We start from the raw sequence: 72089 nt of genomic DNA on the forward strand, positions 1-72089 counted from the left end.
CTAGCCCTGTCTGTCAGATTATGGCCTGGACTCTAAGTTCTTTAGGGCTAAGGTCAAGCCTAGAAATTAATGTGTTGATTTCCTGGCCAGGCCCCAACAAATCTGGACCACAATGAACTCTCTATTTGAGATACTTTATGTAATTTCAAGTGAATTTCCATCTGTTAATCCAAGTGGATCATCTCACACAAGATACCCAGCTGGTGTATGATGTATTTGTAAGGATTTAGGAAAAGAAAATTGATGTATCCTTAGCATTTGATGGGCCAAAAACTAATAAACCCCTTTACATTCCTTATTGGAAAAGCTTTATTAGATAAGCTGTAAATAAGTCTTTGTTCTTCGCAAGCCGAATGTATTGTTTTATTTTGTTAGAAAAATCTCCATCTTATTACTAATTTTACATAAGTTTCTGTTAGATATTTATAAAATTAGTAGAGACCGTGTAATTTCTCTATCTATCACGTTATTAAAATTTGACACTCTAAATTGTCTTCCAGAGTTAAATTACATACTTGATCGGTCATGGGAAATTGCAGACGTGAGTGGTATATCCATTCATGAACCAACTCATTAATATACTCTCTTATGCCCCAAAAAACTAATCTTAAGTCCTAGGCTACGGAAAAGAAAAGGATTTGACGTGATGATGGGTTGCAAGTTGGGGCATATATCTTCAGTTTTACAAATTTCATACAAGGTTGAAAGTAGCGGAAACGTCATATGTATCAGAAAGATAATTTTAAGAGACGTATTGGAATACACATTGGATACACATGAGAAAAACTAATAAGATACGCATAGATACACTTGGAAACACTATAAGTACTTTAATTAATCATAAAAATACATCAACAACACTAAATATAAGACCTCAATGAGGTGTATATATATTAAATTAATATATTTTAATAGTTTATGAAGAAATATATTGTAGCTAATTATAATTTCGTTAAAAATCTTATGCTTAACTGTAATTTATAAATTATAATTCTAAAGTATTAATGTTTTATGGGATGGGAAAAACCCAATTCTCCTATACAACCATAAAACATGCATTGACACAACTTCTATGTGCAAATATAATTAGCAATTATTTATTATTTAAATAATTATTATTGATTATTCATTTCCAAAAATTATAAAAAATAAATAAATATTATATAATATATTCAAAAAATAGTTATTAAAGAAGAAATTTCAATTTATTTGTGAATATGATAAATCATCCATAGAATTTCAATATATAAAATTATTTTGATCAAATAATAAAATATAATTAATTAATTATTTTTTTAATTCTAAAAATATAAAAATAAAAAATAATTATTAAAGAAGAAATTTCAATTGGTCTTTGGATATTAATCATCCAAGAATTATAATATATTCAATTGTTGTGTTCAAATTATAAAATATAATTAATTTTTATTTATTTTTTAATTCTAAAAATATAAAAAATAAAAGATATATATTAAAGAAGAAATTCCAATTGCTCTTTGAATATGATAGATAAGTCCATAGATCTAAAACATATTTTGTCTTTATAGGCAGAGAAAAAATTACGTATTCAAAATTTTGTTAATTTATATTTTCCCCAAATATCTTCATGAAATTTTCATAAATCTACTGATAACACAAAAAAAAAATTGTGATTTTGAATGTAAGAAATGTAGATCAATATAAATCTAAACATGCACGAAAAAAATCACAAGATATTATAAAAAATTGAAAAAAAAATTACCTATTTTTGTCATGTTTTTTCAAAATTTGAAAATTCTTTAAAAAAATTAACGATTCACACTTGTTTCTTGCAAACTTTTGCAAATCTAGCACTCTAGGAATGAAGTTTGGAGTTTTAGAGTCATTTGGGGGTGAAAGAAGGCTTATTTCAGAGAAAAGAAGCTTACTTTACTTTACCCATTTAATTTTTTTCTTTTAGTTTTTGACCATATCTTTTTTGTTAATACGTTACTGATACGCCCTGATACACCCCTAATACACACCCGATACAGGTCCGATACACATGAAAAAAGACAAAATATCCAATTTCCATGTATATCTTGTATCTATTTTTTAAAGATACGATACAATACGCCCCATATCAGGCGTATTGTATCGAAATTTTAAACATTGATTTCATATGGTACAATTTTTTAAAGGGGGATTTTCAGATTCCTCCATCTCACAAATTTTTATTTATTCATAATATAAAGGGGTGATATTCTATCATAGGTAGGGTGGATATAAATTGAGCTTTTTATGAGATATTTGAGCTTGGCTTGTGAAAAGTTCAATTTGGTAAGTCGAGCTTGAGCCCGATGAAACTCAGCTCATGAAGGTCACAAGCCTAATCAAGCTTATACTATATATAGTATTTTTAATTTATATATATATATAAGTTTTAATCTTTTTATTTATTTTTTTATAAAGCTTGGCTTATTGCCAATCTTAACTCAAACTAAGCTTGAACATGTAAGCTTTGAGTCAAGCCAAATTCAAGCTCATGCTTATAGCTTAAATTGAGCTCGAACCCACCCCTTATCATAGGGAGGGGTTTTGGAAAATAAAATTAGAAAACAAATAAAAATTTGTAAGGTGGGATAAAGTGAAGATTTTTCTTTTTTATACACCAGAATGTACTTATAAAGAGGACATCTCTTTTGAGGAATTTTCAAATTTCTCCACCCCACAAATTTTTATTTATTTGTAGTTATTAATGTAATACAATGGGATAGTATACTGTATCATAGGTGGGGGTTTTAGAAAATAGAATCAAAATAAATAAAAATTTGTGACGTGGGGTAGATTGAATATTTCTCTTTTTAAACCACAAAATTTATTCTTGATGGATGGGCGAGCACCATAAACTTTATTAAATAGCCAAAAAAAGGCCTTATCCCTTTTAAGACAAAGATTAGAAGACCTGATCTATGGTTGTGTGGTGTTGCCGTTTCAAGTACACGGGCAACACGTAAGTGCGTTTGGAATTAATGGTTAAAATTATGGTTTTCGAACCACCGTTGATCTGGACAGTCGGACCATTCAGTCGAGAATTATTTAGGCAATTGGTTCCGTTTTACCTCAAACCCAGTTTTTGACTGTTTTTTAGTTTTTATATTTTTTTTGTCGAACCAGATGGTCAAATTGTTGACCCAAAAACCAATGACCAGAACGATTCCATTTCAGAGTCATTTTTTAAAACGTTAGTCAAAATTCGTGTTTGAAAGGACCGTTACAGGAGAAAAACCATAAGAAATGAAAACGCCTTGGAAAGCATGCCACTCACCACAGCTCGAAAGCAAGTGAGCAACAGCCTTGCATTTAGTGTGGCTTCAATGTGGACATTGACATGGCATGAGCAAGGGTTCTATTCGGTGCATCGTAGTTTCCTAGAAAAAGTGCAAAAGGAGTTTCTTTTGGTTTATGACATTCCTTGTATTTCAATTTTGAACAATCCGGACCATTGGATATGTCTTGATACATTTTAGTGGTTGGACCTCAGAAATAAGCAAAATTGGCCGGTAGATAGAAAGCTAGATGAGTATTATTCGTAGGATAAGCATCGACCTATGCTGGTGTGTAATATATGTGTCATATACCGTATCACAAATAAAAAAAAAAACACCAACAACTATCTCAAAAAAAACACTTTCAAACCAAACAAATTACAAGTGAAAACATTGCCACTATTCCTGCATGACAGCAACAGCACCAAACAATAAAGCTGGTGTTTCAGTTTCCTACACAAAATACGCCTCACTCGAAACTAACATGCTACCAAACCAAACACCATCTTCATTAGCAATTGCTAAACAAGAAAATGGAGTTCATGATCATGTGAATCAAATAAAAAAAAGAAAAAAGAAAAAAGAAAAACCATGGTCAACAAATCTCCACATTAAGCTTCTCTAACCAATTAATACCAGAGACCAAGATGGAGAAAGAACACCATCTATCATACCCATTATTAGCTAGCATCTTTGAATCCCAAACCACAGTTAGTTGACAACAACCCAAAGATCTGCAATATGAGATGCCATCTGCATTCCACATAGTACATGTATTAGGCTAGTGTAGTTAAACCAAGCCCCAATCATCAATTTACTTAAGTAAGAGTTTTTTGTATTATTTTTCTAAATTAAAAGAAAAAAGTATCAGCTATCTAAGATTGTGTTTGGTTTCATTGCTCTTTCTACTAAAAACATTTGGGAATTATCAATACAAATTTTTTAGAAATTATCTTGTCACAGCGCATCACCACTCATCATATAATCACTTCCACTATAAAAAATGTATGCATTGGTACCTGGATTTAATACTGAAAATGGAGTTTATCAAAAAATTGTATTGGTGAACCTCAAAACGTAACGTTTCTAGTAGAAGGGGCAACGATACCAAAAACAACCAAAATATAGAGATCGAGCCTGAGGTCGGTTTGCTGAAAACACAATGCTGATTTAGGGGGCGTTTTACAGCATGAATGTTCTTCTTTTCATCTGCTTTTGAAATTGCTTTATCAGCAAGAAAACATGTTCTTGAACTTTATTTTTATTTTGAAAGGTAAAAACAAGTTGATTTTGTTTCAAGAAACAATACATGTTTTTTGGAACATCAAATTAAAATAATTATAATGGTTTCCAAAGCAAAAGCAAATATATAGTATAGAATTATAGGATTTATGGAACGTGATATTAAATAATAGATGAAAACAGGTTTTTGAAACCAAAATTCAAGAACATGTTTTAGGTTTCAATTTCGAAAAAAGAAAAAAAAACACAACACAACCAAGAACATGTTTTTTTGTATTTATGGTTTGAGAAATAATATATTTCTAAGCTAAATGATTTTGATTTGTTTTTGGGAAAAAAAAAAGCAATTCACATTATAAAACGCCCTCATAATTTGTCCGGGTTCAATGATATAAAAAGATAAAATATCATGAAATAGTGGATCTATTCAGCATAACTATGGGTGCAAAGAATGGTCGTCCCAAAAGGAATTCAGCACGAATTCACAAACATGCCATATTATCCATATCGCCCGTTTGTTAGCAGCCAAAACTGAGATTGGGCCCAAAGTATCTAACTAAATATCATTGTGGGGCAATGTGACTTTGGCACCTATAGTGACAACTGGCAAGGTACTATGATGATGTGCCTCATCATAATAGCATTGATGTGCCTCCCCTAATTTGCCACATGTCTAAGTCAAGAAGATGAGGACCCGCTATCAGGTCCCACTATAAATAATATTTAAACAAAAAATCACCACAGACAAATGATTATAATTATAATGTTTTAAAAACCGACGCAGAGGCTGAAACGGTTTGGCCTCCGGGTTGCGGGTAGACCTGTTCATGGGCCGGGCCGGGCCGGGCTTTTACTCTATATTAATAGAATTTTCTAAGGCCCGAGTTCAAGCCCAGCCCGACCATCGGGCCTACAACTTGGGCCCAAGCCCGGCCCTCATAAAAAGCCCGAAGCCTGGGCCTGGGCCCGAGCCCGAAATTTAGCCCATACTATTAGCGGCTGAATAGAGAGAGAGTGAGAGAGAGAGAGAGATTATAAAGAAAAGAATAAAAAATGTATATATTAAATTATAAATATATGTTTTAATAAATATTATATTATTTATATATTTTATATAATATATAAAATATATAATGCTGAATCGGGCTGGACAGGCTCGAGCCGGGCTTTTTTGACAAATCCCGAGCCCGGTGACCCGGTGACCAAGTTGAACGGCTCAGCAGTAGAACCTATCGGGTCGAACGATTATTAACCAAATCAATTATTTTTTACCATTTAATAGGTTTTAACTGAACCGGACCCAAAATCCTAACTGAGTGATGGTTTAAACAATTTGACTGGCCACATCAAGAACAAGTTGAAAACACTGATAATTACTACTTTAATAAATTTGCAGAGAAAATAACACATAAGGAGAAAAACAGATTTAAGGAGAAAACACTGATTCTTCACATTTTTTATGTGAATCCTTCACATTTTTTATAGGCAAGTCTAATTTTTACTTACAAGTAGGTATCAAAACTTTAAAAAAATAAAATAAAATAAAAACTAACACCCCAAACATGCAATAATATCATATTTAATTTAAGTCAAAACACTATCACCCTCATAAGAGAGTTGGGTATTGCCATCGACCTCTCTCCTCCTCCTTTCCCAATAGGTATGATTTTGTTTTTTCAAAACTAAAACAACTATCAATATCAGCAAAAAATTATTTTGAAGAAACAAAATCATGCATATTGGCAAGCACTAAAGAAATCTAAATTCAATATCTATCCAAAAGAAAGGAAATGTAAATTCAAAAAAAATATAAAATTAGAATCAATATTTAAGTTAAAGGCTTCATTATTCAGATTACAAGTTCAGGTCATTATGAAAAACCAAAATACATTTCATAGAAATATTTAGACTTGAACACCTCTTTAGCTAAGTCCAACAAATTTCTCTTATGTCTTGCCTGGCCTGGAATTTCCATCCCCAAATGCCAGGCTGGTTCAGGCCTACCAATGATGCCCAATATACATAAAGCCCAGCCCATGATCATGCCTTAGTATGATAACAGCTAAAGTTAATAGGGGTGTCAATCCACCGGTTTTGGATTGGACCCTGTTCAAATCATAATCAATTTGGGTGGGTTGGATGGACCAACAAGACATATTCAAGTAGACTAGTTTAGATTTAATGGTCCAAAGTATTTATCTGATTGGATTGGACCTTGTCCCTCCATAATAAATCTATATTGGATTGGGTTGGGTTGAACCAATATCTAGTCCATTGATAAAAGATAAGAATATAGGTGTCAATTAATCAGATTTGGATTAGAATTAATCTAAATTAAAACAAATTTGATCAGATTGGATGGTCAAAATATTGAATTGGACCGGTCTAAAATGGTTCAAAATATTCATTGGATTGAATTGGACCTGATCCATTTGTAATGGACTCACATTGGACCAAATCCAATCCAATTGACACCCCTACTGTGTTAAGTGCAGCTTGTATGGATAAATTAGGACGAACTATTACTGACCAATCCTATATAACATGTATATGAATCCAATTGATGGTACCTGAAAATTTACCATTAACTATTGTTATCTTTTCTTGTTTTTAATAAATGCAAAATCAGAACAAAAACAAAATAGATAACTTCCGTATTTTTCAGTTTATTTGAGAAAAATAGCTTTGCTTTTGAAAGTAACAAAAAACTCTTTCAAAAACAAAAACATGTTTTCACTTCAATAAAGGCTGGTATATATGGGCTATTATTTTAAATGTGTCACACACCAAATATCTCATATACCCTCTTAGAATGCCAAATAAATGTCTAACATAAGTGCAATTCTACCTATGCTATGTCAGAAAGTAGTACATCATATAAAAATGTATTAACAAATTTTTATAATGAAAGAATGCCAAATAATGTAATAATTGATTTTGATTGGGATATCGAAATTTAAATAAAAGAATTTTTATAAATATGTAATGATTGTCCAAACATTTTTATTGGTATTTATTATCCAACTTCCTCTATTTTAATTAATAGCTTATATTTAATTGGTGAGTGTTTTGCAAAACATAGAAGTGAAGTGAAAAGTATTTTGAAATTTAAAAAATATTGAGGCCATATTTCTCCTTTATATTGCTTTGCTACATTATTAGATCCTAGGGTCAAACTAGAAGGTGTAGAAATAATACTTAAATCATACAATGAAAATATGCAAATAGATGTTAATGTAAATAAACAAAAAGAAAAATTAAAAAAAAAAAACAAGGTACTATTTGATAGATAGATAGATAGATAATTAGAAAAGCTAGTTCATTGCCACATGCTGAACCTACTAATAGTAATAGTAGTACCACATCAAGTAGAGCTAAGACGTGGTCTTTAATGAATAGAGGCATTGTTTCCTCATCTTTTTCTTCCTCTACTTCAAGTTCATCTTTCAATTAATGAACTTATTTTTTAATTTGTAAAATAACTTTTTAGCTTTCATCATATTTGAGGAAATAGATAATTTTGATATTTTATCCTAGTAGAAAGTATAAAAAGTTAATTATCCTGTACTTGATGCCATTTTATGTGATCTATTAATCCCTTTAATGACCACGATAACATTGGAATGTTGTTTTAGTGTAAGAAACATGTTGCTGGATGAGAGGAGAAGTCAAATGACAAATGAGACATTGAAGATGTGTATTTGTCTAAAAGATTGGTTGGATGTAAAAGATAGGCTACAAGATAAAAGAGGACATGACACATAATCCAATGTATGATTAGATGAAGAAGAAAGTGAAATTTGAGATTATTCTAAATTTTGAAATTATTATAAATTTTGATATTTTTAATTTGATTTGTAACTTATAAGTTATTTATATTTTTTTTCAATTCCATTGTATTTTTTAAAATTTTGTTATAGTATTTTTCAAATTTATTTAATTAAATTTTGTATGAATTGATATGAATAAAATTGTAAGATTTTTTTTTTCAATTTTTTTCTTGTCTTGCTTTAATTTTATTGTGACAAATAAAAATTTATTATCTTACTTCAATTTTCATTATTTAATTATTTTTCATAGAAATTGAAAAAATAGGTGCTGGTGGCCTAGCTTGCAAACCAGCCTGACTAGGCATGACCCATCAGGCACACGAACCAGCCCGGCCCGGCCTGCTATAGTGCAGGTGGCCTGGAAAAGAAGGCCATGCCGGCCAAACGTAGCCCACATTACACCTCTATCAACTGGCAACTTTGTAAGGTCTCTAACTGGTTGTAGTGGAGACTTGGGATCAAATCCTGCAACAAGGTAGAGGGTTATGGGCTTGGGGGATGGACCTACCTACTTGTGTAGCTGGCAACATGAAGGAAAAAATATAAAAAACAAAGAAAGAAAGGTGAGTTAACATCCATTTGATCAGAATATCAATGTGAAAATTATATGCTTTATGAAACCACAAATTTAAACATACTTATGTAAAATCCCACTTTTTAAAACAAGGAATATTGTACACAAATAAGAAATTTTTTTAATAATATATGTGTTTTTCGTTTCTGAAGAATCAACGCCTTTTCAATTAAAACAATTAATGTCGTACAACACTTTCTAAGGCTCTAATTAAGTAACCCTTATTCTCTAAACAAAAAAAGAGGCCAATAAGACATCACCATGAGAAAGCTTCTTAAATGGGTTCGGATAGCTAGCTGCCTGCTTATAGTTAAAATGTTTGTATGCTTGCAATTAGGAGCTCAATAGACGCATAGATATGAAACTTGGGTGGAATAGGCTGGGCTTAGGGCCAACCCAAGCCCAATCCAACTGAATGTGGAAACATCTCGTGGTGATATTAATTGCAATTGGAGTGTTGAGCCCCACTGACCAAGCCAATCGATGAAGTAATATTTTTCCCATTTGAATGGTTCAACACCATCATGATTGATAATAAAATAAGATATGGTCAAAAAAATAAGGTGCAAGAATTTCTATGAGCAAAGATCCAAATAACACAAGGGTAAAATAATTAAACATACCCTGAGTTTTTATAACTTGACTTAAATATATATTATCCTGGGTTTGTTAAAAACCTATACTATATTATATAGCCATATAGGCCACCTCAGCAGCCCTCTGCCTGCTCCATTACCTCAATCGAGGCTTTTCCTTAACTCTCTCTCCTTCTCTTACTGCTCTCTAACCTTTTCATGTAGCCACGTGGCAGCCTCTCTTCACTAGATTTCCACTCCAACTCCCTCTCTTTCATGTTTCTAATCACTTAGCCAACCCCCTCCTAAAATTTCTCCTAAACTATCTCTCCCACCTAAAATTTTAAAATTTTAAAAATAATATAAATTATAATTTTTTTGAATTAAAATTTTAGAAACAAAACTATTTTAATTATATTTAAATAATAAAAATAAAAAAATATATATCATTTAAATATTTCAATAATACAATATTAAATATTGTTAAATAACTATATAACAAAATATTCAATATTATGTAATAACTAAATAATATTTTCAAATTTTCAATAAGAAAATTATTTAAATTTCTTTTTAAATAATAAAAATTAAAATTTTAAATTATTTTTTAAATATTTCAATAACTAAATAATTCAAATAAGAAATATTAAAAACAAATAAATAATTATTGAACAAAATATTTAATATTACATAAGAACTTTCAAATAAATAAAATTTAAATAATGAAAAGCTTTAAATATTTTATTGTATTTATTTTGTAATTATTATATTTTTATTGTTTATTTATTATATTTTTGTTATAAATTCATTTTCAATAATTTTGTTTTTTTTCTATAAATTATCAATTATAGGAGACTAAACTATTGTTATTTATTGGAGACTTAATTATTAATTTAGCTAAAATTAGGAGTGTTCACAAGTCGGGCCGATTTACTTGCAAATTGTTTGGCCAACTAAACCAACTTGGTCAGGTTAGGGAGTTGGTCACCCAAAATCAATCGACCGTTTGTGAAAACTAGCCAACTCGGGTTGTATTAGTTTGGGCCAATTTTTGGTTTGGTTGGTTGGTTCAAAAGATTTAAACTTAAAAAATTAAATTTAAATTTAAAAAGTTGTAGTGGTATTATTGAAAAAAGGAATTAAAATTTTAAATTTACAATATAAAATATTTTAGGTTAAGAAGTATGGGAATTTTCTCACTTTCGCGTATTAGAAAAATTATATTTAATATATATATATATATATATATGGTCAAGACAGTTTGATTTTGATTGGTTTACAAATGACCAAACTAGGAATTGACTCAACCTGGTCGGGTTGGGAAATTGATGAACGAAAGCTAACCGAAATACTAAAAAATTGACTAACTCGTATCAAGTTGGGTCAGCTTGGTCAATTTGGTCGATTTGATAAACAACCCTAAGTGAAATTAATTATTATTACTTTTGTATTACAATAAAAAAATTAAAAACAATATATAAAATGTAAATAATTATTAATTATTTTAAAAAATAAAATATAAAACAATTGTCAATTCTTATATGTTTCTATTATTTAACTTTTGTTTAACAAAATTCGGTGCATCGCATGAATCACTAGTATTTGGCTATTAAATTTGACGGAATGAATTGAAAGAATCTTTAAGCTTTATTTATTCTTCAGATTTTCAATGGAACCAAAGAGATGAAATTAAAAAGATTTTACACAGAATTGGTTTAAACTCTTATCTTTGGAATTGACTATGTCGAAAAAATGTATGCTCTAGGTTTTTTCACCAACCATAAATTAAGACATTCCCTTCCAATAAATAAATTAACTACATGATCTTTCCCTTCCAATAAATAAATAAACAAGAACATGCATGACTAAATAAAAACATAAACTTACTAGGTAACCAACCCTACCAATAGTCGTTGAACTGTGCTCTATCACCAACCCCAAATTAATGCATTCTGATCATGTGCGATCCGGTCTGTCCTAGCTGCCGGTTACCTCGCTTCTAACGAGATCGGAGGTGCCTGAAAGAAGGAAGAAAATGGAGGCTTCCGGTTGGAACACTCCGAAGCTCAAGTTAGTGCTCTTTAGAAGGCAAGGGAAATGAGGAATTGTAAGACCAAAAAACGCAAGAATCACATACCCTCTTCTTTGTGAGATAGGGGCCTTTTATAATCACCCTGTGTGCTCACTTCCATGCCTCTGCCAGTTCGGGCATCATTACCTCTGCTAGATGGGGTCACTTCCTTCTGTCAACTGCTAGTTCGGGTGTCAAACCTCCACTGTCAGTTGCCAGTTCGGGTGTTATAACCTCCACTGCCAGTTGCCAGTTCGGGTGTCATAACCTCCACTACCAGTTGCCAGGGCCACCTCTGTCCGTCTGGGATGGCGGTGGCAGGTGGCCGTTGGATGGTGGCTGTCATGTGTCAGTCCTCTGATCGGTCAGGTGCGCCGCCTCCGTGTACAGTCTCCTGGGCATCAGGTACGGTTGCTCAGTCAGACGATTTGGAGCCGAAGTGGTCTTTTAATGTGAAGTCTCGAGTTCGGATAGGAGTATTGCCCGAACTGCCCCTAGGTGGGTAGTTTGGGTTTTCTACCTTTGGTGCTCCTTGTAAGGCTCAGGACCTCGAAGGGAGAGCTTGGGACTCTTTAGTTCGGAGCTTGGTTTGTAGGTTCCTTCGAGGGAGCTCGGCTCTCTTTAGTTCGGAGCTCGGGTTGTGGGCCTGCTGCCGTGCCGAGCTAGCGTTTCTGCCAGGTCACTCTCGGTTGCTTCCATGTGTCGCATGGCCGAGGGGTCGGGTCAAATTTTCCACCATCAATTGCCCCCCACTACCCGTGCTCAGGGTCTTGACCCGACGTGGGGAGTTCACGGGATGACAGGTGGATTTGCCTCGGGACACTTTGGCCTTGATCAGGAACTTTTCTGGTCCGGTTTACTTGTGTTCTTGGCTCAACCGGGGTTGGCTTAGCTTGACCAGGGGTCAGTCCAAGCTGCGTGTGGCTCACGCGCACCAACAATTTTCAAATTTTTAAATTTTTGAATGGGCGCGCCAAACAATTCCGAATTTTCGAACATGCGCGCCAAAGTGTCTTTTCGTCGGGGAGTGTGCAGCTGACTTTGCGGGGAGCCATTGGATGGTTTCGATCTTGTCTGTTGATGCGCGGGTACAATGGCTTTAAATAGTGGGGGGACCCCCAGTCACTTTCCTCTATTATCCTTCAGCGTTTGTTCCTTGAGCTCGCGTCCAAGTCGGACAGCTCGCGTCACTCGTTCGTAGTTCGATCACTCGTCCGTAGTTTTGGTAGCTTTTCCTGGTGAGTCCTCAACCTTCTTTGTTTTTGATGTCTAGTTTTAGTAGCACGGATAGCCCTCTGGGGGGTCAGACGCTAGTTCTACGAACCGAGCTGCTGCCCCCGATGGCCTTAGTGAGTCCGAGGCGGGGCCCGAGGTAGAGCTCGAGGAAGAGCTCGAGTTTGAGCCCACAGGCCGAGTCACCTCGGGTAGTTTGGCATCCACCTCTCATTGAGGTCGGGTGCCAAACAAGTTCGGATCCTCTACTATGACGTTCGAAAGTTTTTGGTCCCTTATCGTCCAATACAACCTGCCTGGGGAGTATACTTACTTTTTACCCTCGGGCGACTTTACTTGGGAGCACGGTCTGGATGAGATCGTGATATTCCGGGAGTAGCTTGTTGTCGGGATGCGCCTTCCCTTCCATCCCCTAATCGTTGAGGTTATGAACCACTTCGGCGTCACTATAGGTCAGCTTCACCCGAACTCTATCCGCAACCTTGTCGGGACCATCTCCCTTTGCTGTGAGCACTGCCTTCCTTTGGACTTAGAAATTTTTTCCACTATTCTCATGCTTAAGAAACAAGCGGGTCCCCTGCTCGGGCGTACGAGGGCGTACTACTTGTCACCTTGCCCGAGTTTCAAGCTCTTACACGATCTCCCAAACAAGGTCCCGACGTGGAAGCGGGACTACTTCGTGGTTCAGAGTGCTACGAGGTGGCCATTTCCTACTGAGTGGGATTTGGCCGCTCCTAACCCCGGTGTTGTTTTAGATGAAGATACAGTGAAGGGCCTCCGGGACTGGGCCCGGCTTGGGCTAAAATGCAAAGCCTATTTGACGGAGGATAAACTCATTCAGGCCGGTAAGTTCAGGTAGGTTTCTTACTTAGATACTTTTGTTTCTGCTTTTATTCCCATCTTCTGACGTCGAGCTCCTTTATGCAGGTGTTATGGAGGCAAACAAGACTCGAGGTGCGAACTTGTTTGCTGGCATGAAGCGGAAAAAGCGAGCTGCTAAGCGAGTTCGTGTCGATCCTTCCCGGGTGGCGGAGCCCGAGGTATCGAGGACGGAGTCTCCTAAAGAGCCCGAGGTGCCCCCTTCAGTTTAGGAGACGACAGGGGCTCCTTATGCCTGGGCTGTGCCTTCGGGCTCGAGGAGCCACGGTGGGATTGGGAGCATGTTGACGCTAGGCTACGCTCTCCGAAAAAGCAAGGCCGCCACTTGTCCTGAGGAGGTCACGCAGTGGGCCGATCTCCCTACCAATCTCATAGGTGCTCGGGCTGCAACTCATGCCATGGTGGTAAGTCAAAGTGGGTTTTTTTTTTTTTGCCAAGCTGATTTGTCCTCGTTCTGGCAGGTGAACTCCTCTATCCACGCCATGGCGATCCAGGCGGAGAGACACTTGAGACGGGCAAAAGTTGCCGAGGCTAAGCTATCGAGGTCTCAAAGAGATAAAGAGACCTTAGGAATGGTGGTGAGGCATATGGCTGATCTGAAGTTGGACCTGGAGCACCAGGTCGAGTACCTTCAGGAAGACATTAGGGAGAAGACGCAGATCTTTTCTTAGGCTGTTGAGGAGGTGAAGGCAAAAGTCGTTGAGGATTATATCGCCTCGCTACGTTTTGACGACATGATGGTGGGCTCGTACAGACGAAGTTTCAAGTTAAGCCGATGGATGATAAGGAACACGTACCCCGACCTCGATACCAGTGCCATAACCACCTCGCGCATCACTGAGGAAATGGCTGCCGCAGCTGATGATGATGCGGATTCCGAAGACGAAGTGGGTCCTTCGGGTGTTGTCGAAATCCCTTCTAAAGGCGAGGAAGATTGACCTCTGGGCTTGTGAGCTCGTTTGTGTTTTTTGTTTGTTTTTTTTTAAGCACTGTAAAGCAAACATTTAGCAATGAAGTATTTTTTCTGTTCAAATATGTTGTGCAAGTATTCTCCATTTGCCGAAGTGACTATACCCGAGCTGCTAGACATGCCCCGAGGCGAGTTAACATAATAAGGTTATGTGCCTGATCTGTTCTCCGCCCCAGATTGCTTTCGTCGATGATGTGCCGAGGTCATCTTTGGCTCGGTATTCTGCCCCTTTTGGTGTCGAGGTCCTTGTTAGCTCGGCATTCTAGGCCTTAGGGTGCCGAGGTTTTTGCTAGCTCAGCAGTGGCTCATGGCCTGCTTAGTTTGTAAACTTATAAGTAAAACCGTCTTAAGTTGACGATGTTCCATGCCCGGGGTATCCACTAGGGTCTCGAGCTCGTACGCTCCCCCGAGTACTCTCTTCACTCGGAAGGGTCCTTCCCAGTTCGGTCGAGTTTGCCAGCGTCGGGCTCAGGTACCATGATTTTGCGGAGGACCAGGTCACCGACGCGAAAGTTTCGTTTCTTAACTCTGGCGTTGTAGTACCAAGCTACCCTTTGCTGGTATGCTGCGGTTCTAATGTATGGGAGGTCCCTTACCTCGTCAAGTAGGTCGAGGTTGGTACGTAGCTCGTCGTTATTAGTATTGTCGTTGTATGCTTCCAACCGAAGTGAGGGAATTTCGATTTCGGCTGGGATCACTGCCTCCATGCCATAGGTGAGGTTGAAGGGAGTTTCTCCAGTGGTGGTCTTCTCTGTAGTTCGGTATGCCCATAGGACGCTGGGCAGCTCGTCTGCCCATAACCCTATAGCTCAGTCTAGCCTGGATTTTAGTCCGTGGATGATAGCTCTGTTTGTGACTTCTGCCTGACCGTTTGCTTGTGGGTGCGCAACTGACGTGAAGTTTTGCCAAATCCCCATGCCTTGGCACCACTCTTGGAATTTGATGTCTTCGAACTGCTTTCCGTTATCGGAGATCAACACCCGAGGTAGCCCAAAGCGGGTGTTGGTTACGAGAGTCTCAGCTTCAACCCACTTGGTGAAGTAGTCTACTGCCACTACTAGGAACTTCCTTCCTCCTGTTGCTGGCGGGAATGGCCCGAGTAGGTTGATACCCCATTGTGCAAAGGGTCATGGGCTGGTGAGGTACTTGAGGTTGGCGGCGGGCTGATGGTGAATATTGAAGTGCTTCTGGCACTTCTCGCACTTCCTGATTAGCCCAACGGCGTCTGCTTTCATTGTTGGCCAATAGTACCCCTGTCGTAGTGCCTTCTGAGCGACGGCCTTGCCCCCCAAGTGTCCGCCACATAGGCCTTCATGAATGTCGTGGAGTACGAGCTCGGCTTCGGGAGGTCGCAAGCAGCGTAGGTAGGGGAGCATGTAGAATCTTCAGTACAACCGTCCGTTTATCATGACGTACTTGGTTGCCCGACGCTCTACCCTCCTGGCGGCGTTGCGTTCCGCGGGTAGGGTTCCATGTAGCTGGAAGCTCGCGAGTGGATCAATCCAGCTCGGTTCTGCTTGGGCGACAGGAGCGACCTCCTCTGCCCCCCGGAGAATGCTAAGCCGAGGTAACTCCTCTATGTACACAGTTCTCATGGTGTTGTCACTGGTGCTGGCTAGCCGGGACAGGGCGTTGGCCTCAGTGTTCTCTGACCTCGGGATTTGCTTGATGAAGTGTGACTGGAAGCTAAGCAGTGCCTCTCTTACCTTTGCCAAGTAGGCGATCATAGCCGGCTCGCGGGCTTCATATTCCCCTGTAACTTGGTTGACCACGAGCTGGGAATCGTTGCAGATAACTATGTGTTTTGCCTTCACCTCTTGCGCCAGAGCTAGCCCTGCTATCAACGCCTCGTATTCTGCCTCATTGTTGGATGCCGTGAACTCAAAGCGTAGTGCATACTCTAGTTTCGTGCCACTCGGACCATGGAGAACTACACCGGCTCCGCTGCCTTGTTGGCTTGAGGAGCCATCTACGTGAAGGTTCCAGGGCTCTTCATCTCAGTTCGCGCTTGGCCTAACTAGAAGAGATACTGAACTGGGTGCGACCTCACGGGGCTCGGACTCAGCCGACCTGGGAGCACCGAGCTCACCCGACAGACGGCGCCAATTGATGATGCGCGATCCGGTCTGTCCTAACTGTCGGTTACCTCGCTTCTGATGAGATCGGAGGTGCCTAAAACGAGGAAGAAAATGGAGGCTTCCGGGGAGGAACCCGGTTGGAACACTCCGAAGCTCAAGTTAGTGCTCTTCAGAAGGCAAGGGAAATGAGGAATTCTAAGACCAGAAAATGCAAGAATCACATACCCTCTTCTTTGTGAGATGGGGGCCTTTTATAATCACCCTGTGTGCTCACTTCCATGCCTCTGCCAGTTCGGGCATCATTACCTCTGCCAGATCGGGTCACTTCCTTCTGTCAACTGCCAATTTGGGTGTCATAACCTCCACTACTAGTTGCCAGGGCCGCCTTTGTCCGTCTGGGATGGCGGTGGCAGGTGGTCGTTGGATGGCGGCTGTCATGTGTCAGTCCTCTGATCGGTTAGGTGCGCCGCCTCCATGTACGGTCTCCTGGGCGTCAGGTACGATTGCTCAGTCAGGCAATTTGGAGCCGAAGTGGTCTTTTAATGTGAAGTCTCGAGTTCGGATAGGAGTATGGCCCGAACTGCCCCTAGGTGGGTAGTTCGGGTTTTCTGCCTTTGGTGCTCCTTGTAAGGCTCAGGACCTCGAAGGGAGAGCTTGGGACTCTTTAGTTCGGAGCTTGGTTTGTAGGTTGCTTCGAGGGAGCTCGGCTCTCTTTAGTTCGGAGCTCGGGTTATGGGCCTGCTGCCGTGCCAAGTTGACGTTTCTGCCAGGTCACTCTCGATTACTTCCACGTGTCGCATGGCCGAGGGGTCGGGTCAAATCTTCCTCCATCACATTCTCTTCCATCAAATAAATAAATGATATTTCATATTATAATTATTCAACAATGAGGTAAATGGCTTGCATTAAACTGGATTTTTTTTTGTTAAAAAAGTCGAGAACATGCAAGACTAAATAAACATGTAAACTACCAAGTAATGCTTGAAGCCAATGGATTTGATTTGTCCTATCCAACCAATAGTCGTTGAACTGTATCCTAACAATGTTAATGGTGCTTGATTAGTATTAAACGACCACCAATATATAGATATAGAATAGTAAAAAACAAAACTAAATAGAAAGTAAACTTACCGAGTAATGGCTGAAGCCAAGCCAACGGATCTGAATCGTCCTTTCTAAGCAGCAGTCTTGAACTCTCCAATAGTCTTTTAACACTCAATGGTGTTTGATTGATTTGTCTGTACTCTCCAAGATGAGGAACATGAGGACGTGATCTTGATTCCTATGGGCATTGCCAGTTCTCTCACTATCATCGAACTTAAACCAGAGGAACACTTTGCACTTCATCTCTGTTAAGTGTCAAAAAAATGTTAAGATTTTTCTGCTCATACGTTCAAATCTTCTATTCGTCCGTTCAGATCTTCTGCAGTTCTAATACTATCGTCCAACAAATGTTTGGAGGAAATAACAAAAGGCAGAGAGGGAATGTTTAATGGGCAGTCTTGGAAATTTAAAATCAGGATGTCTTACTCATTTCAGACATTTTAAGAGGGTAAGATTGAAAATATGAAATCAGGGTATATTGGACGATCCATCCATTTTCATTTTTATAAATGGGTAAGGCTTTAGTAGGCCAGTTCATACTATGGCCCAATTTATGAACCAAATTACCAGGAGTAGTTTGACCGGTTAATTGACAATTTCTACATATATTTTTTTTTATTTTTCTTGTTTAGGATAACCTATTTTATGTTTTAAAAAAATACTCTAAAGTGAATGAAGCTTCATTTTGTGAAGTAGCATTTTCCACCACTGCAGACGTAGAACAAGCCGACATTCGCAATAAGTCAAGCCATCATATCAACTGTCCTTTTGAAATGCTGATGTGTTCACATTTCATTGGAGGTGGCATTCTACTAGCAAAAAAATGTTTTCTCCATTTTAATTAGTTGGATATGATACTGCCATATTTTTTTAAGGCTCTCCTTTTAGGAAAAGTGCAAATACGAATATATTTATTATAAATACAAACTAGTAAATGACCCCGTACCAACTACGGGAAATTAATAATATTAAATTTATATTATGAAATCAATAATGTTAAATTTATATTTTAATATTTTAAATAATTATTATAATTTTAGAAATTATTTATTTCAAAAAATAACTTTTCAATAATTATTAGAATATAAATACAGATTGCTTGTGGTTGACGATCATGAAAACATGGATTGAAATAAAAGAGAACTATTATAAAGTAATTGGAACGACTATTAACAAAGGTTGAAATAAGTATAAAATAGAGAATTTTCTAAATAAAAACTATTGAACAAACAGAGATAATAGATTGAGCATTAAATAACTATTCAAACACTAATCATAAAGCTAGCATGATAATACACTAACCCATTGAAAGTTAGTTGAACCGGAGACCTTCAATGCGGCACCAATGCTGAATATAAGGCTTCTCTGAGTAACAGACTTGTTGCAAAATTTTTTGAGTTGTAGACTTTTGAATTTGGAAATTCACAAAGCAAACAACTAGAGAGTTTGGCAGACACCTTGAGAGTTCTCTGAGTTCTTGAATTCTCTGAAGTTGCATGTTCCCGAAGCAAAAACCTTAAGAGTTCAGCAGACACAGTTGAATGTGCAGAAAGTTAGGTTAGAGTGAATATGCAGGAAGTTTGAAAATGGTTTCATATTGTGTTTTTTTACGAAGAGATTGAGAGTGGGAACTTCCCACTTCTCACGTATGAAGAATTACGATAAAACATGTCAGTAAAAGTAGTAAAAGAAAAAACAAAGACATGGCCATGTATCTGCATGGTAGTTCCAATGATGACATAGAATCAAATCTCACAACCAGCATTTTGGGGAAAAAGGGGTCAGGAAAAAGTTATTAATGGTGCATAGTTAGCATTTGTCTAGTCTAAATAAAATTTCGCTGCAACCAAACACAGCCTAAGGTTCAAAATATGTATACACTCAATCAGTAGAGCGTGTTAAATGTACAAGACTGCCCACCTTTTGTACTTTGTTGAGCCCCATGTTTGAAGAACGTTATTATTATGAGAGTTTCTGACATTTAAACCTCTAGACATCCCTTAAATGTATAAGACTGCCCACCTTCAGAATCCACACAATTGTGCATTGTCGGTGAAACCATCTTTTAAACACATGCATAGAAAAATGAAAAACAATTGAAGGAAAAAAGCTATGTTGATGGTGGAAAAGTCATTCAACACTATTATATTACGACACCCGGAATGGGCCGACCATCCCTCACTGTTTTACATTTCAGAATTCGATTCACTTTTAGATGCATGATGCAGGGGTGATCATGGGCCGAACCGGGGTTTGAATCTAAGTCATTAAATCCATTACATGATAGACCAGATATTTGTGGGCTTAATGTAGGCCCATATCTTTCTAGGCATGAACTTAAACCTAGGCCCAAGCCCATAATTATTGGGCCGGGCCACCTGAAAAAGATCACCCTATTTCAATGTGGGAGCACAGAAGCATGAATAAGGCCAAACTATAGCCTACATAAGAGTTGAACCTCCGGCTAAACCCTAACAAACTTGGCCCAATATTCGACCTAAATCCCAACTTCAGCTCTCAGCCAACAACCTCTAACCAAACCCTCACAACTTACCGTACATCCTTGGGGTTAACACAACAAATTTCTAAAGACAACACAATTAAATGAGAAACTTTGGCATATGTTGATGGTATTATATTTCAAACCAAAACACGAACAAACACATTGATTCCTAACTGTCAAGATCAACATCAAAGCAACCAACTTTCACGGAGAGGTCCACAACAGTATTTAATGTTAAAATGAATGCGGACTATTCAAAAGCCCGACCCGAATACCAGTTATCAGTAATTAACAGCAAATAACAGTAATTATTTTTTAATATGCTTTTAAGTTTCACAGTAACTAAATTTTAAGATAGTAATTAACAACAAATAACAATAATTAAATTGTACATAAATTATTTTTAAATTGTAATTAGCAGTAACTATAATTACAGTATTTTAAAATGTAAATCAGTAAATCATTAACTTTCGCTTAATATATGGTGTTGGTACAGTAATATTTATTAATTAACAACATCTATTAACAGTAATGTATTTATTAATTATCAATATTTTTAATAATTACAGTATTTTTAATTAGTTTACAATATTTGTTAAAAAACAGTATTATTTAAGAGTGTATCATAGAGTATAATATATTTGTTAATTAAATAATAGTAATTAACAGTGCATCATACAGAAATTAACAATAATTATTTTTTAATTACCAGAAAATTTCATTTAATTATAAATAATTAAAAGTGCATCATACAGCAATTAGCAGTAATTATTTAACACTAATGTGTATATATATATATATATATATATACAAATTAATTATCAGTAATTAATAATAATTACCAAATACAGTAATTAATTATCAGTAATTATCAATAATTAAATAGCAGTAATTAGTATATAATAATTTACTTGGCTGGAAAGTATAAATACGAATATATATGTTCACTATAAATTTATTTAAAATAATTACAGTATTTTAAATAATTTACTTAGCAGTAATTACATATTTTTTTAAGACTCTCTTTTTAGGAAAAGTACAAATACGAATATATATATATGTTCACTATAAATACAAATATGCACGGTTCATACACCTAGGCTCCAAACAGAGACTAATATTGGATAAATCGTGTAGCACTTAGAATAGGATATGTGTATTTTATTCTTACCTAAAATCCTACTTTTCCCTCATATCACACTATCTTTACTTCTCTCCTAGTGGAGCTAGTGCTTTTAGAGTCTAGAGCCACATCACATCTTTTTTATGATTTCTCAAACATTAGAGTTTAGTTTTATCATTTTTTATACGAAATTAAGAATGAGTTAATGTTCTACTTCTAAACTTAAGGTTTTGTTTGGGAAGAGTGTAAATACAAATACTTATGATGCAAATACAAGATTTAGAATTATTGTATACATACTGTACCATGTACCATGTGGAGCAACATATACAAATATGCTAAAGACAAAATATCGCATCAACTGAAAGTTTGGTCAAAACGCTAGAGTGTTGGCATTTCAGTATTTCACGGTAGGACAATGTGTGATCTAGAATGTAAACTCGTATACAAAGTTTTGCACTCTGCATATAATTGTATTTGTATTTGTGTTCTTCCTAGACTGAGCCTAATTACTATCCCATTAATTCTTTTCCTATTTTTCTATTTTATTTTAAGGCAATTTTTGGAAAGCCAAAAGATGATACTCGAAGAACTTTGAACAATCATAACCCTTCAGAATTTTGAAGAATGGCATTTTTTTTATGTAAGTGCAAAAATGACTGAAATAACTTTGCACAAGTTAGACAATTGTGCCCAATATATTTATAGGCGTAGATGAGTTTAATTGATTCTGGGTTCTAGATTCAGTTAGTCAATCTATTCTTATCGAGATGGATTTAAGATGACCCACACCAAGGTCAGGTTCCTATCCAATCCACTTGACTAGTGTTTTAAAAATTGACCTGTAGGTTAAACCGTTTTTGCCTTCAGGTCGTGAGTTTGTAGTTTCACATACCTCTGGGTCAGACATTCAGACGGGTCAAATCATGACACAGCAGCACATTATGTATATGTAGATGCAGTACTGTTTTTTTTATGTGTGACTTGGTCATACTGTTTTTTGAGAAAACGGTGCCGTTTTTTTTGTTTGGAAATGTTGCTGTCAGGTGAAACATTTCCTGGAACAATAGTAGACCTGTTCATGGGCCGGGTGGCTCGACGGCCCGGCCCGACCCCTGGACAGGCTTGAACAGGCTTTTTGGCCCGCGGGCTTAACCTCGGGCCAAAAAGCCCGGCCCGCATAAAATTCGAGCCGGGCTCGGGCTTTGCCAAAATAGCCCGGCCCGACCCGACCTATAGTTAAACCTAAGTAAAAATCCTATGTGATGTCCATTTGAATAAAATTTTTGATTTGAGAAGGTTCTTGAGTCACTAGTAGGCCTATTGTTCATTTAAATAGGGGAAAAACCATATGAATTAAAATAGATAATTTATATTTGAATAGGGAAAAATTTGAATTTCTTTTATTAGGTCGGGCTTCGGGCTTGGGCTCGGGCCTAACATTTTTCTATTAATAAAGAGTCAAAGCCCGGCCCGAGCCCAACCCGGCCCAGCCCACGAACAAGTCTAAACAACAGCAACATTTTCTGTTTGGTACCAATGCTCCAGGAAACATTTTCAGCACTAGTACCTATTATCTTGTGCCATGTCACTGCGACCTCACGTCCATGTTAGCAGCAATGAATTGCAGCTCCGGGAAACACCAAATTCGGCATTGCTCCAAGCCATGCCTTCCCGATTTCCAAGGCGTGGCTTGGAGCACCGTTTTTATGGAAAAATGGTTCCAAACAAACACCCGTTTCTTGGAGCACCTTTTTTTTTCGATGTGGTGGTGATGTGGCGCCATTTTCTGGAGCAACGACAACGATGCCCATGGTTTTTAAAACCGAACCAGTCAGGGGTCCGGTTATCAAGTCGAATGGTCCGACCATTCAAACCGAATGGTTGGCCTATTCTGACAAAAAAATAAAACAGTCAAAACCCTTCGAGCAGTTTGAATGGTTAACCGCCCGGTTCAGCAGTTTGCTGACCAAAATCAACTTTTTTTGAGAAAATCCAGTTTTGGGGGGAAACGGAACCAGTCACCTGACCAGTTCCCGATTTTTCTGGTCCGCCCGTCCAATCCGGTCCAGTTTTGAAAACAATGACGATGCCAAACAAATGCTATGTATATTATATATTTATATGTATAAATGTGCACGTATTATAATAATGTATAATTATATTCTAGGTGTAATTAATATATGTATATATATGGTTTAGGTCTAATTTATATTTTCATTTCAATTTTTAATTTTTTATAAATAAAAAGACAAAAATTAAATTTGATGACAAAAAAAAGAATTTTTGGAAAAAAAATAATGGGGTGACACATAAATCTTGAAAAGTTATGCAAAATCACAAAAAAAAAATATCACTCAAATTAGACAACAAAGTGCAAAATTATAGCCTCCAAAAGTTTCAACACATGCATTTTAGTGTGAAACCCATGATCTGATGACCAAATTGAATGGATCAACGATTCAACCACTCAGGGCAAATAATTTTTTTACCAAGGGAAGAAAACATGTAATTAGTACTTTATATTGCAAGCTCATAATTTTTTAAAAAACTTATTTCATAAATTGATCACTCCTCCTTTGATGCCCTTAGAAAGACTTATTTGTAGAAATGCCATACCTAATTTGATAGAGATGATATAAAAATTTTTTCGCCTAATTTCAGATACCACCTACAAATGAACAATTAAAATCAAAAAATAAAGATAAAATTAAAAACACTAACAAATTTAATGAGATGCATAGTGAACATAGGTGATCTCCGAAAGACTAAAAATCTGAATCTCTAGAATTAATGAGTTATACTAGTGTCACAGACCATGCAAAAGATCCTTTCAATCACAAAAGGAGAAATTGTGGACTCTATACAAATACAAAAGTTGGGGTGTCAAGTCTTGTTTTCTTGTAATTAAATCCACTATGGCATGACATATGATGCAAGCAACCATGACCATGAAAGTATATGTCAACACAAATTTCTTGTCTAGAAATCCAAAGACAGAAAAATGATGATAAATATCAATTCTTTGATATTTAAAAGTGGAATACAAATCTCTTAGATTTAATCTCTTTACAATGAGAATTCTCTTATTATTTTATTTAAAGATTCAATCCAAGGGTTTGGAAAGCTTGTTTTCTGATGAATTTGGAAGTGTGCACAATCCAAGAATTAATGAAGCTTCTTCCTGAATCGGTTTGTATATCTTGTAGTAGTTGTACCTTAGAGATTTCTTATAGGGAAGCACCAAGGATTTCTTGAGTTGGTGAAGAACTTTGAGGCTTCTATTGGTAAAGAACTATGGTGGTCTTTTGTAGATGGAGGTCTTTGGAGTGTTTTTTTTTTTTTTTCGTTCTCCCAAAGATCTCTTGTGAGTTGGAAAAAAAGGTCCTTTGTTTGTAAATGACAACCTTTTTATAGAGGCGGGTTAAGAGAGTCTTATGTAGCGTTCAGCAAATCTGAAGTCTGAAGTCTAAAAGGCAAAAAAAAAAACCCTAACAAGGCTCTAAAAGCATTCAATGGAAAATTTGTTTTTTTTGCTTTTGTAAACATCTGAATATAATGGAGTTGTTCGGAAACCTGAATGTTGTAATGTTTGAAAATTGTACATTTTACAAATTTACCCCTCAGGTAGTTTTTTAAACAAAAATAAATGAAATTGACTAATACAATAAAATATTAAAAAATAATAAAAAATAAAAGGACCATACAATTGTAGGTAGGGTAAGCTCGAATGGGGGGACGGTCTCATTGAAAGATAGAGAGAGGCCGGTGAGTAGGGGAATAGGCTTTTGGGGTTAAGGATGTTGAGGCGAGGGAGCGGAGAGAGAGTGTGCTTGATTGCTCAGTGCCAAATGCTAAGGATCCCATGAATTTTAGTACGATGATGACCTCTATTTATGGGGGAGATCCCGAGATCCTAAAAGGTAGGAGATAAGGGTATTTGCAACTTATCAGGAAAGGGAATATTGGATTTGCTGTCAATTATTAAGTGCGGTACTAGGGTTACGCCACATGTCTCATGAGGATCTTCCCGAGGATTGGCTTTCCTTCTCAAGATTCCTCATTACTCGCATGTGCTACTACCTTTTGCGCGGTTTAACTTAATTGATGTGGCATTATTGATGTCACCGCTTAGCGGGCACTGCTTTGTTGACTCCACGTGGTGTTTCGCCATGTCTTTTTGCTGTCACAGGTTCCACATGCCTCCGGGCGCACATAGGCCTCACCATGGGCCCGGCTTGGGTTTCTCTTGATCTGGGTCACAAGTGGGCTTGTAAGCCGTTGGTTTATCGCATGCTTTGGTGGGCATAGTTTCATCACACATTCAAGTAGGCTTGAGACCCTTGGATGGGTTTGATCATGGTTTCCTTCGGTTCGAGCACTAAGTAGGCCCGGTGAACCGCGGGTTTATCGCTGTTTTGCGATACGCGTTGTAAGTTCATCGCAGGGTTGATGGTGTGTTGCGGGTTCATCGCAGCATGGGGATTGACTGTGGGTTGTTCGCACGCAACTTTGCGGTGTTAATCTTGATGTTTGATATTTTCTGAGGGTTTGAGCGAGCAGTATGTATCTAGAACAATATTATAAAAATTAATATCAAAGTAAGTGTAAAATACAATAATATTAATGATATAAAAATAGTAATAAAAATAATATAATAATATTAGTAAAAATTTAATATTATCAAATATAATGTAAAATAAAAATTTTGCCTTTCTTATTTAAAAAGCATAAAATAAAAAAATATTAAACAATAAATAAAAATATTAAATATACTATTAAGGATGATTAAATATTACAACTATTGTAATAAAATAATTAAGCATTGTAAATAAATACAAAATATTAACCAATAAGTGAAAATGATAAAAAAATTAAAAATAGTAAAATAAATTAATAAATAAATCATCTTAAATCATTTATAAAAACATCTTAGAATTCTAGAAAAAGAGAAAAAAAGAAAAAAAATATAAATACAAAAACTTCAAATGGGGTTGAATCTCTAGTCATTGATGTGAAGATGAAAAATAGGGGATGGGTAGAGATATCATTTTTTATTAACTTTTAAAAGGGGCTCACTTAAGAGAGAATTTTTTCTCCCAAAAATGTTTTATTTTCATTTTCACATGGGCATCTTCATGAGCAAAGTTTGTAGGAGCAACATCAATGATCATGTCCGTCAACTCCTTTGTTCATTGTAAAAGAAGAAGAAGAAGAAGAAGAGTTGATGAATAGGGATATCTCTGCATCTGCCATCATAAGGGTGGATTCGAGTCGAGCCGAGTCAAATACTTGGCTATTCGAGCTCGGCTCGCTAGAATAGTGTTAGGCTCAAGCTCGAGCTCGACTAGCTACTAGCCAAGTTTTTCCTAAAAAATAAAAATTATAGATATAAAAATATTTTTTATTTTACATACAAAAAAATATTTATTATATATATATATATATATTTATATATATACATGTATATATATGTTTGTATGTATGTATATGAATGTTTGTACGCATATAATAAAAAATTATTTATTTATTATACTAGGCTCAATTAGGCTCACGAGACTCACGAGCCGAACTTCACTTGTCTCGAGCTTGGCTCAATTAGTAAAAGAGCTTATATATCAAGCTCGAGCTCAGCTCAAAGCTTGGTTTAAATCAAGCCAAGCTGAGATCAAATAGCTCATGAGAAGCTCAGCTCGTGGCCACCCCTAACCAATCATTGCAAAAGAGGGGTAGTGTTGTCAAGAAGATCATCATCCTTGACTTCTTCGACATCTCCAAAGCCATCATTGCCACAATCATAGACCGACCCAACCAATCCAAGTTGGTTTTCCAAGTATGACCTTTGCAATAGTTGTACCTTTCCCTCTTCCAAAACCAAGTCTGCAAACCAACCTTCTTCACACCGCCATAGTCCACTCCCATCACCATCCTCGTACAAATATCTCCACCCCTTCTTGTTAGAGAAGAAGGAATGTAAAGCTTTTTCCATTCTCTATCCTTGATACAGAGAACAATCAGTCATCTGGTTCGTCAACTCCTCTGTTCACCATTGTGAAGAATAAGGAGGAGGAGGAGGAGGTAAGACTATTGTCATTCTTTATTTTGAGAGAGAGAGAGAGAGAGGCATAGATGGAACTGGCATTTCGTCTACTACCTCCAAATGAACTTGGAGGTAGATTCGGTGTTTAATGATTCAGAGGTACTTTTGGTATTTAGATGAGCAATTTAGAGGTGCAACCGAACGACCTTTGACCTCTGAAAAAGCAAGATTTTTAGTGTTCATAGCTCGATTCAATGCTACCAAATGCCACCTTAGTTGGTCTCAAACTTCTTAGGGAAAACTTATCTGTTGGAGCTTCAACTAATCACCTTCAACTTATGGGTCCCATATGATTAGGAGATGAGGTTTCTCCTTATTTGCTTATCTATAGTGCTAAGGCTAGAATAACCATCTTGAACATGATTTATTTAGCCTTATCTTTTTATCTAGATTTATTTCTAGATAATTTTGGGAGTTTAGGGACTCTTTTAGTGGGTTCCACTTGACTCTAGGGTTGTCAACGGTCTGGGTCTGGTTTAGGATAGGGTAGAACCGTTCCAAATTGACAGCTAAAACCGATATACCGGAACCAAACCAAACCCAATCGGTTCTATTATTTCACAACTGATACCAAACCGATGGGCCAATCAGGTCCAACACAATTTAAATAAAAACCCATACTTAAGATGGTAAGACCTGTAATTTTTTATAAGATATTCTATATTAATAAAAATCTATATTAAATTATTAATTAACTAATATACTAATGAATACAACAGCAAAAAAGGACTTACTTGATGCTAATTTGATAAGAAAATAACATTTTGTTCAATAACTTGTTATCAGTAGATATTTGTCAAAAAAAAAACCTTGTTATCACTAGATATGAATAATCTTGCTAAAAATCAATCTGTAAACAGCCTACAGTAAACATCAAGAATTGAAATTTCTTGCTATAAAATAATTAAAGTAAAATTACAATTTTAGGCATGTACCTATAACTCTAAAACATGTATATGTAATCAGTTCGGGTCTAGCCAGTTCGGGACAGCCAAAACCGATCCCAAACCGATATTAATCGGGACACAAAAAATAAAACTAGAATCGACCCGTCAAAATGAATCACATAACCAGAACCATTAAATATGGTTCAGACGATTCGAGTCTATCGGGTAAACCTGACCCATTGATAGCCCTACTTGACTTTATTGAATTTGAAATTTGTTTTGTAGAGTTGAGTTTCTAGTAACTTTAGGCTTCCATCTTAGAATTCCAAATTTAGCCCATTTAAGATGTTGACACGTTGCACAAAATTTTATGTGCCTACTGCCCCCTCATCAACATGATGACGAAAGTTTCATGTTGGAAGATTACTTAATTGAGATACTTATAGAGATCTTGCCTAGTTGGTGAGCATCAATGAGATGCTTGGTGTAGGACTGAGATGTAAGGCTAGAAAAGAGGGTGGTCTCTTTGAAGGATGAAGGAGAGCCTCCAAAGGGTGCGAAGGTCTCTTGGTATGGGACTAGGAGAAGAAGATGAGAGAGTTATGGATTCCAGGGTATCAATAGCTAGGATATTGAGGATTTCGATGCCCCTTGATGTGGGGAGGACCCTCTATTTATGAAGAAGATCCCGAGATCTTAAAAGGTAGGAGACCAGGATCTTTGTTTCGTATTGGGGAAGGGAATATATTGTTTGTTGGTAATTATTGGGTACGCTACTGGGCATCGCCACATGTCTCATAAATATGTTCTCGAGGATCAGCTTTCCTTATCCTCAAGATTCCTCATTATTCATGTGTGCTACTACCCTCCTGCACGCCACAACTAATCTTACGTGGAAACGATGATGTCATCATCTGAAGGTTAGTATTTGTTAATGCCCCGTGGTGATCTATAAAGTGCTTCATCATTATGGGCTTGCGTGTGTTTGGGCACATAAGGGCCTTGCAATGGGCTCGGCCCATTGTCCTCCCTAGACCCGCTTCCCAGAGTCGGATTACGAGTCGTGGGTTTATCGTGGTATCATCTAGTGCGTTGTGGGTCCATCGTAGCTCAGGGTAACTATAGGTGACTTATAAGTGATTTTGTGGTATTATTTTGATGTTAGAGTATACTTAGGGAGTCTGCATGAGCTATACGTGTCTACACCTGGAACTAAAAAACTCATAAATCCTATATGTATATCAATGCTTTCATCATAGAAATTTGGGAGAATGGTGATTCATCCCGGGGTCAGAATTTGTAGGCCTAAAGTACTATTAGGGTAGGTGCCAACTCAGAATTGATGCCAATTCACGGGCAAGCGTTAGTGCATAGAGTGTGGATTGTTGACATTTTGAATTTTTATAGCTCTACAGTGGAAATCGGAAATCTGCATTAAGCTTGTCCATACTTTTCCATAGAAATTTCTGCATGTGATGTCAAGTTCAATAGGGTTACATGAATGGCTTCACAATCGTATGCTATACTGAATAAAATGAAGAGTAAATTACAAAGACCCCTTGTACAATGGGGTATGTGACAAAGATCCCATGTACTTTGTTTTGTGACAAAGTCGTTACAATATTTTTTTTAATCCCCACATTACCCTTGTAATAACTATTTGGTCGAGAAAAATACTATTCATCTTCTCGACCTCACGAGATGGAAGGTAACAATTAACAAATGAACCTCGCCATGGCTCCCAATGTTTTTCAACCACGCATATTAGCAAGCCAACCACAATTGTACAATCTATTGTCCTATCTGATCGAGAAACAGAGTCAAGAGGGGAGAGACCGACCCCTTTCGATTTCATACCATTTCTTTTTTTTCTCTCTCTCTCTCTCTCCTTTGTAGTCCTTCGTACACCATTGATAAATATTGAATTGAACCGATCTCCTCCATCTTCATCTTGTTTGAAAAAAAAATTGTTTCCATGCCATAAATGTAACATCGGAGGAGAAGAAGAAGAAGAAGAAGGTAATTGTAATTCATAAATTGTATCCCTCTCCTATCTGCACTCTAGCTTTTGCAAACAACAGAGAGGGGGGAGAGAGAGAGAAAGAAATGCCAAGCATTGTTGTAAAGCTCTACACTGTAAAATTCCTACTGAAACACCGTTTGCAAAACTGAACTCAAAGTATATTTGATGATAACAATCCTTCCGGCATCACATCCTGACCTAAAGACCCCGTCATCACTGCTAATCCTTCCTTTACCGATGGTGTTGCCACCAAGGACATCCATAGAGATGCCTTCACCTCCCTTCCGTTTGAATTTTCCTCCCCGACACCTGCCTCACCGCCGCTGATTCTAAATCTCATTCCAATTCTAGGGCTAGGGCTAGGACCTCTTGCAGATCATTAGATCTCGATTCAACTTCTGCCACTCTCGATGCAAATCCCAACCTCCAGAATCTTTGTCGTAACAGCTATGGCGCTCCTGGGACGCCCAAAACCAACCTGAATCGTAGGAACAACTATAGTAGCAGCATCGATGCTGAGAGCTTGAATTCTAAGCATGAAACTGCTTCTTATAGAGGTTACTCCCCATCCCTAGAGAATAACCACCAGACTTGTCAGAAGTTGCCTATCATGTTGCAATTTCATGGTGGCGGATTTGTTGCAGGGAGTAAAGATTCCACGGCCAATGATTACTTTTGTAGACGGATCACCAAGTTGTGTGATGTAATTGTCATCGCCATCGGCTAGGCTTGCACCAGAGAATCGTTATCCGGCTGCATTTGAGGATAGGTTGAAAGTTTTGAACTAGTTAGGGAAGCAGACAAATGGAGAGAGAGAGAGAGAGAGAGAGAGAGAGATCGGGATTGAATTAAATGGGTTCAATCTCAACGTTGTTAAGGGGAAGGGGAAGAAGAGAGATCGGGGGAGAGAGAGAGAGAGAAATGTGAAGGAATCTACTGTAGAGGGGATTACTGCCGTTGTTGTTAGTGTATCATGAGGTCGGGGAAGATGAATAGTGTTTTTCTCATCCAAATAATTATTACAAGGGTATTATGGAGATTAAAAAATATTGAAATGACCTTTTTGGACAGACGGCTAACGGAAGGGGGTCTTTGTAATTTACCCTAAAATGAACTGCTCCACGAATGAGACTTGTAATGACCGAATGTACGAATCCAACCCGTGCATATTAACCTAGCAGACATGCAGGGCCTACTTGATGAATTGTTGAGTGAAAGTCATTGTCAAAAGTCACAAGATTCATGTCATTTTTGTGAAGAGTAAAAACCAAGGTTTTAAAATCGGACCGAACAAGAAACCATTCTGGGTCCAGTTCTTGGGTCAAACAGTCCGACCATTCAATCCAAACAAACAGTTCACTTTGACAGAAAAAAAATTAAAAAATTAAAAGAAAATAAAAAAACAGCCAAAAACTATTGTTCAAGTCTATGGTTTGATGATTCGACCACTCAGGTCAACGGTTCACTAACTAAATCAATGATTTTTTTGCCAAAAATAGTTTTGGGGTACAACAAAACCAGTCAAATGACCGGTTCCTAATTTTTCCGATCCGATTTTAAAAAATGTCATACAAACTATCAATCAAAGTGATAATCATCATATCATATTTTTTGTGAGTGTAGACCTTCATTGAAAGTCATGCACTTATTCCTCTTTTAGTGGATGGAACAGAAATAAAAGTACCCGTGAGCCATATGGAATGTGATTGTTGTGGTGAGTTCTCTACAAATGGAAAACAACCTTAATCAAAGTGTACATGCGAAGAAACAATCAGTTGGCCTATAGTAGGAAAATAACACCTATATCCTTTGTGCATAGCACTATAACCAAGAAAATGCATAGTGATCAAATCTGTATTGAAATTTAAAATGATTATATGGCCTTAACAGAGGGTAACAAGCACACCCAAAGGTTCGAAGAATGGTATAGTTAGGTGGGCGACCAAAGAGTTTTTCAAAAGGAGAGAGATTTCTAGTCAAAGGAGATGGAAGGCAATTAATTAAATATACAACACAGTGAGCAACATCATCCCAGAACTGAAAGGGAAGAGAAGCATGACTAAGGAGGGCCAAGGTAGTCTCAGTGGTGTGGGGGTGCTTGTGTTCAGCAACACCATTTTGCTAATGGGTGTGAGGGCATGACACCCGATGAGAGATACCGCATTCAACAAAGTGTTTGGAGAGTTATTAGAATTCTCCTCCCCAATCACTTTGAAAATACTTGATTTTATTAGAAAAAACGTTCTCCACATTGTGTTGAAATTGAAGAAAAATAGTAAACAAATCTGATTTGCAAGCAATAGGATATAACCACGTGAAACAAGAAAAATGATCAACAAAGATAACATAATAGCGGTATCCATTATTTGAACTATAAGGAGAAGGACCCCATACATCGGACATAACTAATTCAAGAGGGAAACAAGACTAAAAATTCAAAGGCAAAATGGTAACCGATGCCCCATGGCACATTGGCAAGAATAGCAAAGAGAACTAGGCATATCATTATTTGTATCAACACCTAATGATGCAAGAATTTGACAAACCACACAGTCGGATGGCCCAAACAGGCATGCCACTGAAAAGAGCTAACACGAACACTGCTAAAATGTTGAGGAGAAAAACTATTAGAGGAAATAGTTGTTGAAGGAACTAGGCGATAAAGATCATTAACATTGGGACCACGGAGCACTTCCTTCCTTGTGATAGGATCCTTAACAACAAAAAATGATGGATGGAATTCAAACACCAAGTTATTATCTTTTGTAAACTATGATACAGATGACAAATTCTTAGAAATGGAAGGAACAAGAAGTAAGTTGTTAAGATGAAACATACGATTCTTGTGAGAAAAAGTGGAATGCCCAACATGACTAATAGCCAAACCTGAACCATTGCTTACTTGTACTTGATCCGTACCACTATAATTCGTTTGTGATCGTAGGTTGCTGAGATCTGATGTCATATGATCTGTTGAGCCCGAATCAAGATACCAATTAAGATTAAATGTTGAAGGAAGCATTGTTGTGTTGGCATGATAGGCTTGCATAGAAGTATTGTTCTGTTCACCATGAAAGGAGACATCGAATTGTCGACGGCAAGTGAGTACAACATGACCAGGATGGTTGCAAAATTGACAAACAACTCCATTGTTTGAGTGATAATTATTGAAATTCTGACCATGGCCATGACCACCAGAACCGTGACCTTGTCCACCCCTATTGTTGTTTTGGGAACCACGACCACCATTATTCAACCCTCGTCCACTAATCTAATGTGGACTGTTACGATTTCCAACATGAGCCATATTGGATGCAGGAGAAATTGGATCTAAACCAGATGGATGTTGGTGTTGTTGCTGAAGTCAAATTTCATGGCTTATAAGAAGTCCCTACAGATCTTCAAAGGTGAGAAAATCTACATCTAATCTTGTAGTAAGAGAAGTAACAAATGATTGATATCCCAACCTGAGGCCAACAAGAAGATATAATATCATATCATTATTCAAAACAAGTTCAAAGACTACTATAAGGTAGTCAACAAAATAGTTAGCTTTCTAGATGTATTCATGCATAGGGCTCTCACCCTTCTTCAAGGTTTGAAGCTAGAGTCGTAGTTGAAACACACGTGCTCAAGAAGGTGATCCATACGTTTTAGAAAGGTCTTGCCATACTGCAGTTGTTGTTGGGAGCCCAACAACCTAGGCTGTAACACTTTATAATAAGGAAGAGATGATCCAGCTCAACATGAGCTGATCAAAGCGCCACCATGTATCTTCTAGAGGGTTATCAATCATCATAGTGGGATTTAAGGGATATGAAATTTTGGAGAAAAATGATCAACATAATAGCGGTATCCATTATTTAAACTATAAGGAGAAGAACCCCATGAATCGAACAAAACTAATTCAAGAGGGAAACAAGATTGAAAATTCGAAGGAAAAAGGGTAACTGATGCCCCTTGGCACATTGGCAAAAATAGCAAAGAGAACTAGACATATCATTATTTGTATCAACACCTAATGATGCAAGAACTTGACAAACCACACAAAGAGCCGGATGGCCCAAACAGGCATGCCACTGAAAAGAGCTGACACGAACACTACTACAAAGTTGAGGAGAAAAACTATTGGAGGAAATAGTTGTTGAAGGAACTAGGCGATAAAGATCATTAACATTAGGACCACAGAGCACTTCCTTCCCTGTGATAGGATCCTTAACAACAAAAAATGATGGATGGAATTCAAACAAGTTATTATCTTTTGTAAACTGAAATACAAATAATAGATTCTTTGAAATAGAAGGAACAAGAAGTAAGTTGTTAAGATAAACATACTATTCTTGTGAATAAAAGAAGAATGCTGAGATCATACCACTATAGCCAAACCTGAACCATTGCTGACTTGTATTTGATTTGTACCACTATAATCCATTTGTGATCATAGGTTGTTGAGATCCGATGTCAAATGATTTGTTAGCCTGAATCAGGATACCAATTAGGATCAAATGTTGAAGGAAGCATTGTTGTATTGGCATGATAGGCTTGCATAGAAGTATTGTTTTGTTCACTATGAAATGAGACATTGAACTGTCGACGGCAAGTGAGTACAACATGACCAGGACGATTGTAAAGTTGACAAACAACTCCACTGTTTGAGTGATAATTATTGAAATTCTAACCATGGCCATGACCACCAGAACCGTGACCTTGTCCACCCTTATTGTTGTTCTGGGAACCACGACCACCATTATTCAACCCTCGTCCACTAATCTGATGTGGACCGTTACGATTTCCATCATGAGCCATATTGGCTGCAGAAGAAATTGGATCTAAACCAGATGGATGTTGGTGTTGTTGTTGAAGTCAAATTTCATGGCTTATAAGAAGTCCCTACAAATCTTCAAGGGTGAGAGAATCTACATCTAATCTTGTAGTAAGAGAAGTTACAGATGAATCATATCCCGGCCTGAGGCCAGCAAGAAGATATAATATCATGTCATTATCCGAAACAGGTTTAGAGACTACTACAAGGCAGTCAGCAAAATAGTTAGCTTTTTGGATGTATTCATGCATAGGGCTCCCGCCCTTCTTCATGGTTTGAAGCTAGAGTTGTAGATAAAACACACATGCTCAAGAAGGTGATCTATACATTCTGGAAAGGTCTTGTCATACTGCAGTTGTTGTTGGGAGCCCAACAACCTAGGCTGTAACACTTTCTAATAAGGAAGAGATGATCCAGCTCAACACGAGTTGATCAAAGTGCCGCCATGTATCTTCTAGAGGGTTATCAATCATCATAGTGGGATTTAGGGTATCTACAATTTTGGGGGTGGCTAGGTCATTGAACCATCAACAAGGCACATAACATCATGAGCAATAAAGATGGGAAAGAACTGAGCTCGCCAGATGTTGTAGTTCTCATTGGTCATGACATTGGGCATTACAGTGATTGAAGTGGTAAGGAATGAAGGTAGACTAGTATTTGACTATTTAGAAACTACTACAACATCAGATTGGAATGAGAGGCTACCTTGACCATTAAGTGCCATTGTTGGCTTTGATACCATGAAATATAAATAGATTGAATGCTCAAAGAGAGTTTTAATGACTTGATTTATTATCTGAGTATTTACATGTATATATAGGTGTTATAGAGAGTTTGAGTTACATCCGAACTTGATTACATTCTAAGGAGATAAACATAGGAGAGTCCAAGGCGGTTGTGGCTCTTGATTACATTAGAACTAAGCCTTTAATGTGTTGTTGTGGAGGTTGCTACCGATATAGGACTTACGATGCATCAACTAGCAAAGAAGTCTTCTAAATATGCAAAGGACTCAGTTGGACTCCTACAACGAAAAAATAGAGCTCTTTGACAACCCTTCTTGATGACTTCAATCATATTTTTAATTGCAATGACTTTGAGTATCTTGTCCATTACATAGTGGAACTACATAACTCTCATCGCTTTGCCAAATAATTTGTCTATTGTCAAGATCTTTCAGGAACTCTATAGAAGGACATCAGGACAACAAGTAGCTTGTGTTCTTATGAAAATGTAGCATTTACAAGGAATATTGGTGTAAAGCAACAATCACTTAGTGGCCTGCTTTGAACAATAAAGTCCATGTAATAAAGCACTATGTTGCTTAGTAGGCTAGAATTGTTAAGAACCATTTTGATCACAATCTAAAGGATCTTGCTAATAACATGGACTCCATAAGCAAGAAAATACTTAGTCTTATTCCTCTTGTTGAACCTCAAATAGTGAAGGTGGCAACGTGGATGACAACGTCCCAAAAGACCCTTCTTCCCTTAAGGATTTTAGTAAGAAGGATGTTCCTTTTCCATGCACTCTTCATGATTCAGACCCCATCTTGAGGCCATTTATGTCATTAATCTCATGTAAGGGACCGAGCTCTAGAGATTTGCTACAAGAGGTTAATGTCCTACCAGTTGAAGCTACTAAAGAGGTGGAAGGTAGTGACCACAACAATGATCATTGCAATTTCAAGCGTCAAATGAAAGGTGAAGGAGAACCCCCTACAAAGAAGAGCAAAAGTGTCTCATAAAGCGACAAGTCAATGGCTCATTTTTTAAAACATCACTCACGATAATGCTGATGCAATTAATCACGCCCTTCCCACTCTGGGAGGTAAGCATGTGCAACAAATAAACCCAAGAGGAGCCTAAAGTTGAAGAGAAAGGTATAAATCCTAGAAGGTAGTACTATCCAAGTCCCGAGGCAATCTTCTGATGTTCATTCCAATAACTGCTCTTTCACCCTAAAGTCTATGCAAGGAGATAAGTCCATAATACTTTACTCTTTTTGTATCTTTTTATCAATTCCTTTATGAAGGTATTTTTTTCTAATTAAATGATTTTCCCATTAGGTTTCAAAAGAAGCAATGGGATGGAGCGTTCATCAAAGCCTTTAGGGGATCAACTTGCCACAAATGCTAGTTTGGTGAAAAAGAAAGGAAGCCCTTTTAGCCCCTTTCAAGAAGTTATAAGGTCATTAAACCACACTTTGCTAACCAAACTTAAAGATGCATCATTTGATCAAATCCATAAGATCCCTTCTCCTTAAAAGTTCTTATTGATTCTTATGTGACGACCATGAAAACATTATTAGAGCTCAAGGTAGCCATAGGGGGAAAGATGCCTATGACATGGGTTAATAGAAGGCAGAACTAGTAAACGTGTTAGAAGCTTCATCATCCTCTTTGACCTTATCTCAAGAGAAGCATGCAAGCAACCTTGAACAAAATTCTATTGGGAGATGAATGCCTAATTGGAGTGATAAGTAAGGAATATTGTGTAAGACTTCAAAAATTGTTTGGAAATTCCAAATAACCACTACTAGAAAAATCATCTATAGAAGCAACAAAAAATGCATCTAAAAATAGAAAAAAATGCCTCTAAAAAGAATAAGAGGCATTGAGGTGATTGCCTCTAAATGTTATAGAGGCACTTGACTAATAATTAGAGGCACATCTAACAAATGCCTCAAAAAATAAGATATTAAGGCACATAATCATGCCTCTAAAATTTTCACTTAGGCATGAAAATGACAGAAAAAATGGACAACTCCTACCATTTCATAAATTATATTTAATACCAAAAATACCTTCAAAGTAATTGGGGCATAAAAATAACATCCATGAAGTGTCTCAATAATAATCCATTAGAACCGTTGTATTGGACATTTATAGAGGCATTTTTTATCAAACGCCTCTGACCTATGCCTCTAATTATATATGTTTCTAGTTGTTTACAACTATTTTCTACATGTACATCTTTACAAGACATATCCGCTCTTAGCAATTCATCTACGGACCTATAAAAGAAAACAAAAAGCATTTCATCTAATGTTTTTTGTTTGGTTTAGTTCAGCAGAAAAACACCCTCTCCCTATATGCTGTGGAGATTGGTCCATCCAGCCAAAGCAATAAGGTTGATAGTTACCCATATAGTTTGTTAGGTTCAAATTTTTAGGGTCCATTTGATTTGCAGTTGGAATTGGAATCAAAATCTCTCAGAATCAGAATCGGAATCAGTTGGAATGGGATTTTCATTCCCAAGGGAGGGAGAGAAAATGACCATTCCCTTAAATGGGGGAATGCCATTCCATCAATAATGGGAATTAGGTTCCAATTCTACCCAACCAAAACAGTTAGAATTAATTGAAATTCCAATTCCCATTCTAGACCTCTATTCCTATGAACAAAATGGATCCTTAGTTTATAGTTTCTTTTTTTTATTATTTTTATTTTTTTACTAGAGCTAATAAGCATGAGAATATATGTTTTAGTTTCTGACCAAACACTTATAGCAACATTGAGTAATAACATTTTTAGGTTGCATTTGATTGTAGTGCAAATTTCATTTGCGTTGGAATAAATGTATGGGAGTGCAAATTTGGGATTATTTTTGTTTCAAATTTGTTACCTTGTTTTATTTGCATGCAAAAAGTAAAATAGGAAGTAAAATGGTATGATTCCACCTTTATATGCAATAGATGGAGGTTGGAGGAGGATTATTTGTTTGAGAATAATGAGGAAGAAGCAAGATAACATGGTCCCCGATTTATATGAGAGAGAATAAGGTAGGAGGAAGGTGATGCAAAATTTACATTTTAGTGAGTGGAAATCAGATAAAAATACAAATTTTGTATAAGGTAAGGGTGCAATTCATAATTATAAATAATCAAAGGCAAAACTGAACCAAGTACAAAATTTGAATTTGGCTCAGATTCACACTACTACAACCAATCGCGACCTTAGGTTCAATTTTTTTTTCACTTGTTTTGTTCCTCAAAGTAAAAGATACTTCTATTTGTTTACAGTACAAATTCATTTGCACTAGTATAAATGTATAGGAGTGCAACTTTTGATTTACTTTTACCTTCGATTTTACTTTGTTTCAAGTTTTATTTTATACTTCATTGCATTGCAAATAAGGGAAAATCTATGTTGTTGGAATTTGCTTTTAATTCATTTGCACTCTCATACTTCTGCATTGGTACAACAAAACTTTGGTTGTTGGGGAGTGTTTTTTTTTTTCCACATGACATGTAATCCGAATCACTCCCTTGTTCTTTTTGGTTAAAAGAATTTTGGTTGTGGGGGGCAAGAATGGAGATTCTTTTTTTCAAAGCAAGTTTTTAAATAGGGAAAATTTCAGTTTAGTACCCTAAACTTTGGGGGTAGTTTCAAGTTAGTATTGAACTTTAAAACATGTCAATGCATTTCCTAAACTTCTAAAAACTGTCAATTTAATTTATGTCGTTAATAATCCGTCAATACGACGAAATGGTTGAAAAGACGAATTCAGTCAGAAATTCTACCAACTTTTCCGATGGTACAATTGGAACTCCAACTGAACTACATTGCTGAAAAAGTTGGCGCAGATCTTAATATCTAACATTCCTCGAAAACAAGGGAGAACTCAAAGTTGAACTTTTGATGCTTGTAGGTTCTCCAGGAATGTTCTATGATATAACTAGTGAAATTTTTAGTGCCCGGGAAAACATGAAAGGAAAAATAGTAGGAAGAAAGCTGAAACTGTCTATAATGTATGTGGACGACCATCTCCGAGAAATCCAAATCACTGGCTATTTAAATGCATAAAACAACATAACTTCATCTCAAAGCACAAGAGGTCGCGATTTTGAGTCTCCTTGACATTCAAACCGACAATGATGAATTAATCAACAGGGCTTAATTAGAACTAAGTTATCATTAGGTAGCAGTTGTAGACAATAAGGTTATAATGGAGGTTGGGTCTAATGTTGTATACGAGTACAACCTCGTTTATAGCATTTGAACCATCTTGCAGTGAGTACCGTTGCCATTCATCTGAACCACTTACCATCCATATCCCCCCTTTAATTCTGGCTCTAGGAGGTGATAGCCAGTAGGGGTGTAGATATGGGGCAAATTGGTGGGGAGGAACCTGTGCATTGGGAGAAGGTGCAGGAAAAATTAAGGTACCTGAAAAGAGAAGATTTTTGTTTCTGTAAGATTAAGGCCTCTGAATGCAAAGGAGATTGCGAGGAACAAGGTATCAGATTGGGAATGCATCAATGATAACACCATTATATTTAGGAACAGTCTTCTCGAGTGATCCATGTATCCAACTGCATATACATTTGGTAAGGAACTATTTATTTTCTTTAATTTGGATAACTGATTCACTTATGTATGTATAGTACTGAATTTGGGGATGCAAATTTGCTAAAAAGCTTAGGTTTAGGAGAGTCACAGGTGGGATGGGGAAGGGGTAGTCGCAAGGAGGATCCATAACGTTCTGTGAATCAGAAACTAGATATTTCTGCTCTGTTAAGATGTTGGATCTCTTTGTCCATTTCTTCACAATGATGTTTTACCTTAGCTTTTCATTTCTTTACTTAGTTTCCCTGTTTAGTATTTCTTTTACCAATTAATGTTAATGATCCTGAAGTCCGCTTTGTGCGGTTAAGATATTGCAATAGAGCTGGTCTTCCGTATTTATCCAAATATATAATAAGGATTGAATTTAAAGTAATTTGTACAAACAAGTTAATTTTTCTTAATTTTTTTAATTCTTTAGATTGTTCCTTCTCAGGTATACGGAAATTTATATGATTGTGGGCGTCTTCAAAACGTGTCATTTCTTTTATTTTCACAAAGGGCATTGTAAAGAAAATTAAATGACGTTCAAAGGGTATTTGTGTCATTTAATATGTCGATTTATGTATGTAACGTTTTGAAGTTTGGGTACTAACTTGACACTACCCCCAAAGTTTAGGATACTAAACTGAAAATTCCCCTTTTAAATAAAAGAAAGGGAAATTGCCCCAAACCCACCATCACTTTTTATGAATTCTCTTAAACCCACCACAACTTTTCAAAACATCCAAAACTCACCATGTCAGATGAGTTTTATTTTCCAAAACTCACCTTCCGTTAGTGCACCGTTAATGTTTCTTAACATAAATGGCCATGTCAGCATAAATAACACTTTTCCTTACCAAATTACCCCTTGAATGGTGAATTAGGGGAAATGGTCATTTAGGTTAGGGTTAGACCAAATTTTTTTGTCTCTCTCTCTCTATTCTACCTCTCTCGCTCAGATCTGGCCTCCACACCATCTTCTCTCATTCAGATCTTGAAGGTAGTCGTTGCATCTCGCTTAGATCTGGCAGCCACACCACCTTCTCTCGCTCAGATATTGAAGGTAATCATTGCATCACCCTCTCACTCGCTTAGATCTAGCCACCGCACCACCTTCTCTTGCTCAGATCTTGAATGTAGTCACTGGTTCACTGCATCACCCTCTCTCTTGCTTAGATCTTGCCGCCGCCTCACCACCCTCTTCGGATCTTGTTGTCGTCGTATCACCTTCTCTCTCGCTTAGATCTTGAAGAAGACGATCTACTAGTTTGAAGATTTGAAAGAAGACGATCATAAATTTCAAAGATTTTTTATGTTTCAAAACATTTGCAATGTATTCTTTTGAATCTGGAATGTAAATCCCCATCGAGGGTTCTACAAATTTATGCAAAAAATATATTTTTGTATTTGTTTATCTAATTGTTTGAAATTCTTTTTGAAATTCTATTGCAACAATCTTCGGATTCAATGTCTAATTTTTGTTTATTTTTTGAAAAAATTTATCATTTTATTAATTTGCTTGTAATTTTTTATTTTTTCTAAAATATATAATTAAAAAAAATCTTTTTTTTTTTATTTTTGCTTTTTTAGTTGATATTTTTAAATATTTATCATTTTATGTATTTTTGTGTAGGTTTTTATTATCTTTTTGAAAATTTTATCACTTTCTTGTGTTTTTTTTACAATTTTTTATTTTTTCTATAATATATAATTTTTGAATTTTTATCATTTTATGTATATTTGAAATTTCTGTTTTTATCCAATCTTTATATTTTTCAAGTTTCTTTTGTCTTTTTTAGTTTTCAATTTTCTTGTTTTTTTTTGCATTTTTAGTGTTTTGTTATAATTTCCAATGCTTTTTCTAATTTCTGTTTTTTACGTTTTTCTATTTTCTACAATCTATAAAATTTTCTGTATTTTTTGTTATTTATTTGCAATTTCTGTGTTTTTCTACAATTTTTATTTTCTGATTTTGTTTTCAATTTCTATAGTTTTTTTTATTATTTTTTTGTAATTTTTCTGTTTTTATGTATTTTATATTTGAAAATATTTTTTGAACATTTTCCTTTTTTCATATTTTTGTAGTTAAAATATTAAAATATATAGGTATATATTTTATATTTTTCTATGAAGGGTAAAATGGTAATGTGTTAACTCCCATTAGTAACATGGTGAGTTTTGGACGTTTTGAAAGGTTGTGGTGAGTTTATGAGAATTCATAAAAAGTGATGGTGGGTTTTGGACAATTTCCCAAAAAAAAAAAAGGATTCAGTTCCTCGATGGGAATCCGTCTCTATTGGGGATAGAGGATGGAGGTTGATTTTTCTCGTTGATAAGGTTTGTGCCTTTCCTCAACCCTGAATGCAAACCAATTTCAATTTGATTTTTTCATCCATTTAATTAAATCATTTTTTCAAAATAAGTTTTTATGGGAAAATAGATCTGCCAAAAGTCGACCCAACCTATGAACCCAACCTAACCCAATTTGAAAAGAACAGGTCTAGAGGTCTAGGATCCCCTATCTAATTCTGTAAGTCGGGATGGGTTGTTTAATCGAATAGTTGAGCTATTTGAACTACTCAAACTAAATGCTTAAATCTATATTTTTGGTAAAAGACCATTGACTTGGTCAAAGACCAATTGACTTGGGTGGTTGAACCATTGACCCATCCAACTTGTGGACCCAACTTAAATATTTATGGGTTGGGTCTAGTCTTTGTTGACCAAGCTAACCTAATTTAGTATGACCTAACATTGCCTTGACCAAATTCAAACTTGAACTCGACCCAATTGCCAAGTCTAGTAACCTGTCTTATTAGGGATTAAGGATGGAGGATTGCCACAAGGGTAGGGCTCTCAATTAGTCAAGTTTACCCAATGAACCTGAACCGATTGAACCGATTATAACGGCTCTGATTCCATGATTTTGTCTTTGATTAATAGTTGGACCAGTTCTGATTCTTGCATGTTCCAAACTAATTCACTAGAACTAATTATTTTATTAAATATATATATAATATTTTTCTTAATTTTATTATAATTTTTATCATATTTTGTGTTTAAAATGATAAATTTGGTAGATAATAAATAAGATAATATTAGTTAAAATGTTTAGTTTATTAATACATGAATAATTTAGTATTTTTCTATCATTTTTATTAAGGTTATATTATCAAAATTTAAAATTTAAGTAATTATTTAAATAAAAATAAAAGTTTCCAATCCTAATAGACCCGATTATTAACTGGGATGGTTCTAGATCTATGATTTTGTCCCGATTAATAATCGGTTCGAAATGGTTCAACCTAAACTTGATCTAGACCCGTTGACAGCCCTAACTGGGGTTGGAATCAAGGCCAATGATGCTACTTAAAAATTAGTGTTGAGAACATGTCATGCCAAAGAGCTCAAGACAGTTGAGGCTATTATTCTTTTTTTTTAAACAACAAAACGTTTTTCGTCTGGAATAACTAACCTGGTTTGTTGCCTACTGGATGCGTCAGCAAACAATTATTCTTTGGGAAAATTCCTCAATAGTACCTTGAACTTTAGGGGTTGTGTCAAGTCAGTTCCTGAATCTCAAAATGCGTCTCTACAATACCCTAAACTTTCAAATTGTGTTTAATAGGTTCCTATCGTTAGTTGACTGTCAACCAACACTGTCACATGACATTAAGTGCATATTAAATAATTTCATAATAACAAAATTACCCTTTATGACATATTTTTGACCACTTTACCCATTTTGTCTAGGTGTTAATAGAAGGAAAGGGGAAAAAGGGTTATGAAATCGGGCAGTGATTGTCATTGTTGAACGGGGGAGCTTGAATAGGAGAGCAGAAGCTTCAACAGTTGGTTGGTGCCAGTTTCATAACTCTTTTTCCCCTTTCATTCTTCTAACACTCAGACAAAATGGTAAAATGGTCAAAAAATTATCATAAAGAGTAATTTTAATATTTCAAAATTATATAATGCACACCTGATGTCATGTGACGGTATTGATTAACGATCAACTAACCGTAGGGACCAATTAGACACAATTTGAAAGTTTAGAATATTGCAGAAATAGGTTTTAAAGTTCGAGGACTGACTCCACACAACCCCAAAATTCAGGGTACTGTTGAGGAATTTTTCCTTATTTCTTAAGTTTTGCCGAGTGGCAATGTGGCATGGCATTTTTGTGACAAACTTGTACCGTCGAAAGCAGCATTTCCTCCTTTTTTTTTTTCTAAAATTGCAAAATTCTGGATCTTCCGCTCCCGGAAGTCGTAGAATCTCTTTGAGGACGGCTCGGGCTCGTCTAGGAGCTTCATGTCTTCATCAAAGGGTTTCACCGAATAACGAAATTTCTTCATCTCTTGGGTATCTCTTTCGCTTTTTTAGCTTATAAAAAGAAGGGAAGATCTATAAAAAAAATCTTCTCTGGAAGATTCTAAACCCTAATATTTTTTTTTTCTTTTTCCCAGTCCTCCGTTATTAATCTCTGCAGAACTTACTCGAAGTGATACTCTTCCATCCTTAATTTTGAATCATTTGATATAATTGATTCGTATTCTTCGACTTGATATTTTAACCGACAGCTTTTGATCGAGCGTCGATTGAAGAGAAATGGTGGTCACCGAAGACGAAACCCCGCAACAATCTGTTAATTCAAGTGCTCCGGAAAAGGCTTCTACTGCTTCAGATGAAGAAACAACGACGAGGGAAGCTGAAGGTTACCTAACAGCCAGTGATGGTGAAGGTGAAGGAGATGGAGAAGGCGAAGAACAAGCTGCACCTTCTAAAGATGACTCTTATGAAGATGCATTGACAGATGAACAGTTGAAAGAGGTCCCTTTTTAATTTCACTTTCTTCTAAGATCTTTTCTGGATTCATTTGCTTCTGAAAACTAACCAGAATATTGGAACACTTATTTCTTTTGGGTTATTTCTCATTTCTTTTTGGGATAATGGGAAGTATATTTTGTTTCGATTATTTTGGGATTATTGAATGAAACGATCACAGCTCGTTGCAATTCTCTCACTTAATCATTTTCCAGATCAAATTATTCGTTGTAAAGCTTGAAGGTCTCTTCTGAATCCTGTGTATGAGTTAGTTATTGATGATTCTCCATTAGGAGTAACATTCAGTTGGTTTCAGAAAAATAAATAAATAAATAAAATAACAAAAAAGAAAACAAAAAAAAGGGCAACATTCAGTTAATTTGCCTACTTTAAGTTGCTTAGCATATTTTGTCATGTTATCCTAAGAAATATTGCTGTCCTTTTTTTTTTTTATCAACAAACATTTGTTCCTTTATGAGAATATCTAATGTGGTTGCTTTCTTATTGTTAACAAATACAGTCCTTGACTTATTGAAATGATGGTTTTCTGTTAATTTAGCAAGGTAGTTGATTTTAAGCTGGATGCTCAATATGCCGAAACTAGAAATTTAATAACAAGAAAGATGGGAGTGTTAGTTGAAATATATATGGAATCTGGGGCAATGGATTTTTGTTGGAGGAATTTGGTTGTGCTTGAAAAGCTGTTTAAAAGTATAAAGGTTCACAAACAATAAATAATGCTTTAGGGTTCAGTTGTGAGAAGTAGTACATTCTAATTTTTTGATTGAGGACTCTTCTATTGTTATATTTCTAATCAAACCATTTGCAACAAATTTAACAAGCAAAAAGACTGCACATATTGTAGTTTGATATTCTAATAGCCTAAAACCTTGTAATAAGTTCACAATAGACTAGGGTATAGTGTATATTTATTGATTTATCTTATTTTTGCATTCTTTTTGTGACTTCTAGGCTTTATCTTGAGATTTTCAGTTTTCTTGAATTTTCATTTTTTACCATTTCTCTTAAAGTTATTAAGCTTAACTGTTTGTCATGGTATACAAATTTCATGATTTTCCTGTATTTTATCTTGTCTGAATGTTTTGGAATGGAAGTGCAAGAAATTTATCTGTGATTTACATTGGATGAATTTCACATGTATGTGTGTATTTCTGTAGATAGATGGACAGATTGATATATAGATAAATATGCAACCACTTTATTGTGTTCTGCCATAGTATTTTTCTCTTCAATCCTAAAATGTTTACTCATTTAACTTTTTATTATTTATTTTTGAAGCAGAGAGCTTTGTCCCAAGCTGCTGATGCAAAAGCTGAAGGCAATAAACTTTTTGGAGCAGGACAGTATGAAGATGCATTGTCACAATATGAACTTGCTTTACAGTTGGCTCCTGAGATGCCCTCATCTGTGGAAATACGTTCCATATGTCATGCAAATCGTGCTATATGTTTCTTAAAACTGGTATGCTGTGTCTATAAACTATAATGTATGTATAACATGCAAAAATTTCATAATATGGGCCTTTCTCTGACTCATAGTGTTAGTATGCTAATTTATGCTCTATATTAAGTTAAATATGATGAAGCTACTTTTCTTTTTCCCTGATTCAATTGCTTATTGAAAAGAAACAAGTATATTGACATTCAATGCAAAAGCTTGAGCATAACTCATCTTAGTATTTTAGATTTGTTGTCTCCTTTTACAAGTCCAATAGCAAGATTTATCATTCATGATGCACCTTTGGTGGTCCATAAGCCCCTATGTCATAGATATCAAATAGGAAACTTCTTGAGCAAGATCTTCCAGTGGAGAACTTTGCGGGGGCCTTCCCCTTTTAGGTTCAAGAATTTGTGGTTGACCCACCCAGATTTCAAGGAAAAGGTAAAAGTGTGCTGGAATATGCAAAGGCAATTGCCAAAATGGGAAGGTCAAAGATTTTTGAGGAAGCTACTGTGCTTAAAGGAAGAAATTAAAGAATGGAATAGAATGACCTTTGGGAGATTGGAGGAAAGGAAGACAATTATAATATCACAGATTGAGGAAATTAATAGGAAGGAAGAGACGAGCTCCCTTGAAGGTGGAGAGAGAGATTTGAGGTGTAAATTAAAGAAAGAATTAGAGGAAACATTTTTAAGGGAGGAAATCAGTTGGAAGCAGCAGTCCAGAGTAAAATGGATCAAGGAGGGGGATTGCAATACTAGATTCTTTCATGCTATTGCTAATGGTGGAAGAATGAAGAGCCTAATTTCTTCTTTAGTAGTGGAAGTAACAGAAATTACTAATCAGCAGGAGTGTCTGATCATGGACAAAGATAGTTGGTATTCTGGGCCTTGAGGTTTGAGATGTATGGGGGTAGCTGGAGGTCAACAGGAGCTTAAGCATTATTTGTTAGAAACGGAACAGTGGCTAGAGAGAGAAATCTTATTTGCTCCAGAAGCATCTCAGGTCGATGGTGGTCTTAGAGAGGGGGGGGGGGGCAAACTTTGTTACATGGGCCTTTAAGTGAAACATTTTGGCCATCTGGCTCAAAGAAAACATTTTGGCCAAGTAAGTTCAGGTCATGACGTCATGTGACCAGTTCAATGGTCATGTCACTGGGGTTTGTAATCGAACATTAGCAAATGGTTCTAATGCTCTATCATCGTCCCAAAAGGACTCTACGACTGAAGTGTAGAGGAAAGCGGTGATGGAAGGAATTTGGGTTTGGAAACCAAGGCTAGTCTCTTACTCTAAGCCTAGAGAATACAAATCCAAGGTACAATCGTGGAAAGGAAAGGGATGAAGATTTTGATTCAGATTGGATCAGTCTAGGTAAGGAGAACATTGATGTAGAAGGTTCTTCAGAGGAATCCATTATAGGAAGTGTGGAAAGCAATATCAGAGCCAAGATTGGGGTTGAGGAAGATGCTTGTCTGACACTGTTTTTCGAAGATGGCACTTGTGAGACACAAACAAGGGCTATGACTAAGGTGCAACAGCACTTAGGAATAAAGGGTGTTCTTTCAGGTGAGGAAAAAACTGAAATGGAAGAGAGTGGAGAACCAATTGCAGACAAAGTTTGCAAGGTGATAGTGGGCATTGAAAAAACAACCCACAACTTTTTGGCAAAGCTACTACATAGTACATACCCCTTTCCTCGGTTAAAAGTCCAAACGTTGATTCTAAGGAAACCTTTCCTAGCAATAGTCCTTGTTTTGGAAACCAGGGTCAACCAAGTCCTGCTAACCAAAAAAAGGAGAATGGGGAAAATACTGAAATTAAAAAAGGATCACGGAAGTGCAAAAAGAAGGGAAGGAGCAAACGGGGGGGGTGTTAAGGAAAAACCTAGTGAACCAAGGGAATTAAGTAAGAGGACACGAGGATCAAATAAGAAAAGAAAGAAAAAATTAAGTGAGGTGGAGGGGCTAACTTGTGAAGTGGATTATGATAATGGAGTATCAGAAGGAAGGAAACAAGTAATGAAAGGGCAGTGAATGAGTAAAGGGTCAGCTCTAAGTTGTTTTACATGAACATGATAAGTTGGAATGTAAGGGGTTTGGGTAGTGAAAGAAAAAGAAGAGCGATAAGAGAGTTGTTGAGGAAGGAGAAGCCAAATATAGTGCTGCTTCAAGAGTCAAAGTTGTCTGATGTGGAGAGAAGGTGGGTAAGTTGGAATGTAAGGGGTTTGGGTAGTGAAAGAAAAAGAAGTGCGATAAGAGAATTGTTGAGGAAGGAGAAGCCAAATACAGTGCTGTTTCAAGAGTCAAAGTTGTCTGATGTGGAGAGAAGGTGGGTAAGGCAGATCTGGACTGTTAGAGGAATGAGCTGGGCCTTTTCACAATCATGGGGATCTTCTGGGGGAATTATTGCTTTTGTGAAAAAAAATGAAGACCTAGTGTGCTTGAAAGAATTGATTGGAAATTTCTCCATCTCTGTCAAGTTAAAGAGAAAGGAAGATGGCCTGGTTTATGGATCCACTTCTTATAGGGAGAGGGAAGGTCTTTAGGAGGAATCATTAGAAATTAGAGCCCTTTGGGTGGGCCCATGGTGCTTGTGGCTAAGTCTGCAATCAAATTGAGCTCTAATCAGATAGTTTAGGCTTAAGTTTGATTCTAATCGAGCTTGAACTGAGTATGAACCTCAGGGTAAGCTCGATTAGTTATTCGATCTTGAGCTCCACCAATAAAAAGTGCGGTTCAAAAGCTCGTGAAAACATACATAAATGCATATTATAGAATATACTATATATTATAAAATAATATATCATATATAAAATATAAAATATATTCAATTTTGAGTTTTTGAGCCAAACCTGAGCTCATATAAAATTTAATCAAGCCGAGCTTGAATTGGAAAGTATAGTTCGAATCGAACTTGAACCTAGTAGTGTTTTAGTCAAGCCGAGCCAAGACATGCTAAAGTTTGGCTCGGCTCTACTTGATTGCACCCCTACTTGCAGGGGATTTTAATGTGATTAGGTTCCTACATAAAACAAATACCTCTAGAATGTGAAAGTTCAATCAATTTGTGGATTCTAATGATTTGAGAGTGCTGCCTCTATTACAAGCGAAGTATACTTGGTCCAATTTTCAAGAGACACCCATCTGTTGCAAAATGGATAGATTTCTGTATTTTGCAGATTGAGAGGAAGGTTGGAGGGGTTTGGTAGTTAGAGATTTATTGAGATCTACTTCAGATCACCACCTAATCAGAATTTTCCAAGAAAGAGTGGGAGGAGGTTTGTGCCCTTAAAAGATTTGAGAATATGTGGCTCCTTCATCCGGACTGCAAAACAAAAATGAGAGAATGATGGGAGGAGGATCAGGTGGAGTTTCGGTCAAAGGGGTATAGATTTTATAAGAAACTGCAAAGATTGAAGGCTGGGATTAAAGAGTGGAGTAAGGAGGGTTTTGGGCTTTTGGAGGAAAGAAAGGTTTGGATAGCACATAGGATAGAGGATTTAGATGGTCTTGAAGGGGAAGGAGATTAAGGGTGGAAGAAAGAGTTGAAAGGTGGAGGTTAAAAGTTTAAACAGGAATTGGAAGAGATTTTGAGAAAAGAGATCAGTTGGAGACAAAAATCTAGATCCTAGTGGTTAAAGGAAGGTGATGGTAATAAAAGTTTTTTTCCATTCAGTAGCAAATGGGACAAAAAGAAGAAATATTGTTTCTTAGTTGGAGTGGAATGGACAACTTCTAACTAGGGAAGAGAATAATAACTCTAATAAAGAGGCTTAGCAGGGTGGAAGAGAAATTATCTCTTTAGGGGGATGAATAATAACACTAATAAAGTCAACTTTGACTAACTTGCTAGTCTACTACTTATCTACCTTCAAGATCCCCACTAAAGTGGCTAGCCAATCGAAGGAATTAATGATGGGTTTCCTGTGGGAGCCAAGAGATACAAAGAAAGATCATCTAATGAAGTGGGAGGTGGTGTCTAGAAGTGGGGATAGGAAATATCAACCTAAGGAATCTGACACTATTGGGAAAATGATTATGGAGATTGCCTCTGGACCAGGATAATTTGTGGCATAAAGTGATTGTGAGTATTTATGGCATGGAAGACAATGGTTGGGATGCTGGTCTTGACCCTAGGGCTTCTCAGTCGTCTCCTTGGAAAGTGATTCATGGTTTATTGCCCTCCTTTCTTCCATATATCAGGTTTGCTGCTTGTCTAGGTAACAAAGTGCTTTTCTAGGAAGATGTTCGGTTTGGGGATGCCTCTCTAAAAGATAGATTTCTATGTATTCCTTTTCCCTAACCAAAGGGAGAGTAATCTCCTCTGTTTGTGGTAATGAAAATTCTTGGTTTGGGACTAAGGAGAGGTCTAAGGGAGTTAGAAATGGGGTTGGTAGATGAACTTATATCCCTTCTTAGTAAAATGTTCTTGGACCGTTCTTGTTTGGACAGAAAAATTTGGTTGGTGTCCATGTGGAGATGCCTGAGGGCTGCAGTATGTTGGGTTCTGTGGGAGGAAAGAAATTCCAGGATCTTCTTTGAAGTAGAGAGGGATAGTGAAGAATTGAGAGAATGTTATGGGCCCACGGAATAGGATCTCGTCACGGGTCGGTCCACGGGGAAAACCTCCTGTTTTCCCTTGTTCCTCCCTTTTCTTGAGGAACCTATCTTGGCGCCTTAATGGTGATTTGTTCAAGAGATCACCAAACTCTCCTCTGCTCTCTTTCTTGACTGAAATTTTCGATGTGTTTATTGAATAATATCAGCTCCTTAAATAGGAGATTACAAGAGGTAGAATCCTACTTTTAGGAAGACTCCTTGCTAATCTACTACTCTATCCTATTAAACTGATAAGATAACACTGAACTGATAAGATAAGATAAGACTTCCTTAATCTATCCTACTGAACTGATAAGATAAGATAAGAACTGTAATTAAATAAGATAAGACTCCGTTAATCTATCCTACTGAACTGATAAGATAAGATAACTGAATAGATAAGACTCCTACTAATCCCTGCTACTGAAAGTAGATAAGGTAAGAATACTGAATAGATAAGATAGGATGAGAACACTAAATTGCTGCTGCTGAGAACACTAAATTACTGCTGCTGCTGCCGGCGCCCACATCAGAGAACTGATCCATATAAGGATAGTACAGTGGCTGAAATCTTCATAGCTATTTACAGACTTCACAGTGGATGATTTATTGAGGAAGTGGGGTGAGATTGCTAGTTGCACCCAGCCCAAAACAGAATTGAGGGTGTCTTGGACCACCCCCCCCCATCGGCCGGTTTTTTAAAACTAAACTTTGATGGGAGTAGTTGGGGGAATCCTGGACAATTGGGGATCGGAGGTGTGTTTAGGGATGAGAATGGGTTTGTTTCAGCCATGTTCTCAGGCCCAATTGGAGTGGGTGACTCTCACAGGGCTGAGATCTTTGCAGTTTTGGAAGGAGTCCAAAGAGCTAAGGAGATGGATATAAGAAAACTCATCATTGAAGGGGACTCGGAAGTGGTGGTAGGGTGTCTGAATAAAGAAAATAACAGGTTATGGATGTACAGTAATGAGAGGAGGAAATTTAGGTGGCTGGTTCAAGAGATGGAAATTAAGACCAGCTGGGTGAAAAGATCAGCTAACTCTTTTGCTGATGGGTTAGCTAAGCAAGGAGTCGAGAGGGAGTTAATGTTTTGGGCATAAGTGTAATTTTTTCCTTTTTTCTGTTCTTGGGAGCTCATGCTCCAGTTGGAAGATAAGAAAGTGTGTCTTCCTCCTTGTAATTACTTTTGTGATTAATTAATGAAATGTGGTTATTGGTAAAAAAAAAGAAGAAATTGGTTGGTGTCCTCTTTTGGCTCTTCTACTTGTGCTTCCTTTTTCAGTTCCCTCCTTTGGTCCCCTAACATGGGAGGATCCTTTCCAACAAAAAGAGTTTGGTGTAACTCTGTACCCCCAAAAATAAGGGCTTTTTTGTTGGGAGGTGGTGCTCCAAGAAATCAACACTTTGGACAAGCTACAAACAAGTCTATATTGCTGCATCTACCCTCATGTCTTTTGTCTTTTCTTAGGCTGTGGTGAGACAATTACACACCTATTATTATCTAGTCCTTTTTGCTTCTTATGTTTGGAGTTAGTTTTCTTCTCTCTTTGGTTTTAGGTGGACCCCTCCTTTGGATGTGGTAGGCTTTTTTGTTCCAAGTTGATTATCAAAGAAAAGGGTAGGGCAACGTGGAGAGCCACGGAAGCAGCTATCCTTTGGTCAATTTGGGAAGAGAAGAATAATAGAATCTTCAAAGGATTAGAGAGATCCAAGGAGCAAGTCATTGATTCCATACTTGTGTAGGTCATGCATTGGCTGAAATCAATTGAGCTATCCAAAGATTATTCAGTTGAGGACATTTTTAGAGGGTGGTCGGTAGTGGCAAGTTCTTCAACTATAAAGAATATGGTTCAGGTTTAATTGTTACCTTCAGCACAACAAAAGGTAAAATTGAATTTTGATAGAAGCTCTTTAGGCAACCCGGGTTCTTCTGGAGTTGGGGGAGATTCATTCAGAGACGGGGAGGGCAGGCTAATAGCACTATACTCTGGCCCAATAGGTGTGGGAGATTCATTAAGAGCTGATATTTTGGCCTTCAAGGTCTGAGGCTGGCCAAGCAATGGGGACTTCAAAATTTTGAGGTGGAGGGAGACTCTAAACTGTTAAAAGGATGGCTGCAGACAAAAAGCTTGGGGGTTTGGAATTTTAGACAGTGAATTAGGGAGATTTTCTGCTTAGCAAGGGAAGCTGGAGTGCTTTTCAACTGGACAAGGAGATCAGCCAATGGTTTGGCTGATGCTTTGGCAAAGCAGGGGACCCTTAGGAAGAATTTGTTTTGGGCAGTATTGTAAACCTTGAGATAAAATATGGGGTCAACACTGTTATTGATTTGATCTGCACCGGTTTCAGTCCTAGAATGTGAGAGAGAGAGAGAGAGAGTATGTTTTAACTGCTGTTTTAATAAAATTACTGTTTCCAATAAAAAAGATTCATGGGATCTTTTAGTCTTTATGGACAAGTTTTAGCAGTTCAATTTTAATTTAAGGCCTTTACCTTTCAATGCAAATTTCACCCATTTTTGGTAGTTCACCTATCCAAAAAGAAGGAAAAAAAAAGCAGAAAAGAGGTGTGATGAGTACCTAACACATATTCTAGTTATTCTGACTCCTGGATCTGGTTATTGAGTCCTAATTCTGTTGTGCTCCTTTTTGTTTCTTTCCATCTGCTGCTACCTTCTCTCATTTACACACACTGTCCTTTTATGAATTGCTGGATTTGCAGATGCGATAACTATTTTGCTTCTTGTGATTTGGAACTTAAATCTCAGGGAAAATACAATGACACAATTAAGGAATGCACTAGAGCATTGGAGTTGAATCCTACATACATGAAAGCTCTAGTTAGAAGAGGAGAGGCACATGAAAAGCTTGAAAACTATGAAGAGGCTATTTCAGGTACATAAGGAAGTTAAAAATATTTATCCATGTATTGATTCCTTATCATATTCAAGATGTTAGCCCTTTTGATCTTTTCCTTGTTATGCATTGTTGTGCCATCTTCCTGCCATTTTCAGCCTTTTTTTTCCAGGGTCTTTGGTGACTTGAATATAAGCTTAATATATTAACATTGGCCAGGAGTCATTATCCTGTAGTTACCATCCAAAATTTTCTTCAACACTCTTTTCCTTTTTGTTTGATTAATATTTATATGCTGGCAATATCTAGGAGTTACTTTCATCTAGCGGTAATCCTCTTTCTCTCTAATTTGTCTCTTTACTGTTTTCCTGCAGACATGAAAAAGATATTGGAATCAGACCCTTCAAACAAACAAGCTATTACAACCATACGTAGGTTGGAGCCACTGGCAGTGGAAAAGCGGGAAAAGATGAAGGAAGAGATGATTGGTATGATCATAGAAACTTCCTTTTCATTCTTCTCATCGTTTTTTATTGTTGAAGGAAATTGTTCTTTTTAACTTTTGGATGGTTGAGGTTTATTTGCTTTTATATGATAAGTAATCAGTTAAAATATGCATCAATATACATAAATGCAGATACCAGTGTGGAGTGTGTATACATCTATTTTATGTCTCTCCATACATGCATGCATGTATATATCTAACTATGGTTATACAGATATACAAACATACATACGTATAAGATGATTGGCTTCTTGAATTGGTATCTTGTTCTTCTATATCCAGGGATTTCCTAATTTATCGACAGATGTCCGGCTTGTTTCGAGGGGGGGGATTGGAAGGGTTTCACTGTGGTTTGGATTTTCTATTGTTTGTGTTTGGCCTTGGTTCTTGATCACCTTGTTCTGATGGTCTTTTGCTTTTCTTTTCCCTCTGTTTTTGATTATCAATAAAGCTATTTCTTACCTATCAATATAGTTGCAGTTAACATATAATACAGATTTGATTTTATGTTCCTTTTGGTTCAACCTTAAATCATATTAAACACATCATTTGCATGCAATTATATCAACCCATGGGTTGATGTAGACTCATAAGTTCTTATTGGATGTACGAGATAGTCTTTATAGCTGTAACACCCGTCTTGTCAAAAAGCTAGGTTCTTGGCATCTAAAGTGAAGATATCATTTAGATGGGTTCTAAAGGGTCATTACCCAATGTTGGTGTTGTCTATCAGGGGTCTTGGGGGGGGGGTGACTGGATACAAACCTAACATTTGGCCTTTTTTTTGGCACAAAAAACAGGTCGTTCACAGGCTTGGACCTACAATCTCATGCCCATCAGCCTATTATGTCTCAATTATAACCGGGTCTTATTTGGTCAGACCTGTTAGTTCCAATTATGATCCTATAGTATCAGGTTCTTATTGCACATTTACTTATTGGGTTGGATCTGGGTCTACCCTGACCGGACCCAACCCATTGACAGCATTACATATGAGGTGATAGATTCCAAGTTCTATGCTTGATGGAACGGGAAAAGACAGGAAGATATTATCAATTTATTTCCAAGGATGCAAAAAACATAGCCCTCCTGAGAGATCCGGCTTCAAATATGTTCATTGTTTTAAAAAGTGGGCCTTTAATGGATCCAATGATGTCTCTGATTGGGTTCAAACATGGTCCAACCCTGTTCTCATTTTATTCAATTTGTACTGACAATGCTGGTTTCTTCATGGAGGTAAAGAGTCGTGCATTTTAAATTAATGAAGGGAATGACATTTCCAGCATTTCCTCTTTCATTAATAGGTACATAACAGAGCACTCTAACATGTTTTTGCAACCAGATTTCTCTCTCCTCTCTCTCTCTCTCTCACACACACACACACAGAGCATCCTGTTGCACATTGGGAATATCTTCCTTACATGTATATTGAGTTCATTTGGAGATGATCCTAATGTGCCTCTGGATGCTCATGCTTTCAGAGTGTGTGCAGAGTTTTTGCTTGCAATTGCAGGTGATCCTGTCGCCACTCGCCACACATGCACAGACAGATGTGTTTCCATGTCCATTCAAAAACAGAAGGCCACCATTGTACCAAACATAAATAGAACCAAAAGAAAAAAAAAATGAAGAATAAGAGCAGAGAGTGAAAACTAAAAAAAAAGGAAAAGGCAAGGGTTTCCAGATAAGACTTGACCATGCTATCAGAACATTGTCATCTCTTCCTTGCAATTTCTAACCTTAGTGTCATTTCCTCTTTATTTCTCTTAAAATCCCAAGTAAAAACCAAGGTTTTAAAAGCTGAAGGCAGAGCTGAGGCAATTTATTTCCTTTTATAGCCGGTTTGCATATTTTCTGTTTATTACATGTATATTTTTTAAAATGAATCCTATCTTTTTGAATGATTATTTGTATTCTGTTTTATGTTTATAACCTTCTCTATCTAAATTAAATAATGTATATATTCATACTAAATCTATTTGCAATATTTTATGCATTTAAGGTGCAGCGCATTTATTTCATAGCTAATGACATATATATTTGTTTTATTTATTTGTCTTATTTTTGAAATTTTATTTTCTTTAGTTTGTTTCATGGTTATAACCTTCTTTACTAAATAAAGTATTAAATGTACTTAATTTGCACATTTACTAGTTTACTCATATTATATACAACAAATGCTTCTTGGAGGAAGAATTATTTTTCCTTGGGGTGGAGGACCACTTTGATTAGGTCTACCTTAGCTAACTTATTTGTTTACTTCCTGTTAGTGTTTAAGATTCCAACCAAAGTCTCAAACATATTGGAAAAATTAATGAGGGACTTCTTGTGGGAGCCAGGAGAGGAGAAGAAGGATCATAGGGTGGGTTGGGAGGTGGTAACTAGAAATAAAAGCCTAGGAGGTCTTGGGATAGGGAATACTAGGAAAAGAAACATGGCCTTGCTAGGAAAGTGGTTGTGGAGATTCCCTTTGGAAAGGGACAAATTGTGGACGAAGATAGTGGCTAGCATTCATGGGCTGGAGGACAATGGTTGGGATCTTGGAATTCTGGCAAGAACTACAACTGCATCTCTGTGGAAAGCCATCCATGATATACTCCTAGCATTCTCTCCTTGGATCAGGTATAGCTTGAACTTAGGTAACCTAATAAAATTTTGGGAACAAACTTGTGTTGGGTATTCCCCTTTGATGGAACAGTTCCTCTCTTTGTTTGCTATGTCAGACCTAAAGAATGAACCTATTTCTTCCTTCTTAGTTCCTTCAGACTCAACTTCAGGCTTTGGGTGGAACCTAGGCCTGAGAAGGGCCATTAGGGATACAGATTTGGACTTCACTTTGACATTGCTAAACATCCTTGATAGTGTTTTCCTATACCCTACTAAGGAAGATATCAGAATTCTCCTCCTTTGGTGCCTTCTCTTGTGCCTCTTTTTTTGAAACCTTAACTTATTTATCCTCCTACTCCTCTTTGGTTACCCTTCCCTGTTAAAGAGGTTTGGAGTAAGCAAATTCCTCCTCAGGTTGGTAGTTTTTGCTGGGAAACTTTATTGGAAAGAATCCACACAAGTGACCTGCTTCAAAGAAAGAGATCTAATTCTTGTTTATCCCCAGATTGGTGTTCTCTTTGCAAGGTTGATGGGGAAACTGGCTACCACCTTATTGTTACTTTCCTGTTTACTAAATCTATTTGGGAGTTGGTTTTCTCCCTTTTTGGGTGTAATTGGAACCCCCCCTTTGAATGTGCAAAGTCTATTTTCTTCGTCCTTTTTCAGTTGGCCTAAGAAAAGAGGGAGGATTACGTGGAGATGCATTAGGGCAGCAATTTGTTGGTCCTTATGGGAAGAAAGGAACTTCGTATATTTTCAAACAAGGAGAGAACAATTGAGAGCTTTACAGATCTGATACACCTTAGGGTGGTTCACTGGCTGAAATCATTGGACTGTTTTACAGACTTTTCCATGATTGACTTGCTGAGAAATTGGAAAGAGATAATAAACTCTGCTCCAGTTAAGATGATTTCTAGCCCCATTTGGACTCCTCCACCCTCTGGATTCATAAAACTGAACTTTGATGGGAGTAGTTTTGGAAATCCAGGGCCGTCTGGGATTGGGGTTGTCTTCAGGAATGAGGAAGGGTCTATTCTGGCCTTGTATTCAGGCCCGACTGGAGAAGGGGACTATCTCAGGGCCAAGATCTCTGCGGTTCTGGAAGGAATCCAAAGAGCAAGACAATTGAACATTAGAAGATTGGTCCTTGAAGGTGATTCGAAGGTGGTGGTTAGATGGCTAAAGGAAGACAACAATACCATGCGGAGCTATAGCAATGAAAGGAATAAGTTCAAATGGTTTTTCTAGGGACTTTGAGGTGAAGTACAGCTGGGTGAAAAGAAATGCCAACTTTTTTGCTGATGGGTTAGCTAAGCAAGGGGTGAATAGGGTGTCTTTGTTTTGGCCTAATTTCTTATTTATCTCTTTTCGTAATTTGTTGATGGGGAGTTAAGCCATTTTGTCTCCCTTATATCTTGTAATTGCTTCCTTTAATTTAATAAAGCTGATTGTTATTGGTCAAAAAAAATGTCTTTATACATTTGTAGATACAGTTACTCTTTCATATTCAATTTATGTATTTACTTTTAGCTTTTATTACATATATTAATTTTAACATAATGTATCGAAACATCAGACAAGTACTGACAGCTGGCTGTACAAAAAGGATAAGAAATGGTAAGACTAGGTAAAATTATTAATACACATTTTTTACATATGAAGAATATTGATACTTTGAAACTTTGGTGCCAAAGTAAAGATAATAACATAGTTTAGTGTCAATGTAAAACTGTTGAAAATGGGATGGTCATTGCTATTATATGCCTCTTTAAGTCTTTATGATGAAACTTGTCCAATGGCTTGCATTTTCTTACTGACACCATTGACCATGGATACAACACTTGCAATCATTAGTTTTAGGGTTTCATTTGTGCATACTCTATGTGGTATATGGTATTTCTGTGCCCTTTAAATGGGTTAGTAATCCTCTTAATGTGATACTGAGCTAACTTGCTGGTGAACAGGGAAGCTAAAAGAGATGGGGAACTCCTTGTTAGGGCGCTTTGGGATGAGCCTTGACAACTTCAAATCTGTTAAAGATCCCAACACTGGATCCTACTCTATCTCATTCCAGCGTTAGTATAACATGTAAAATCATCTTATCACATTGCTTACTCGAGTGAAAAAAGTGAAGAGAAATATCTGGGAGAAATTTTATATTATTTCTTAACTCAAAATTAGTCCTGTACATGGGAGAAATCATCTTATCACATTGTCAGCATGAGTGAAACATTATCTATTGTGAGGCATTATAGCTGTCCTGTTGTCTCTGCCTAGATTCTATCATACTTGTTTCCAGGTTTTATATTTTAAAATATTATTTTTATCAAATAGAACTCAGATGGTTAAATCGAGGGTTGAGCTGCTGGCCCTATACACCAATTCTTGTGAACCCCAGCTTACTGAGGCTAGCACATTCTCTGTTAAAATAGTACTGATTACTATTTGGAGCTGAGAAAGCTTAACCATTAAATTCTAGGTTTCTCCATCTACACCTTTTCTAGTTCACAATGACCTGTAGATTTGAGGGTGGTGCTTCATTTTCTGTTCATTTTGAAGTGAACCAGTCCGACATTCCAAATGAAAGTAGTTTGCATTGCATTTATTTTTATGCCTAATCTATTGAAGTTCTCAGTCAGGATGATGAAAAGAGTTCATCTTTCTTCAGCTGTAAAGCTGCAAATGGATTGGATTGAAACCGATCAAAATCTGAAAAAGTGGTCCGTTTATTAATTGAATTGAATTAGGATATTGTTTCATTCGATCCAAAATCCTAATATACGTATGATTCAAAGTATCGATTTGTATTGGTTTTCAGGGTCATCGAAATGTTAAATACTGAGTTAGAGCCTTTTAATGGGTTTGAGCGTTAATAAACAGCCTAATATATCTATTTGCGAATAGACTAGAAATTAAAGGAGTATCAATTATTGAAAACTCTGGATATGTGATTTTTGTAACTATGTATTAAGCATCAATATTCATTTATATAAATAGAATATTGCTTGATCCGATAATACAGTTATATATACATATAAAACATTTTATCAAAAAAAATATAAAACATTAATTTTAGTATGAAAATTCTTTAGAACTATGATGGATTTAGATATACATATTTTTCCATTTGTATAAATATTTTAATGAAATCGGATGCTTGGATTTAAATAAATCAAATTTGAATCCATATTTTTACATATATGCCAGATATTGGACCGAATTTAGATCTCTTGGTTTTTTACTGGATTGGATTTTAATGACCTTTATCCAAATTAGATCCAATCCATTTGCATCTCTACTCAATTAGCATGGCATCTTATTAACTTGGCACTATTGGATGAGTCCAGATCTCCTGTCCACACAAACTCTGCCCACGTCTACCCACATAACATTGCAGCTACACATGGAGAACATCTCATCCTCCTGTATAGTATTATGTAGGGGGAGATGTTCCTAATTCACGGGGTTAGTATGTTGTGGGTAGATGTGGGCAGAATTCTTGTGGGCAGGAGATCTGAAGTCCTATTGGATAAGCTTTTGATTTTTAGCTTTGGGTTGTGAGAAACAAAAATGAATCAAAAAGTGATTTGAGAGATTGGTAAAAGGGAGTTGGGATCACCTGCCAACAAAATATGTTCTAACACTCCCAAAGTGATCCGATACCGCACAACCAAGAGACTGGGACCTATCATAAAAGTGGAACCCTCCATGTATGAGATGTGAGGTGTCAGATTACATTGAGAGGGTGTTGGACCGTATTTCGTTGGAAGATCGGGACTTAGTAAGAGGTGCATTAAGAAACATAATAATCGAAAGCCTGAACATTTTTTAAGTCCCAAAATTGAGCTTTGTTCGAAAATCCTGAAGGCTATCCAAATGCAACCTATCTTCTTATGCCTTTGCAATATGCTGGCCTTCTAGTGCATTAATTTGGGTTGAACAATAAATGGCATGATCAAGCCAAAATTAATATGGAAAAACTGCAAATGTTTGTTCTCTTTTTTGGTTTGTTCTTAGTTTGTTTGCAAATCGAATACAAATTTTGGACTAGGTTTGGTGTACATGTTTATGTGCAACTATTATTTGCACTGTCACATGATGTGAATTTTGCACCTTTAGCCAAATTTGCTTTTATTGGCAAAAAACTGATGCAAAATTTGCACCACCTTCCTACTTTTATGTCTTTTCATATAAATCTCATTTTTTTTTTCAGGGTAAGCCTCTCATATAAATCAGGGGCTACATAATTTTACTTTTTATTTTACTCCTGTCAAACAGAACCTTTTTCTTTTGCTTGCTTTTATTACTATTCATATAAAGTGAGAGTATGCCATCTTGTTTCCAGTTTTATTCACAAAACAAAACTAAATCAAACCTCAGCAAATATAAATCAGTATTTACACTGAACCATTTACGCTACTGTGCATTTACACCAATTCAAATTTCATTACAAAGTGGTGTGAATGCATGGGAGTGCAAATGGTATTGAGTTTTACATTATTTTCTCTATAGGAAGAGTAAATTGGGAATAAAATGAAAGAAAGGAAAGAGGAAGGTTGTCTGTTTGGGAGGAGTATAATGGTAAGTGAACAATGTAGTCCCAACTTTATAGAAGAGAATATGAAGGTAGGAGGAAGGTGTAAATTTTGCATTAGTTGGTATAAATTTGCATTGTCAGTGAATACAAAGTAAAGAGGAAAGCTGTTTGTTCAGGAAGAGTAAAAAATTATGTGGTTCCCCACTTTATAGGAAGATGGTGTAAACTTTGCATCAATTGATATTAAATTTGCACTGCCAATAAGTACAAATGGGAGATTGCAAATTTTCTATTAAGTATGAATGCAAATCATTGTCAAACAAAGACATGCATATCTGAGCTGAATACAAATCTTGCATCCTGTTCGGATTTGAACTACAAACAGAGCTCAAACTCAAAAGAAGCCTCTAGCATTGTAAGGTCTTGTGAACGACGAAGGATTTAGAGATGCATTTATTCTTTTTGTTTCCCATGGTTGTGAGGAAAGGCAGCAAGGTTGAACAGCGATCAAAGGGGGTTGTAGACTTTTCAAGATATTAGGAGTTGCGGTCTTACAGATATGGTACAAACAACAGTTTCACTAACAGAGTCATTTCTGCAAGAAGAGTTCGATCTCTGATTAGCTTAGGTCTATGGCTTGCCAATACACAAGATGGTTATTGATGAAGGGAAATTTGGCCCAACCTCGCCATCACTCGACGCGTGGCAAAAGCGAACAGCTCGGGGCAACAGAGCGCTCAAAACACCAAAAGAAAAAGGAGCACGAGCTCCCTACTAGGAGCCCGAGCTCCCTACTAAGAACCCGAGCTCCCTGCTAGGAGCCCGAGCTCGCTACTAAGGACCCGAGCTCCCTACAAGGAGCCCAAGCTCTCTCCTAGGCCATAAACCTCGAGGCTGTGACCCGAGCTGGCCCATGGAAGCTCGGAGCACTCCCCAAACCGAACTCAAGACTTTGTCCCCCCCCGTTACTCCGGCACTTCGCCTCCGAAACGCCAGACTAACCAAGCGTACCATACCTGACACCAAGGATGTCCGTTTCCAAGGGCGGCGCACCTGACTGATTTGGGATCTGACGCTTGACAACCGCACTTCAAACGGCCTCCTGCCACCATCGTCACCAGCCGCAGAAACAGTTCCGACAAAAGGAACAGTGGCGGTTCTGCCCGGCCAGAAGGGATGACATCCAAACTGGCAGGAGCTCAGAGATAGTCAGGCCCGATCTGACAGAAGCCTGGAAGTGAGTGTGCGAGGTGGTTATAAAAGGCTCCCTACCTCCCAAGAACGAGGTATGCAAACTTTGCGCTATCTGGTTTATCTTGCCTTTGAAGGATTCTAACTTGAGCTTCGGAGCCTCTACACCGGGTTCTCCCCGGAGCTTCTTCATCTCCCGCGTTTCAGGTCCCCAGTTACTCAATTCAGAGGCAAGGTCGTTGACAGCTAAGACCGGCCGGATTGCGCATCATCAATTGGCGCCGTCTGGGGGAAAACGCTTCAAAAAGCCTCCATCCAAACTCTCATACCCTTTTTTTTCCTCTTCAAAAAACCCAACGCTCATGGCCTCTTCCAGCAACGCCGGACACGGCACAGAGACAAACACCACCGGGGGACAGCTTCAAGTTCCCGTGGTGTGCGTTGGACAGTTCACCATCCCCCTTTCGGTGGATGGAATCCCCAGTTTAAGTGCGCCACAAGCAGTGGCGCCCATAAACCTCCCTGCCACAAGCATCCCCTTTCCTCCCCCTATTGAGACAACCTTTACTGAACCGACTGCCGTCCCCCTGGCAGCCATCCAAAACCGGTTGGACGACCTGATGCAGTGCATGCGGGCAATGCAAGCCCAAATGCAACAGTTTCAGCAACACCAGCTTCACCAGCACCAGGTGCTGCACAACATCTCCCAGTATCACTATCAACAACAGTTCCCCCAACTGCCACTGAACCAACCACTACTTCCACCTCGCCACCCTACTCCGAGGTCGGCCAAGGCCTCCCCGTAGGATGGACGCCCCCACCAAGGCAAGGCCTCCAGGCCCCAGAACCCCCTAATAGCCAGGCCTCTTCCCCAGGCCGAAGAGAGAAAAAAGTCATCCCCGCCTCGCAGCTCGCAGGCGGGTCGGGCACCTCGCCCACGAGATCGACACCACGGCGCTCCAAGCCCGAGTTCCCACTCGCGGGAAACCGATTCAGCGCACTGGCAGTAGCGGACTACCAGCATTCCGGGCCCATCGAACTTGGCAGCACAGAGGCCAGCAGTGCGGGTACAAGGCCCACTCAACAGCGAAGGCGCCGTCGAAGTCGCCGAACCGCCACCCGTGTCCTGTCAGAGCTCAGAGGCAAAGAGACGAGCTCGGACGAGGCAGGAGTCACCCCGATTCTCTCAGTTCCCTCCCCCCTCGCCTCAGAACTTCTGGCGGTCCCCTTGCCCAGAGATTTCAAGCTCCCGCCTCTGGACAAGTATGACGGGTCCTTCGACCCCAACGACCACGTTGACGCTTTCTAGTCCCAAATGCACCTCGCCAGGGCCAGCGAATCATGCATGTGCATGGCCTTCACCACCACCCTCCGGGGGGTAGCCCGCACTTGGTACAGGAACCTGGCCCCCGGGTCGATAAAGTGCTGGGCTCAGTTCGTGCAGGTCTTCACCGCACACTTTGTCACCAGCAAACGGTGCCCCAGAGCAGAGGAAAGCATCTTCGGAGTAGTCCAAAGGGAAGGAGAATCCATACGGGGCTACATCAAGCGATTCAACGAAGCATGCTTGCAGATACCGCGGTTAGACCCCGCGGTGCAGCTCGCGGCGGCAAAAAGAGGGGTAACGCACAAAGAATTCAAATGGCACATGGTAGCTAATCAGCCCGCAACCGTAGCCGAATTCCTCAAGCTCGCGGACAAGTTCATGAGGACAGAGGAAGAAATCAACCAACGAACCGAGGGCGGAAACGAGAAAAGAAAGAGGGAAGGCGAGCCCTCTAACCCAGTCGACCGGAAAAACCCGGCCCGAGAGCCAAAGCCGAACCAGTCATTCCGAGCTCCCCGAGCAGTTCGGACGGATTACACGCCACTGAACACAAGGCGGACCGAGATCTTAATGACGATCAAGGACGCCCCATACGTGAAGTGGCCACCCCGCCTAAAGGGAAATCCGACCGAAAGAAATAAGAATTTGTATTGTAGTTTCCATAGAGATCATGGTCACAGTACCGAGCAGTGCAATAATCTCCGGGACGAGATAGAGGGGCTCAACCGTCGCGGATACTTGAGAAACTTTGTCCAGCACAACAGTAGTAACAATAAGGCAGATCGGCCAGGGGAGCACGAAAAGGATGCCCCCGAATCTAGCAATAGGCCTACCGAACCATTACAGCGACAGCCTCCGGTGGAGAGGCCAGTTCGGGGAACCATCCATGTAATCGTGGGAGGTTCGGTGGTAGCAGGGTGTACCTCGGCAGCAGCTCGGACTTCAGTTCGTGAAGCGGCCCTCGAGGAGCGGAACCCTCCAAAGAGACCAAAGAACGAAGAACCAATCTTCTTCACGGAGGACGACGCGCGAGGAGTCCGCTACCCCCACGATGACGCGCTTGTCATTAAACTAAGGATCAACGACTTCGAGGTCAGACGCGTACTCGTAGATTCGGGCAGCTCGGCAGACATCCTCTTTAAATCAGCGTTTGACCGGCTACAGCTACGGAGGAGTGAACTAAAGCCCGCGAACATTCCCCTGGTGGGTTTCAGCGGAGAGGAAGTCAGGCCCCTCGGGAAAATAACAGTACCTGTGGAAGTCGGCACATGGCCTTGCGCGATCAGGCTCAACCATGACTTTCTGGTGGTCGTGACCCCCTCCCCATACAATGCCATAATAGGGCGGCCGATCACGCATATCCTACGGGCGGTGGTCTCCACCTACTCTTTGGCCATGAAGTTCCCTACGGACTTCGGTGTGGGGGTAGCACGAGGCGACCAGCTCGAGTCCTGCAAGTGTTATGTTGCTGCCCTGAAGGGAAAAACCAAGGCAGCCAGCGACCTCAATCTGGAGCGGCCTGCGGAGCAAGGCGAGGAATGAGCTTCGCCCACAGAAGAAATAGTCGCAATCCCGACTTCGCCTACGGACCCAGCTCGCACACTCCAGATTGGTGCTTCCATCGAAGAACCCCTACGGACCAAACTGGTGAGTTTTTTATTTCAAAATTTAGATATTTTTGCATGGTCCGCGGCCAATATGCCCGGTATTGACCCTGGCCTTATAACTCACAAACTCAACACTGACCCTATAGTCAGACCCGTTAGACAGAAGAAACGCAACTTAGCCCCAGAGTGCTGGAGGGCAGTCGACGAGGAGGTCGAGAAGCTCCTCGCAGCAGACTTCGTAAGGGAGGTCCATTACCCGAGCTGGTTGGCCAACCCTGTGCTGGTAAAAAAGGTGAACGGCAAGTGGCGCATGTGCGTCGACTACACCGACCTGAACCGAGCTTGCCCGAAAGATTGCTTCCCCCTCCCCAGAATTGACCGCCTAGTGGACGCGACCTCGGGACATGAGTTGCTAAGCTTCCTGGACGCCTACTCAGGCTACAACCAAATCCGGATGGACTAGTCCGATGAGGAAAAAACCAGCTTCATAACTTACTTCGGGCTTTACTATTACAAGGTCATGCCCTTCGGATTAAAAAATGCCGGGGCGACCTTCCAAAGACTTGTAAATAGGCTGTTTCGACCCCTGATTGGCACCAAGATAGAGTGCTATGTAGACGACATGGTCGTCAAGACATAGTTTTCACAAGAATTAATACAAGACTTAGATTCTGTCTTCCAAATCCTGCGTCAGTTTATCATGAAATTGAACCCCAACAAATGTGTCTTTGGCGTCACCTCGGGCAAATTCCTGGGCTACATTGTCAATCGGCGCGGTATTGAGGCCAACCCGGACAAGATAAAAGCCATCCTAGATATGAGACCACCTCGGAAAGTAAAAGAAGTTCAGAGGCTAAACGGCCGCATAGCCGCTCTAAGCCGCTTCATGTCCAAGTCAGCAGACCGCTGCCTACCTTTTTTCAAAGCAATCAAAGGCAAAGGGATCGAGTGGACCCAAGACTGCCAGCTCGCGTTTGACGAGCTAAAAGGTTACCTCGCCAGTGTGCCAACCTTAGCCCGGCCCGAGGAGGGCGAGGTCTTAGAACTGTACCTCTCGTCAAGCGACGAGGTGGTCAGTTCGGTACTAATAAAGGAAACAGACCGGGTCCAGCGACCCATATATTATGTTAGTAAAATTTTGCAGGGAGCAGAGACAAGGTGCCCACAGATAGAAAAGCTAGCATATGCACTGGTAATAGCAGCTCGGAAACTCCGCCCGTACTTCCAGGCTCACACCATCATCGTCCTGACCGACAAACCTCTGAGACAAGTTTTACTCAAACCCGAGGTTTCCGGTCGACTGACGAAGTGGGCCATCAAACTCAGCGAGTACGATCTCCAGTACAAGCTGAGAACTGCCATTAAGGCCCAAGCCTTGGCAGATTTTATCGCAGAATGCACGTTTAGCCCCGAAGCCCCTGAGCCGGTCGAGCCCGAGGTCCCCAGTTCGGGCGAGCTCGGAGCTCCCAAGCCAATCGAGTCCGAACCCCGTGGAGTAGCAGCCAGCGTAGCATCTCTCCTGATTAGACCAAGCGCGAACTGGGATGAGGAGCCCTGGATCCTTCACGTAGATGGCTCCTCGAACCAGCAAGGCAGCGAGGCTAGAATAGTGTTACGCGGCCTGAGCGGGACAAGGTTGGAATACGCACTACGCTTTGAGTTTGCGGCGTCCAACAACGAGGCGGAGTACGAGGCACTGATAGCCGGGTTGAACCTAGCACACAAGGTTGGAGCAAAGCACGTAGTTATCTGCAGTGATTCCCAGCTCGTGGTCAACCAGGTTACGGGCGAATATGAAGCACGCGAGCTCACTATGATTGCATACTTGGCAAAAGTAAAGGAGGCTCTGCTCAACTTCCAGTCAAACTTCATCAGGCAAATCCCGAGGTCAGAGAACACCGAGGCCGACGCCCTGTCCCGGTTAGCCAGCACGAGTCACAACGCCATGAGAACCGTGTACATAGAGGACTTACCTCGGCCCAGCATTTTCGGTGGGGAGAGGTCGCTCCCGTCACTGAAGCAGAGCCGAGCTGGATCGACCCACTCGCGAGCTTCCTGCTACACGGAACCCTCCCCGCAGATCGCAACACAGCCAAGAAGGTGCAGCGCCAGGCAGCCAAATACGTCATGATAGACGAACGGTTGTACCGACGATCCTACACGCTCCCCTACCTATGGTGCTTGTGCCCAGCCGAAGCCGAGCTAGTACTCCGCGACACTCATGAAGGCTTGTGCAGCGGACACCTGGGGGGCAGAGCCCTCGCCCAAAAAGCACTACGACAAGGATACTATTGGCCAACGATGAAGACAGAAGCCATCGAGCTCGTCAAAAAATGCGACAAGTGTCAGAAGCATGTCAATATCTACCATCAGCCCGCTGCCGACCTCAAATACCTCACTAGTCCATGGCCCTTCGCCCAATGGGGCATCGACCTTCTGGGGCCATTCCCACCAGCGACAGGCGGGAGAAAATTCCTAGTGGTGGCAGTAGATTACTTCACAAAGTGGATAGAAGCTGAACCTCTGGCAACAGTTACAGCACGAAACATACATAACTTCTTTTGGAAGAACATAGTATGTCGCTTCGGGCTACCTCGGGTACTGATCTCCGACAACGGAAAACAATTCGAGGATATCAAATTCCAAGAATGGTGCCAAAGTATGGGAATTAGTCAGAACTTCACGTCGGTCGCACACCCGCAGGCAAATGGCCAAACAGAAGTAATGAACAGAGCCATCCTCCGCGGACTGAAAGCATAACTAGACCGAGCCAAAGGGTTATGGGCAGACGAACTACCAAGTGTTCAATGGGCTCACCGAACCACGGAAAAAACCGCCACAGGAGAGACCCCCTTTAACCTCACCTACGGCACCGAGGCGGTGATCCCGGCGGAAATCAAAGTACCTACGCTGCGACTAGAAGCATATGACGAGCAGACAAACGAAGGCAAGTTACGCACCAACCTCGACCTACTGGACGAGGTGAGAGACCTCGCGCACATACGAACTGCAGCCTACCAGCAAAAAGTAGCTCGGTACTATAACGCCAGAGTAAAGAAGAGGAACTTCCGCGTCGGCGACCTGGTTCTCCGTAAGGTCATGGTGCCCGAACCCGGCGTAGGGAAACTTGGACCAAATTGGGAAGGACCCTACAGAGTAAAGAAAGCAATCGGGGGGGGCATACGAGCTTGAAACTCTAGAGGGAAAATGAGTACCCCGAGCATGGAACATTGTCAACCTAAGGTGATACTACCTATAGACCGCCAAGTACCCCGAAGCCGAGGTAGAAAACGAACTAGTAGAGGACCGAAATACTGTTTGGCAAAAAACACAGCTCGAAGACAGGACAACCAACACTTGAGCAAAAAGGCCATTTCATTTCAGATAATGAGGTGTACAAAAAAAAAAGGCCATTTCATTTTTTACAAGTCCGGGGCTTCTTCTTCGTTATCAGAAGCCATTTCGACGATACCCGAAGGCCCTGCCTCCCCCTCGGAGTCCGGTTCACCATCCGCAGCGTTGGCCATCTCCTGAGTAATACACGAAGTGGATATGGCTCTGATGTCGAGCTTGGGGTACGTATTCCGGATCATCCACCAGCTTAGCTTGAAACCCCTCATGTAGGAGTCCACCATCAGATCATCAAAGTCCGGCGAAGCAATATAATCACTAACAGCTTTCTTCTTCGCATCTTCGATGCCTTGAGAGAAGATCTGAGTCCTCTCCCTGATATCCTCCTAAAGATACTCGACCTGATGCTGTAGGTCCAGCTTCAATTCCGCCATATGTTTCACAACCACTCCCATAGCCTCAACATCTTTCTGAGACCTCGCCTGCCTAGACCGCGCGAGGCGAGCAGCCTCAGCAGCAGCACGAACAACCTCCTCGGCAGCTCGCGCCTGCCTCAAGCTCCTCTCCACCTGGTTCGCCAAGGCGTGAATAGAAGAATTCACCTATCGAAAGGAAGCAAGTGATCAGAGGAATGAATAGAAGAATAAAAGTCGAAGAACTCTAAAAAAGGGAGATCACTTACCACCATGGCATGGGTAACGGCACGGCAGGTCACTTGGTGCAGAGGAAGATCGGTCCACACCGCGACTTCCTCGGGGAAAATGGCCTCCTTACTCCTCTGAAGAGCGTGAGTAGGCGACAACACACTCCTAAAGTCCCCCGGGGCCCCCGAGCCTGATGGCCCAGCTCGCGTTTGGGCAGACCCGGAGTAGGCGGGAGCCCCCGTGTGAGTAGTTTCGGCGTAAGGAGCCCCCAACGGCTCCTGCATAGGAGGAACCATCTCGGGCTCCGTAGGCTGATCCTCCGCCGAGTAGTCTGGCGCCTCGGGCTCCGCACCCTGGGGTAGCTCGGCGCGAGTTCGCTTAGCCACCCGTTTTCTCCTCTTCATGCCTTGGAACAAGTGCCCACCTTGGGTCCCTCGAGAGTCCATCGCACATGCGAAAAGGAGTTCGGCATCAGTAAAACAAGCAAGAGAAGAGCAAGACAGGATCGCTAGGGGAAGAACCTACCCGAACTCAGGCCAGCAGCAACGAGCTTGGCCTCCGTCAGATACTGTTGACACTTCAGCCCAAGCCGCGCCCATTGACGGAGGCCCTTCACCGTCTCTTTGTCAAGTGTGATGCTAGAGTCGGGAGCGGCCATCCCCCAGCCGGTTTGAAACGGCCACCCCAGCGCACTTCGCACCCCGAAATAGTCCCTCTTCCACGCCGGGACCTTATTAGGGAGTTCGTGTAAGAGCTTGAAGCCAGGGTGAGGAGACAGGTAGTATGCCCGCCTACGCCCAGGAAGGGGACCCGCTTGCTTTTTAAGCACTAAAATGGAAGAAAAAATCTCCAAGTCCAAAGAAAAGTTCTCCTCGCAGAATAGGGAGATCGTCCCCACTAAATTCCTAATGGAGTTCGGGTGAAGCTGGCCGACCGTCACACCGAAGTGATTCAGGACCTCGACAAGAAGAGGATGGAAAGGCAGCCGCAGCCCCGCAGCGAGCTGCTCCCGGAATATCACGATCTCATCAGGACCGTGTTCCCAAGGAAAGCTACCCGTAGGGATAAAGTAGGCGAACTCCCTGGGCAAGTTATAGTAGTTTATGAGGGATTGGAGTCCCTCAGGCATCATGGTTGAAGGTCCGAACTGGTCTGGAGCCCGACCCCGATGAGAGGTGGACGCAAAACTACACAAGGCCCCTCGACCTATGGGTTCAACCTCTTCCTCAAGATCTACATCAGGCTCGCTAGAACTACCAGGGGATGCAAAACGATTCGTAGAACCTGCATCAGACCCGCTTGGACTGTCTGAGCCATCCGAGCTAGACATCAAGGGGTAGAAGACGGGTTCCAGGAAAAGAACTCACCCGGGAAGAAGACTGGAGTAGACCACGAAAGCTCGAACAAGAGGAACCTGGGACGCAAGCTGAAGAGCCTGGACGCGAACTGAAACTTTGACGTGAGCTCGAGAGGTACAGTAGCGGCAACTGGGGTCCCCCCCCGCTATTTATATCCACAGCAACCGGAAAACGCCGATCCATATCGAAGCCGATCCAACGGCCCACAATCGCGCTGACCGCACGTCCTCCGAAGCCGAGACGTGACCAGCGCACGCCTTTTCGAAACTGACAGGGTGTCAGCGCACGTCTCCCCATAGTAAAAGCGGCTGCAGCACGATTCCCGAAATTTGAGAAAAACGGCTACCGTCACGTCTCCCAAACGTGCGTCTTTTTGAAAAATCAAACCAAAGTGCGCGCCACCAGTTGAATAAAATTCAAGTTACGGGTCAAAATCCTCCCGCCTTAGGAACTCCCCGCGCCAAGACCCTTGGTGCAGGGAGTGGGGGGCAATTGATGAAGGGAAATTTGGCCCGACCTCACCATCACTCGACGCGTGGCAAAAGCGAACAGCTCGGGGCAACAGAGCGCCCAAAACACCAAAAGAAA

General features: G+C 39.0%; 1 protein-coding gene and 1 pseudogene across 3 annotated transcripts; both read left to right on the forward strand.

Annotated features, from left to right (window-relative positions):
* The first annotated feature begins 30562 nt into the window (after positions 1 to 30562).
* On the forward strand, positions 30563 to 37051 carry LOC148802292 (putative carboxylesterase 16; annotated as a pseudogene).
* Positions 37052 to 44801: 7750 nt separating this feature from the next.
* Positions 44802 to 59742, forward strand: LOC104601356 (uncharacterized). Of its 3 annotated transcripts, none has more exons than XM_010264644.3 (6): positions 44802 to 44998; positions 45217 to 45466; positions 46760 to 46942; positions 54287 to 54413; positions 54749 to 54862; positions 59451 to 59742. In XM_010264644.3, the coding sequence occupies exons 2-6, from the start codon at positions 45245 to 45247 to the stop codon at positions 59564 to 59566; spliced, it is 762 nt and encodes a 253-aa protein (XP_010262946.1). In that variant the 5' UTR covers positions 44802 to 44998; positions 45217 to 45244; the 3' UTR covers positions 59567 to 59742. The 3 variants fall into 3 exon arrangements, with proteins under 3 accessions (XP_010262946.1, XP_010262948.1, XP_088754752.1); XM_010264646.3 differs by having other exon boundaries at positions 46763 to 46942; XM_088898626.1 differs by lacking the exon at positions 44802 to 44998 and having other exon boundaries at positions 45004 to 45466; positions 46763 to 46942.
* The last annotated feature ends 12347 nt before the right edge of the window (positions 59743 to 72089 follow it).

The sequence above is a fragment of the Nelumbo nucifera genome, chromosome 2 (assembly GCF_055504915.1).
Source record: "Nelumbo nucifera cultivar China Antique chromosome 2, China Antique-T2T, whole genome shotgun sequence".
In the NCBI taxonomy this organism is placed as follows: Eukaryota; Viridiplantae; Streptophyta; class Magnoliopsida; order Proteales; family Nelumbonaceae; genus Nelumbo; species Nelumbo nucifera.

Coding starts and splice junctions, on each gene's coding strand:
- LOC104601356 (XM_010264644.3), top strand. CDS start 45,245: ATGGTGGTCACCGAAGACGAAACCCCGCAACAATCTGTTAATTCAAGT. Junction 54,414..54,748: donor CTATGAAGAGGCTATTTCAG/GTACATAAGGAA, acceptor GTTTTCCTGCAG/ACATGAAAAAGATATTGGAA. Junction 54,863..59,450: donor GATGAAGGAAGAGATGATTG/GTATGATCATAG, acceptor GCTGGTGAACAG/GGAAGCTAAAAGAGATGGGG.